Source organism: Scyliorhinus torazame, chromosome 5 (genome assembly GCF_047496885.1).
Source record: "Scyliorhinus torazame isolate Kashiwa2021f chromosome 5, sScyTor2.1, whole genome shotgun sequence".
NCBI classification, from domain to species: domain Eukaryota; kingdom Metazoa; phylum Chordata; class Chondrichthyes; order Carcharhiniformes; family Scyliorhinidae; genus Scyliorhinus; species Scyliorhinus torazame.
Window position 1 is genome coordinate 73,576,600 of NC_092711.1, and position 72,089 is coordinate 73,648,688.

Consider the following 72,089-nt stretch of genomic DNA (forward strand, 5'->3'; position numbering starts at 1 on the left):
TGTATTTTTTATTTCAATTAAGTAACATCTGTTCTAATGGATGTTTCTATACATTTTAACTAACTGTCAATATTCTTAAAATACACCGCTATTTTGAGTTGAAACTAATCAATGTGACTGTGTTTATCTCGATTTGCTGTCATGAACATTTCATTGTGACCAGTGAGGTGTTTATGTAAATAAACACAGAAATAGAAGTCCCAGATTAGATGATAGACTGACAACAACATAACAACTATTTCCCCACCGACACAGCACAGAAATAGAGGCAAAGGTGTAAATAGATCAACGGATTCCAGTAGTGATTGTTTTTGGACATTTATTTCTTTATCAGCTTTATGAGAAAAAATTCATGATGACATCCATGTTCACAATTAGGAAAGTGTCCTTCTAATCTCGAAATATAATGACATGCGAAATGTGTTCGTAGAGTTTTCCTGTATCTGATATCTGTGTCTTTCTCCTAACTGGTTCTGTCTCATGTCTCTCCACGATGGGCCATTGCCTTTAATCGACAACTTGAAGTCAACATGCGCCCAATATATTCTCTCAGCCCAATCTCACCCCATTGGCTTCCAATTAAATGGATCGAATCCAATTAATTGGAATATATAGAGGGAGTTTTACTCTAAAATGTGGTTGGAGTATTCAATTACTTTGTAGGGTTTAATGAGAACTGTAGAGAAAAAAGTACCCTGTATCTAACCTGAGCTGCACAGAGTGGTAAGGATTTGATGTGGCAGTGCCGTAGGATCTTTCCCTTTATCTAACCAGTCTGACAGAGATAGATAGTTTTTTGATTAATAAGGGGATCAGGGGATATGGCGAGAAGGCAGGAGATAGGCTATGAGAAACATAACTGTCGTGACTAAATGCGGAGCACACTCGAGTGGCCTAATCGTCGAATTCTGCTCCTGTGTCTTATGGTTTTATGGCAGGAAGACCATCTATGGACGATCTTAGAATAGAAAGGTGCTTGATTGCCATCGCAGATATGGGGGGTGAAGGGCATCCTTCTGTATTGTAAACCGCTAATTCTCCATGACTCTATGACAAGGTCTAAAACGATTATCACTCATATAGGGTGGAGATTAACCTAAACTAATCCAATAATATTTTTGTCACAAGTAAGGTGACATTAGCACTGCAATGAAGTTACTGTGAAGAAATCCTAGTCGCCACATTCTGGCACCTGTTTGGGTACACAGACGGAGGACTCAGAATGTCCAAATTACCGAACAGCACATCTTTCGGGACTTGTGGGGGGAAACCGGGGCACCCGATGGAATCCCACGCAGACACGGGGAGAATGTGCACAGTTGGAACTCTGGCACTGTGAAGCAACAGTGCGACTGTGATTGGATCTAGTGCAGTGATTAGTGATGCAAGGTCTAGACTAGCATAAACCGAGAAATGTTCTGGTGCAGAAATCACTGATACAAAGGTTGATTACCCTTAAATGATATAGGATATAGAGCAGTGATTATTGATTCAGTGTCTGGAATATTAGAAACTGAGGTAGGGTCTATTGCAGTCATTGCTGCTGTAGGGTCTGGATTAATATATGTGTAAAGACTTATTAGGTCAGATGATTAAAAACTTGGTCGACGAGGCAGGTTATATGGGATGATTTTATTCAGGGAATTGAGGTAAAGAGGAGTACGGAATGCATACCAGAGATTAGGGCCGAGATGCATGAAGACATCGCAAAGTGAAACAATTAATTCTGAAGATAACATTACGCCGTGATCGATTACAGTTGCAAAACTTAAGAACAATATTTTATAAAAACACCTACACGAACGGTTAATACCTTTTTGCAGAGAATTCACTTGCTCTTCTTAGCCAGGTGAGAGTTCTATGATTGGGTGGACATTTATACTGTGGGTGCCAATCTGGGGATTCTGTGAGAGCACTGATCTGTCTAACACTGGCAGTGCATCAGATGATTGGTGAATATAAAACGAGGCAGGAAAATAATCCTCGCCATAAAACAACTTTCCAATGGATAGAGTGTAACACAAGAGTAAATTCATCATTTTTAACAAAACAGAGATTTCCATTAACGATTGGAAAGTGCACTGGTGTTCATATGGTCCGGTAAAATATTATATATAATACTGGAACGTTGGTAAAATATTCAACTCAATATTACCCACATGATAGCAGAGCAAATACAAATTTCATAGAACTACTTATAGGTCTTAACAAGAATAAATGTAATCTCCAAATCAACAATGATTGTACTCGTACAAACATGCAAATATATACAATCATTCGTTATATTGAGACAGGCAACAGGAACATGGTCCGGTAAAATATCAATAGAGTTAGGCCCTAGTGTGATGTAAAGAGACAAATTCCTGTGGAACATAAAAGAGGCGGAACTTAATGTAATATAATCCTATGCATGGTCTAATGTAGTATTAAATGCGTGTAACAGAAACAGAACAGTGTAGTATAGACAGGGACAGGGTTTACTTTAATTTAAATAAAGACAGGGTCTCATTCGGCTTGAGAACGGATTTGATGTAATACAGTGACATAAAAAATCGAGCAGGAGTAAACCATTCTGCCCTTCGAGCCTGCTCCACTTTCCCCCGTTTCATTTGGTCCCTTTAGAGCTTTGATCCCCAAGAGCTATGTCTAACTGTTTCTTTAAAACATGCAATACTTTCGACTCAACTTCGTTCTGTGGTAGAGAATTCCACAGATTCACGGCTCCCAGGGTGAAGATATTGTTCCTCATCACAATCCTAAATGGTTTACCTCGTATTATTAGATGGTGACCCCTCGTTCTAGCTTCCCTCACCATCGGGACCATCCTTTCTGTATCCGCCCTGTCTGGTCCTGTTGCAATTTGATCGGTTTATAATTAGAGGGGGGGGGGGAATTAATTAATATCTAATTAATCAGTGTCCTCTTTTTCTGACCCTCCTGCCAGTGAATCAAGTTTCTTCCTAATTAATCAAACAAAACAATTCTTAATTTTGAACATTTTTACCAGGCCTTGCCATAACCTGCTCGGTTAAAGGAAAACAATCCCAGCTTCCAACCGCTCTGATCGTGCAGCTCATGCAGTGGGAAGATCAAATTATACTTATGTTTCTGCCTTGCTCTATTTTTGGAATAACTGATATTTTGTATGGAGCCAATGGAATACGATTCACCATTAGCATCGTGTCAGCATAAGACCCAAGACTAATAAAAGACCAGCCTCTGAAAATTAAATTGACCCATGTAAGACTGGACCCTGAGTTTGAACTTTAGATTCCCCGAGCAATATTTCAGAATGTCAAAAAGCAAACCATGATAGGTTAGCAGTCTTGTCTCAGTAGAATCAATATCACCTCCCACAACAGATACCCGAGCACATGATCCAGACCTGTGATCCAATGCAGGAGTGTTTAATGTTCAATTGTTCCACCTTTTAGATGTGATGATATTACAGTCTTTGGGATAGTCTCGCAATATTATTACAAAACTGGTAATCTGGAGGTCTGAACTAATACTCCAGACACAGGAGTACAAATTCCACCAGGGCATATTGTAATGTTGTGAACAGTTTTGGTCTCCTTATATAAGGATAGATATTTTGGAGGCAGTCCAGAGAAGGTTCTTTCGGTTAATCCCGAGTATGGAGGGATTTTCAAAGCTAGGTAGCATTTCACAGCACAGAAAGAGGCCTTTCGGCCCATCGTTACTCTACCTGTCAGCAGAAAAAGAAGAATCTGGCCTTCAATCACAGGCCTTTCGGTGAACAGCCAAACACGCTGACCAATTGCACCTCAGAGACTGACATGGGCAGAGCTTAAGCCGGTTAGGCCGACACGCATTGGAGTTTAGAAGAATGAGTGGTGAACTTTCTGAGATATATAGTGTTCTTAAGGGGTTTGACAGTGGAGACTATAGGGGTTGTTTCGGCTTGTGGGAGAGTCTAGGGCCATAGGCCACAATCTCAGAGTAAGGTGCCACTCATTTCAGACGAGGATGAAGAGGAATTTCTTCTCTCAGAGGGTAGCGATTCTGTGGAATGCGTTGCCGTAGAGAGTTGGCCTGATCAATAAATATGTTCGAGGCTGAGACAGGCAGATTTTTCATCAGTAAGGCAATCAAGGGTTATGGGGATGAGGCGGCAAAGTGGAGTTGTGGATTTTTAAAAAAATTTATATTTATTAAAGTTTTTTAACACATTTTTTCTCCCTTACAAACAATAACAATAAGCATTCCATAGAATCATTACCCTCTGAGAGAAGAAATTCCTCCTCATCCTCGTCTGAAATGACCGGCACCTTACCCCGGTAACAAAAGAGCAAGAAATCGCGCGGAGCAAGATATATACATGACAAGATGGTATATTCACACAGCTTTGTACACTGGCTCTATCCCGTACTTGCCAGTTTCCCCAACCCTTCATGTTAATTCTTGCTCGTCCACCCTCCCAGGCCGGGAGCAACGGGAACTCCCTCAACTGTTGCCTCACAAAAGCCCTCACCTGCATATATCTAAAGGCGTTTCCCGGGGGTAACTCGAACTTCTCCTCCAGTGCCCCTAGACTCGCAAACGTCCCGTCAATGAACAGGTCCCCCATTCTTCTAATCCCCACCTGATGCCAGCTCTGGATCCCCCCGTCCATCTTCCCCGGGACAAACCGGTGGTTACCCCTGATCGGGAACCACACCGATGCTCCCATTGCACCCCTGTGCCGTCTCCAATGGCCCCAGATCCTTAGTGTTGCCGTCACCACCGGGCTCGTGGTATACTTTGACGGCGAGAGCGGCAGCGGTGCCATCACCAACGCCCCCAGCCTCGTTCCTTTACAGGACGCCATCTCCATCCTCTTCCATGCCGCCCCCTCTCCCTCCATAACCCACTTGCGGATCATCGCCACATTTGCTGCCCAGTAGTAGCTCCCCAGGTTTGGCAGCGCTAACCCTCCTCAGTCCCTACTGCATTCCAGGAACCCTCTGCTTCCCTCGGGGTCTTGTTCGCCCACACAAACCCCATAATACTCCTACCTACTCTCTTAAAAAAGGCCTCAGTGATCACGATGGGAAGGCACTGAAACACAAACAGAAACCTCGGAAGGACCACCATTTTGACCGACTGCACTCTACCCACCAGCGAAAGCTGTAAAATGTCCCATCTTTTGAAATCCTCCTCCATTTGCTCCACCAGCCTCGTCAGATTCAGTTTAGGTAGGACCCCCCAACTCCTGGCTATCTGGATCCCCAGATACCGAAAACTCCCCTCCGCTCTCCTCAGCGGTAGGTCCCCTATCCCTCTTTCTTGGTCCCCGCCTGTAATACAAAGAGTTCACTCTTCCCTACATTGAGCTTATAGCCCAAAAAGTCCCCAAACTCCCTTAGAGTCTGCATGACCTCCACCATCCCCTCCATTGGATCCGCCACATACAGCAACAGGTCATCCGCATATAGCGACACCCGATGCTCTTCTCCCCCTCGGACCACCCCCCTCCATTTATTAGGCTCCCTCAATAACATGGCCAATGATTTGATCGCCAATGCGAACAACAGGGGGGACAGGGGGCACCCATGCCTCATCCCTCGGTACAGTCGAAAGTACTCCGACCTCCGCCGGATCGTCACTACACTCGGGCTCTGTAAAGGAGCTTAACCCAACTGATAAACCCTCCCCCAAACCCAAACCTACGTAGCACCTCCCAGAGGTACTCCCACTCTACTCGGTCAAAGGCCTTCTCTGCGTCCATAACTACCACTATCTCCGCCTCTCCCTCCACCGATGGCATCATCATCACGTTTAAGAGCCGCCGCACGTTACTGTTTAATTGCCTGCCCTTTACGAATCCCGTCTGGTATTCATGGATCACCCCCGGGACACAGTCTTCGATCCTCGTGGCCAGCACTTTTGCCAGCAACTTTGCATCCACATTGAGGAGCGAGATCGGCCTGTATGATCCACATTGCTGTGGGTCCTTGTCCCGCTTTAGGATCAAAGAAATTGTCGCTTCTGACATTGTCGGAGGCAGTGTCCCCTCCTCTCTTGCCTCATTAAAGGTCCTCACTAATAGCGGGGCCAACAGGTCTACGTACTTCCTGTAGAACTCCACCGGGAACCCGTCCCGTCCCGGGGCCTTCCCCGCCTGCTCAGCTCCTCCAACCCAAATCGGCCTCCCCAAACCCTTGCTCAGCTCCTCCAACCCAATTGGTGCCCCCAAACCAGCCACCTCTTGCTCCTGCACACTCGGGAATCTCAGCCAGTCTAGGAATCGTCTCATCCCCTCTTCCCCCGCTGGGGGCTGGGATCTGTACAGCTCTTCATAGAAGGCCTTAAATACCTCGTTTATTTTCGTCGCACTCCGAACCGTGGGACCCCTTCCATCTCTGACTCTCCCTATTTCCCTCGCTGCCATCCTCTTACGGAGTTGGTGTGCCAGCATCCGACTAACCTTTTCCCCATACTCGTAGGTCGCCCCCTGTGCTTTCCTCCACTGTGCCTCCACCTTCCCTGTGGTCAACAGGTCAAACTCCGTCTGGAGCCGTCGTCTTTCCCCAAGTAATCTTTCCTCCGGGGCCTCTGCGTATCTGCTGTCCACTCTCAAAATTTCCCCCACTAACCTCTCCCTTTCCATGCTCTCTGTCTTCTCCCTATGGGCCCTAATGGAGATTAACTCTCCCCTGATCACCGCCTTCAACGCCTCCCATACCACCCCCACCCACACCTCCCCGTTGTCGTTGGCCTCCAAGTACCTTTCGATACACCCCCTCACCTTCCCACACGCCACCTCGTCTGCCAGCAGTCCCACATCCAGCCGCCACAGCGGGCGTTGGTCCCTCTCCTCTCCCAGTTCCAGTTCCACCCAATGCGGGGCATGGTCTGAAACGGCTATCTCCGAATACTCCGTCCCCTCCACCCTCGTGATGAGCGCCCTGCCCAGAACAAAAAAATCTATCCGGGAGTAGGCTTTGTGTGCATGGGAGAAGAAAGAAAATTCCCTGGCCTGCGGCCTTGCAAACTGCCATGAGTCCACTCCCCCCATCTGATCCATAAACCCCCTAAGTACCTTGGCCACCGCCGGCCTCTTTCCAGTCCTTGATTTGGAGCGGTCCAGTGCTGGATCCAACACTGTATTGAAGTCCCCTCCCATTATCAGGCCTCCTATCTCCAGGTCTGGAATGCGCCCCAACATGCGCTTCATGAATCCTGCATCATCACCAACACCACCCACGTCCCTTGCAGCCTACTGCTCACCATTACATATCGCCCTCCATTGTCCACTACAATAGTCTTGGCCTCAAATGACACCCGCTTTCCCACCAATATTGCCACCCCTCTATTCTTCGAGCCCAGTCCCGAGTGGAATACCTGTCCGACCCATCCCTTTCTTAGCCTGAACTGGTCCGCCACCTTCAGGTGTGTCTCTTGGAGCATGACCACGTCCACCTTCAGTCCCTTTAAGTGCGCGAACACTCGAGCCCTCTTCACTGGCCCATTCAGGCCCCTCACATTCCACGTTATCAGCCGGATTGGACGGGCTCTCACCACCCCCCCCCCCCCGCCCCCCGCCCTGCTGACTAGCCATCTCCTTTTCTGGGCCAGTCCCGTGTCCACGCCTCCCGTACCCTCCAGTCCCCCAGACGGGGGACCCCCGCCCCGACCACCTCTTCTGTGTCCCATTCCCTTTCGGCCAGTGCAGCAGCAACCCTTCCCCCCTTCCCCTCCCCCCCCTAGACCCTTGTCTAGCTTTTTTGCTCCCCCCATGTCACTCCCGTAAGTCAGCTGACACCTGTTGACCCTGGCTTCCCCGCCATCCCATTGACCTCCCCGTGTGGGAGTCCCCCACTCTATCTGTGTTTCTTCGTTCCCCTTCCTGCCTTTCTTCCCGCGCCCGGGAAAACCCCCGCGCTTTCCACAGCCCACTCTGCCCCATCTGGCGCAGCTCCTGTCGCGGCCTTGTCTCTCTGCCAGACCATGTAACATTCCTGCGTGTTCTTGACCCCCTATATACACCAACCATCACACATCAAACCTCAAACATCCCCCCCACCCTCACAAACCCTCAGTTAGAGTCCAACTTTACGGTTTGAATAAAGGTCCACGCCACTTCAGGCTTTTCGAAGTAATAGTGTTGGCCCTTGTATGTGACCCACAGTCGCGCTGGCTGCAGCATTCCGAATTTCACTCCTTTTCGGTGCAGCACCGCTTTGGCCCGGTTGAAACCCGCTCTCCGCTTTGCAACCTCCGTGCTCCAGTCCGGGTATATTCGGATCTCTGCATTGTCCCACTTACTGCTTCGCTCCTTCTTGGCCCATTTCAGGATCCACTCTCTGTCCGTGAACCGGTGGAACCTCACCACCATCGCCCTTGGCGGCTCATTTGCCTGGGGCTTCTTCGCCAGCACCCGGTGTGCCCCGTCCAACTCCAGCAGCCTCAAAGGGGCCTCCTTGCCCATCATCGCCCCGAGCATCGTGCCCCGGCATCGGCCCCCTCCAATCCTTCAGGGAGACCTAGGATCTGCAGATTCTTTCTCCTCGACCTGTTCTCCAGGTCTTCGAGTCTTCCCGCCCACCTCTTGTGTAGCGCCTCATGCTGCTCCACTCTCACCGCCAGGCCCAAGAGCTCGTCCTCGTTCTGACTGACTCTTTTCTCTACCTCCTGAATCTTAACCTCGTGGGCCTTCAGGGTGATCCCGAGTCCTTCAATTGCCGAAAGCATAGGCACCAGCATCTCCTTGCGCATCTCCTCGCGCTGCTCCTCGAAGCAGCGCTTGATGAACTCCTGCAGCTCCCCTTTGTCTCTGGCCGCCGCCATTTTGTTTTGTTTCCCTCGCTTCTCCCACTGCTCCAGTGCCGATTTTTTGGCCGTTACACTTCTGGTCCCTTTCATAGAAGTTGGAGGGGGACCTCTCTCTTCCCTCCCCCACGGGTTGACGTCAAAAAAAGTTCCGTTGGGGCTCCTCTAGCGAGCCCTAAAGTCCGTGGTAGCGGGAGCTGCCGAATCGTGCGGCTTAGCTCCGCATAGCCGCAACCGGAAGCAGTTGTGAATCTTATCAGATCAGCCACGATCTCATTGAATGGCAGATCATATTCCATCAGCTGAATGGCCAACATCTGCTCCTCCCTCTTATAGTTTTATGGTAGCTGGGGGAAATAGCAATTGAATGAATTAATAAATCAGAAATAAAAATCATCGTGTCATTCATAATACTCATGAAGCTATCGAAATTTCGCCAAGTCCAGCAGATTCACCAATGTCCTTCAGGAGAAGAAAGCTTCCCTCCTTAATCTCTCTGCCCTATATGTAACTCTAGTTCAACAATGATGGGTTGACTATTAACTATCTCTGATTTTGCCGAGCAAGCAAGTCAGTTGATGGGACGATGCTACAGAAAGTCAAATGTGAATTAAACCGCCCGAAGTGCACCTTATCAAAAAGGTGGTTCACATCCGGCTCCTCAGGATGGACAGTTAATGCTGACTGTGTCACTGATGGCCTTATGGCGAAAATGAATCCAAAACTGTTCAAAGTGCTGCAGGTTCTGGAAATCTAAAACTAAAACAACAAAAAAGGCTGCTCAGCAAGTCAGTGAGCATCAGCAGAGAGAGGAACAGATTCACATTTCAGGTGGATTACCTCATTGACATAATTCTAAAGTGCAGAGCTGCTTTTCCCAGTATGCTAGACCAATGTCCGTTCTTCAACTAAAATCACAGATTAGCTGGTCACTTATCACATCTCAGTTTGTGGGAGCTTGCTGTGCACAAATTCCCTGCTCTGTTTCCAACATTACAGCAGTGACTAAATTCAGCAAAAATATATCAGTGAGTTGTAAGGGCGTTGGGATGACCTGAGATCGGGTAAAGCGTTTTACAAAAGCAAGCTCTTTCCAAATGTTTACATTTTAAACTGCAAGTTGTAACATGCCGAATGGTCTGAGATTAATGTGACAATAGATCACTCCTCTGCCTTACGTTTTAATTTAAATACTTTAAACTGGTTAATATTTCAATCAAAGTAACATTCAGTGGAAAAGTAGCTGGTTAAAGGTGCTTTATTAATTGAGGCTTCATAACTTTCAGAATGAATACTTAATTTAAATCTATTTTTCTTTCAATTAAGTAACATCTGTTCTAATGGAAGTTTCTATTCACTTTAACCAACTGTCAATATTCTTAAAATAAACCACTATTTGGAGTTGAAACTAATCAATACGTGAATATGTTTATCTCGTTTTGCTGAAATGCACACTTAATTGTGACCAGTGAGGTGTTTAGGTAAATAAACACAGAAATAGAAGTCCCAGTTTAGATTGTGGACTGAGAAAAACAAAACAAATGTTTCCCCAACAACACAACACTGAAATAGAGTCAAGGATGCAAATAGATCAACGGATTCCAGTAATGCTTGTTTTTCGACATTTTTTATTCATCAGTTATATGAGAAAAATTTCATGATGATATCCATGTTCAGAATTAGGAAAGATTCCCTCTAATCTCTAAATATAAGGACCTGCAAAATGTGTTCGTAGAGTTTTTCTGTATCCTATCTCTCTCTGTGCCTTTCTCATAACTCTCCACGATGGGTCATTGTGCTTAATCGACAACATGGAGTCAACATGTGGCGAATACATTCTCTCAGCCCAATTGCACCCCATTGGTTTCCAACTAAATGGATTGAATCCAATGAATTGGAATACGTAGAGGGAGTTTAACTCTAAAATGTGGTTGGAGCATTCAATGATCTTGGAGTGTTTAATGAGAACTGTAGGACAATTTTACTCTATGTCTGATCTGGGCTGCACCTGGTGGCGAGGATTTGATGTGGCAGGGCCGGAGAATCTTTCCTTGTACTTCACCAAGCTGCCGCGACCTTGGAGCATTTGTTTGCCCAGGGTGGAGCAAGCTTTACTTGCATGTAACCTGCACTAAACCTGCCCTGTGAGTGTTTGTTATGAATGTGCACAGGGAGATTTACTCCGTATCTGAACTCTGCTCGACCTGACCTGGGTGAGTTTGATGGAAAAATGCAGAGGTTTCTTTACCAAGTAACTAACCCTATTGTCAACCTGCCTTGGGGATCTCTGAAGGAAGAGTGCAGAAGAGCTTTTATCTGGTATAGAACCCTTGATTTCCAGGCCTTTAATGTGTCTAAGCGAGTTATGTAGAGGGAATTTCATTCCACATAATAATAATCGCTTATTGTCACAAGTAGGCTTCAATTAAGTTACTGTAAAAAGCCTCAAGTCGCCACATTCCACCGCCTGTTGAGAGAGGCCGGTATGGTAATCGAACCCGCACTGCTGGCATTGGTCTGCATTGTAAGCCAGCTATTAAGCCCGCTGTGCTAAACCAGCCCCTCATGCAATCTGCAGCTGCTCTGGGAATGTTTGATGGGGACAGTATGATTGAAGAAGTCCTGGCGACATCTTGCCTCCAACCAATGATGCAACTGTCCTGCGAGTGTTTGAAGGGTCAGTAGGCCCTGCCTCTGTATTGTACCAGGCCGTGAACCCACCTCTGTTTATGTTATACTACCTCGTACCCGTGTCAGTTTATATTCAATAAGGATCTGTTTCTGATTGTTCATATTAAACTAGGCCACCAATTAGAGGACATGCCTTGATCAATAAGGAGTTCAGGGGTTATTGGAAGAAGGCAGGAGAATGGGGATTCGGAACATATCGGCCAGGATTTAATGGCGGAGCAGTCTCGATGGGTCGAATGGCCTAATTCTGCTCCTATATCTTATGGACACATGGAACCTGTTTGTCTCTGTTTACATTAACCTAGAACCTGACTCTGTTTCTATTAATTTAAACCTGTCTCTGTATTAAATTAGACACAGCCTCAGTTCTGCATTGGGCCATATCTCTGTTCATATTACATTGGGCCCGGCCTCAGTATTTGCTGCGGTAAACCATGCACAATAATGTTGAAAGTGGCTGGGGTGGAAATTGTGAAGATAAAGAAAAACTGAGTTAACAGTAATAATGTAAAATTCTTCAGCGAGCAATGCTGATCTATGCCCAGATAAACGTCGCCATCTGTCTTGTCAGCACCCGAGCTGTGTGTACATACAACCGCAGATCTCCCTGATCTTCTTGCAGCCATTTCAAATTGTGCAACTTAACTTCTATTGCCTGGGCCTAGTGCAATAAACTAAGGGAATGGACCAGTTGTAATTGTGCAACATAAGCAAAGGACCATTAGATAAATAATTGAGTACTTAATGTTACAGCAACATTTATTCTCTTCACAGCGGCCACACAGTAGCTGCAGTGTGTAACATCGACGGGATGCACTGCAACAACTCGCCAAGGATTCTTCAACAGCACCTTCCATACCCGAGACCTCCGAGAATCACAAGGGCAGCAAGCTCATGGGAACACAATGCTCTGCATCCTCCTACACATACAGCTCTCTGGGGCAGAAATTGGTCTTGGGCATTGGAAAAGAAGAAATTCCAACTGAAATCTAATTCCGCTAACTGCACTGAAAATGAATATCAAATGTTGCATCGCACACACTGTAGACACTATACATCCCGTTTCAGGCTGTTGCCATACACTGATTTCTTGTCCAAAATATGTACTTAATATATTATATTTCCATCTCAAAGACATGTGGAATAATGCGCCCATAGTTAAAAACAGAGGCATCATCTGGTGCATTAATAAAAGTGAGCAGTTCTCGGAAAAAATAGGCAGATTCAGGATCAAATATAGAATCCCTCTCGGGCAGATCACTCGGTCCATAGCATCTGCACCTCCCTATGAAAGATCACCCTCCCCCATCCCCCGCCCTTGCACCATGACCTGCGCAATTCTGAATGGCCAATAAACTTAACCGACGCATCTTTGGACTATGGGAGGAAACCGGAGCACCCGGAGGAAAGCCACTCAGACACAGGGAGAAAGTGCAATCTCGGCACGATAGTCAAGAATTGAACCCTGGAGCTATGAGGCAGCAGTGATAACCTCTGTGCCACCGTGCCGCCGGCACCATAAACAGAGACTGGGTCTAGTGCAATCTAAACTGAGTTCTGGTCTAGCGGAGTGTCGACTGATACAAATTCAGACACAAACAATGCAGCAATAAGAAGGATATTGTACAATACAAGAATAACAGACAGGGCCTAGTGTTATATAAACAGGGACATGGGCAGGTGCAGCATTAACTAAAGCAGGATTAACTTTATTAGAATCTAACTATCTAGTAGAGTAATAACTGAGACAGAACCACATGTGATGCAAACAGAATGTTGTTCCAGTTTACGATGCACAGATAAACGTTCTGATGCAGTAACGATTGTGACGCATTTCTTACCAGATTAACCCAGACATGGGTCAGTGCGTCATAATTAATGATTTGTAATATAAACAGGGTGTGGGCTGGTATATTAACAACTGATATTCAGCCGAGTGCAGGAAAACTGAGAGAGAGTCTGTTGCAATGTGATAGAGACACGGCCGAGTGTACTTTAAACCGAGGCGGGGGCTAGGTGAATGTAAGCTGAGAGATATGTTTAAAATGATTTAATAGGATCTTGGCGTCACCAGTAACGTCAACATTTGATGCCAATTCCTAATTGCCCTTGAGAATGTGGTGTTGAGCCCTCTTATTGAACCATTGCATCCCATCCTGAGCAAGTGCACTCACCGTGCTGATAGGAAGGGATTCCAGGATTTTGACCAGTGACAGTGAAGGAACAGAAACATAGTTCCCATCAAGATGGTGTGTGACTTGGCGGGGAACTTGCAAGGCCTGCTGTTGCAATGCATCGGTCGGGCCTGGTCCTTTTAGATGGCTGAGTTTGTGGGTTTGGAAGGTGCTATAGAAGGAGGCAGTTGCTGCAATAGATTCTTGAATATCGTTCACGCTGCTAGAATTGTACACCCGTGATTCAGGGAGTTAATGTTTAAGCTGGTCGATGGGGTGTTGTCGAGACGGCTGCTTTGTCCTGGATGGCGTCGCGATTCTCTCGTGTTGCTTGAGGGGCACATGTGAGGCAAATGGAGAACATTCAGTTAAACTCCCGACTTCTGCCTTACGATGATGGATCTGGTTTAGGAAGTCAGGAGGTTAAAACTCACCGCAGAATTTCCAGCCACTGAGCTGCTCTTGTAGCCATATTATTTAAAAGAGTCTTCCAATTCAGTTATTAATCAATGATAATCCAGAGGATGCTGATAGTGGGGGATTCAATCACGGTAGTGTCATTTAAAATCCAGGGGAGATGGTTAGAATCTCCCTTTTTGGGATGGCCATTGCCTGACACTTGTCAGCCCAAGCCTGAATGTTGTCCAAGTCTTGCTGTATATGAAGATAGACTGCTTCAGTATTAGAGGAGTCGAATATGGTGCAGAACATTTCGTAATCATCAGCGAACATCCCACTTCTGACCTTATGATGAATTGAGAAGCTAGGGCCGGGGGCATTATGCTATGGAGACTATATGTGACAGGGTGATCCTTGACACTTCTCATGAAGTTGCTGATGATCGAATGCGGACTGACAGGGAAATAATTAGCAGGGTTGGATTTTTCATGCCTTTTGTGGACGGGTCATGTTTGGCAATGTTACACATTGTTGGGTACATGCCAGTGCTGTACCTGTACTGGAGGAACTTGTCTGGGGTGCAGCCAGTTCTGGAGCACAAACCTTCAACATTGTTGAATGTTGCCAGGGTTAATGCATTTGCAGCACCGTCTGCCATTTCTTGATATCGTGTGGAGTGAATCAAATTTCCTGAAGACTGACACCCATGATGATGCAGACCACCGGAGGAGGCCGAGATGGATCATCCTATCGGCACCTCTGGCAGAAACTTTCAGTCTTGTTTTTTGCTCTGACGTGCTGGAATCCCCCATCATTGAAGAGGGGGATTTTATTGAGGCTCCTATGCCGGCTTTTTGTTTATTTATTCATTAATATTCAGGACTGGATGTGGCAAAACTGCAGAGATAGATCCTGTATATTGAAAATAGGATCACATTGATTGTGTGATATAAACATTGACAAGTACTGGTGCAGTATTAATTTAAACAGACTGTTGTGTATTATAAACAAAGACAGAGTCTAGTCTGACAAAAATACAGATGAAGTCCAATTTAAAATTAGCAGAGATAGCAGTAATTATTGAGGCAATGTCTGCTTCATGTAATGCAAGGCATCGCGATTTAAATTCCATCTGCTGGCCAAAAGTTGCACTTGCAGTTACTGTGAAAATGTCGCTGTCAGGTATAATCTATGATGTTGATGTCTCCATTTCCACAAATGTAATATCGCATCGCCTTCTGCGGGAGGTGCCAACATCTAAAGTGTAACTATTTGCAGGTGTCGCTGGCTGATTCTCCTACATTGAGATCAGCACCAGAGCAAAGCGGCTCAATTCCTGGTCATGCATTTTTGTTCATTTTTGTTAAATAGAGAAATGTTTACCTGGGCGCTGGATGGAGTCTATGGGAAATGTAACATTCATCTGACAAACATAGTGTTGGGGAGAGTTTATTGATTCATTATACCACCTGGAAAATGGTTGGGGCCATTGTCTCCGAAGGTTCCCAGGAAGTTAACATGGGATTTTAATTTTAAAGGTGAAATGTGGGTGTGCGTGTAAGACAGAGAGAATGCGTGTGTGAGAGACTGTGTCTGTGTGTGTGTGTTTGTGTGAAACACATGTTGCGCAAAACTACATTTCACAAAGGCCACGGCATCCTTCTATTTCCAATAGATACACAGCAAATATTTCCACAAATGTTGCACCTGAAGCTCCCAATTGTCTTCTGGGTTGTCATTTTCTCGGTTTGTGTCTATTTCAAAGCTGCTAAATCCACTGGTCCTGGTGGTTCACACCAGCCCGCCGGAGGTGTCGCCATTATTTTCAGTTTGCAGCTGGTGACACCCAAGTGTGATGATCAATGTTTAGGTTCAGGGACATTATGTCACACTTGGAAGAATCCTTGAAGCGGAATATCGGGCTTCCCACTGGATGCGTGGCTCCGGCTACTTCGCAAAGTGGAAATTCCTTGGTCGTGTGACCATGTCACATTTAGGGACCATACTGGAAATGTGCAAACCATCTATTTTTAATTGTCTCAAAGAGACTTGGAAGTTCTGTCTTTGAGAGAACTGCCGCATTTCTGATTTTGTCCCGCCAGTAAATATCCATAATGCATTGCGGACAACAAAGATGAAATTGGCTGAGCTATTTTTCTTGACAGCTGTAAGTCTTTGTTTCACATCCATACAACAAGGTTCTGAGAGCTCGGGCCTTATAAACCATCAGCTTGTTCCAAAGGGTCAGCTTGATATTATTCCACGGACATTCAATGAGTAAAACAAAGGTCGGATCTGCTTTCCCCATGTCAGCATCACATTCTACTTCAAAGCAGCCTCTCAGCGCGGAAACTCGGCAGCAGAAATTATCGCCTGCTCTTATTTTGTGTGACCATTGGCGAAAGTGCAACACCTTGTCCCACGACCACGGTTTTCCTCATACTACTCATTGGTAAGGAAGAACAAGTTACAGGCACCGGAGACATAGTTTCTGTAGATGATGTTTTGTTTGGATGATTCCGCGTAGAGGAATTCTCTGTGGAGGATGTATTGTGATTATGTCTCCGTTTTGATGACTGGAAGGTTGTAGAGGTTGCAGCCTGGCCTAGTGTGCAAGTGAACTTCATCCATATCTTCAGGGAAGGCGAAGATCAGCAGGATGCTGTCCAATAAAGTTGGGTGTGGGACACGGTCCTCTTTCATTCAATTATTCACTTAGAATCTGTCAGAAGTGGAATCATCAATCTGTACAGTGTTTTGCCAGGGAAAGAGTGAATGAAACAGTGGAGCTTTAGCAGACAGCTAAATGTCTCCAAATCGTATAGTCCCTGCTCCGCTGACGGTGCCGAACGTTTATTGAGATTGATGAAAGTAAGATGAAGAGGCGTGGCAGAGGGAGCAGATCATGTCCAGAGTAAATCTTGCGACATGAATACCGCACCTTGCTTCCAGCTACATTCGGCCTGCAAGCAGATGAAGTGTTTAAAGTGTGAAACTAGCAAAGGCCTTCCCAGTGCTGCTATGAGTGAGATATGTCAATAGTTGCTGCAGCTTCCTCTGTCCACTTTGCTTTCACATATTAGTTATGATTTTACATCATGGATCTCCTGTGGGATGGTTTATATTTTCCAGCAGAGAAGGAGAAGGCCATAAATGTTCAGAAACATAGTAATTATATTCACAGTTTTTCATTTATTTATGAACATAAATAATTAGATTCACCAACTCCCATCGTTTCACAAAGATTACAACAGTTTTAAATTAAGTTATACGGTGTGGGCGTCGCAGGCTCGCCATGATTTATTGTCCATCGCTAATTACCCTTCACAAAGGGCGGTGAACTGCGTGTTTGAACCTCTGCCGTCACTCTGGTGCAGGCACACCGACGATGCTGTTAGGGAGGGAGTTCTAGTCATTTGAACCAGCGACAGCGAAGATTCGGCGATATATTTCCAAGTCCGGATAGTCAGTGATTTGGAGCGGAATTTCCAGGTGGTGATGGTAGAAATGAAAATGTCTGTACCTAATGTGACGTTAATGCACCTTTCAATCCCGATTTGTTATTACACTGTTTTGGAAAGTATTTCAAAGTCTGCAGCTGTCCACTGAGTTTCGCAGTATTTCTGTTTTCACATTAATATGTTTTTAGTCTGGTGTCTTCATTAATTTGGGGGAGGACATCTTGAGTGACTTATTGTACATGAAATGACCACATGTTCCAAATATTACCGTCCCTCCTCAACGTAATCATGTTCCAGCTTTCTGTCATTGAGATGAAGATTCATCATCAGCAGAGAATAACACCAGCACCACAGGAGTATCTCCAGTTTCCTCCTAGTAACGCCCAGCTGGTCTGTTCCCAATAGTCTGGGGATGGAATTCACACAGAAAATCTTCAGCCACCGATTGTATCAATCTGACGCAATTTATAAAGGACCAGCTTTAATTTGTGAAGTCATCAAGCACAAAACTGAGAATGTAGAACAGCATCTTTCAGGACCATCTATCCATCCATCCATCAACCCCATTCACTGATTCCTCAATCAACATATTTAGGCATCCAACCAACATCCATCCCTACATCAAAGCCGTAATCCTTTTATCTTTTGGTTGGGCGGTGGGGGAGTATTAATGCCATTGAACCAATAATGCAAAGGCTCAGGCTAATTCTGTGGGAACTCGCGAACAAATCCTACCATGGCCGGTGGGGGAATTTGAGTTCAATTAATAAATCTGGAATATAGACTAACTGTGTCCATGGAATCCCCTCTGCTTCATCAATGAAGGAAATGTGACATCCCTCCCTGGTCTCACCTACATGTGGCTCCAGTCAGACAGCAACATGTCTGACTCTTCAGTTCCTTCTGAGCTGCCCCAGCAAACCACTCAGTTCAACAGCAATTAGGGACAGGGAACACATGGTGGTCTGGCCAGTGAGTCCCACATTCCATGGAAGCATGTAGGAAAAAAGACAGAATATACATGTTGATCTGTTACAAATGGGCCCCTGTCTGATAGTCTAATTGTATTTCTATCCATCATCACAATGTTATGAGATGTGGGAGAGATCTCCAGCCGGCTGTTGTTGCTAAGAGGGACAAGAAAAGCTGGATAACTCTCCTTTCCTGAGATGGGAACAGTTCAGATAGGTTCGCAATTTAAAACGTAAAATGATGTCCAGTACTGTTGCTGGGTAGATTTGTTTATAAATAGTCCTCATTGACAATGTTAAGAGTTTGAAGTTGGCTTGCAGCCAAACGGTCAGTACTGAGGAAACAGATCTCTGAAGAAAAATCCAGATGCTTCCTGTAAACAACTTTGAACATTCGAGCCTGCCTGCTGCAGGCGGCTGGATTGCTGCCAAATACTGTGTGGGGCAGATTAGCCTGAATATGAATGGATAAAATGGGATTTATTCATTTAAACAATAAATGTTTCAGTCGCACATGAAGTCAACGTTTTAAATGGTGTTCCATCTAAATAAATATATTCAGTGAATGCTGTGATCACGCTGAGGTTAGACGCGATTGGAACATTGTAAACTGACCAGATGCTATTTAATTTATATTAGTTCTGAGTAAAGGTCACTGTAGTCATTGAAGTCCGTTTGTTAAGAACCTAATGAAGTGAGAGTGAGTGGTGTTGATGGACCCAATCCACAAGCCCAATAAGACGAGGTACTGAAATAAAATCATAAAACTGCCTTGAACCCGCCTGAATTCCTGGAATATTCTCCGAGTTGTTGACTTCATTTAAACGGAGGCGTCTCTTATACCTGATTAACACCGTGTTCTGTACAGTTTAATTTGTGCTGATTTCCATTATTATTTAACTGTTCCTCTCATTTCTGCCAATGAGTGGAGAAATGACCAGTTCATGACCTGCTTCAGTGGAAGATAAAACATTTATTCTTGTGATATTGTGTAATATTCCGCAAAATCCTGATATCCTGTGTTCCCAACATAGCGAATGTTAGACAGCCGGTGGTCAGTGAAATTAGCGGCATTGATTTGGATGCTGAAGGATGACTTTGCTGATCGCCCTGTCCGTTCTGATTCATTCTGTCAAATGTTAATGTCAATTTTATGTTTGCAAGCGGGTTTCTTTTACCGCTAATGTTCACAGGACTGTCTGAGGCTCAGGGGCAGTTCCAGAAATGTAAGGAGAGACATTGTGTAATGTTAGCAGTCTGTCTTGTCTGCAGACCCGCAATGCTCAGTGATAGCCATCCGCACTGCAAATGGAATCACCTTGTTCATTCCCGCATTCCGACATAAATCGTCAACAATTCCTCTGATAAATGATACATGTTTACAAATGGAATAGGGACCCGGAGTGTTGCAAATCAGAGTGACACACAACCTATTCCCTGACAAAATAATTAGTCTTTTTAAGATCATCTCAATATATTGGAGTAGAAATAAAGGGACTGAATTTGCAATGGAATCGTTATTTTCTTAACAGATGAGCAAACGTAATTTCGCAATGGGGACATTATAAAGAATCGATTCAGAGAAACAAATATCCCGCTACAGATAAATGTCTATTTAATAATAACCCATAGTAAATCTCCGGGTCCATTCTGTAGGGGGGGGGGGCGGGGGGGGGACGTGGATCCAGTCGCCGCCTCCACCAGGGAATCAACAGGCGGCGCCTGGAAACCCGCCCCTTCTGCCGGGTATTTAAATGCCGCTCACTGGGACCCGAATCCAACAGTCCGGGAGCTGGTTTGTTCACTGAGTTCCTGACACAACCATTTCCCCCAAATGACCAGAAGGATGAGGTGGGCCATTTCTCTCAGTTTGTTGCTGACCTTCTTATCCCGTGAGTAGTTTTTATTGTCTAAGTCTCTCACTGTTACTGTCTCAGTGTTAGTCTCTCTCTGGAATGTTCCAGAGTCACCCATCATTTCACCAGCATTAATCCGAGGGCTTTTTGATATATTTTTATAGGTGTCCAGTCGGAGGTTGTGTTGACTCAGCCAGAGGCAGAGAGCGGGCGTCCCGGAGGCTCCTTGAGGCTGACCTGCAAAACCAGCGGCTTCTATCTTGGCAGTGGCTACATGCACTGGGTCCGCCAGGTCCCCGGTCAGGGGCTGGAGTGGCTGGTTTACTACTATAGTTCATCCAGCAACAGCTACGCTCCAGCAATTAAAGATCGATTTACTGCGTCCAAAGACACTTCGAACAACATCTTCTCTTTGGCCATGACGAACCTGAAGACCGAAGACACCGCCATCTATTACTGTGCAGGAACCCACAGCGAGAGGAACCAGGGCTGGACCCGCACAAGAACAGCTCGAGAGGGAATTCAGCAACTTGCACCTTAATCTGAAGGTCAGTACTTGATCCAAATGTAATTATTTATGGCAGTGATCAGAGTCAAAACACAAGCTGCTTCTTACATAACTGACACAGGGAAAATTAAACAGTAAAACCGAACAAACCAATCGATCTGCAAGTATTAGTTTTTGTCTGTTGATGTTTACTGTTAACAGTTTCAGTAAATCCAGGCCTGGATATACTCATCGTTGTATTATTTCTGATACTTGGCTAAAGTATTTGTACATTGCGTTTTATGAACTGCTGTCTAAATTGTAAATTAGATCAGAAGTAATCGTCTATTTGAAGTGAATATTGAGCGGCAGGGCTGAACAGGGAGTGAGTGCAGTTTTTGTGCGGGTGTCTGTCACTGTGACTACAGCAGTGGGGTCACGGTGCTGTGCACAGCGACATCCTCATACAAAAACCTCAGTGAAAGAGTTTGTCCAAATTGGTGATCATTGCCACAGCAGGATTGTCAACGTAAATGAGGCTTAAATAAAACACAATATTAGTTTGTGAAAAGGTAGAACAATCTTCCACTTTATCTCCGTGGAACGACACGCTAAATGTGCCCAGAGGGTTTAAAAGTGTTCCGATCCTCTTTATAAATGTATTGACCAGGACAAGCTGAAATAACTCAGATTCGCTCTTGGAAGAGACAGAGTTAGTTTTTTGAACGCGCAGTGAAATTAAATCTCTGTATTTTACAGTTAACAGTCTGCCGCAGTATTTGACACGCTGTGTCTCACTGTGATAACTGGGGCACAGCAGTTACTGTCAATACAAAAAGCCCCTCAGCACTAATTAACTGAGGCTGGCTCATTGATCGCTTTTACAATCCAACTTTATTTACAGTGAAGTATTATTCATGTCCAGCACTGACAAAATGACAATAATTAATATGGAAATCTGTGACAATTATTCACTCGTTAGTTGGTGATTTCAAGAACATGATCACGTGTTACTCTGAAATATAAAACATTAGGGGTCGTTTCTGAACAGCAAGCGATCTCCACAAGTACCATTCTAGTTTAATGAAAATGTACCGCGATTTTACCTTGTCTCTGGTTTGTGAATATTCAAAATAATGGTGGATTTCTGTCTATTTTGTGCAGGTCCGGTTATTGTACGGAGCTGCTCAGGGAATGTGACACTGTGACATCATGGGCGACTGGGGACAAGGCACCATGGTGACGGTGACTGCAGGTAAGAACCATTCAATTATTTATGAACTGTTTTACTTGAGTCTATGTTTTATTTATTTTTCTATTTTAACTATGCATTCGTTCACTGAATTGCGGGTTTGCTGGATTCTGTATTGAGATTTTGTTGTCATGTTTTATGTGATTCTGCTGGAAAAGGAATTATTCTGCCTCTTGACAAAAGGTTCTGCTGAGGGATTCAGTCCCTGGTTGTTATGATTTGATGTTTATTTGCTGAGGATACTGTGGCCGGGTTACTTTAAATACCTAACGCCTGTTAAACAGTTTGGTATTTCTGCAATGTTTAATCTCGGTGACACCTGGTGGCTGCAGATTTTACCGCCTCCTGCACAAGTGTTAGAAATCTACCCAATATTCACAAAATATGCTGAAGTATCTGTGTCAATTTATTGAACACTTCCCGCTTATTGACAATGCTGATGATATTCTTCCATATTTCTGTTTGTTTTAATTGTTCATTCACTTGCTGAAAGGCGGATTTGGTGGGTTCTAGATATAAATTTTCTTGAAATGCTGTTTGATTCTGTTGAAAGTGTTTGAAGAATTGAGCTGGTTCTCCATGAGACGAGTTTCAGCCCCTCGGTGATGTGATTTGGTGTTTTTCTGCTGAGGAGATTGTGTCTGGGTGATTTTGAATGAGTAAAGTTTGTGAAACGGTTCTGGCGTGTCTATACTCTTTAAACTCGGTGATATTGAGCGTTTCCATGTTTTGTAATTGAATGAAAATAAGACACGTGTTTGAAACTGCTTGGCACACGATTGTGGGTGGACAACGGTCAGGATTTTAGAGTTTTTTAAAAGTGATGATTGCAGATTAAACTAAGCCACAGTTTTAAATGCTCTTTCCGAACATAATTTGTTCCTGCAATCACAGCCTGGCTTTTCTTCAATGTTCCATCTTGGTGGGATTGATGGATGCAGCTTTTATCTCTCCTGTCAACTGTTGAAATGCGTTTGAAATATGGTCCAACTTGAATAAAATATGGTAAAGTTTCACAAATATTTTGGACATACCCCACCTGCTCACAGTGATATTACTGTTGTTCTGTATTTCTATTTAGTTTGATAATTCATACATTTGGTGCCGAACTGATTTGCTGGATTCGATATTCAGATGTTTTTGAAATGTTACGTTTGATTCTGTTGAATGTAGAATTGAGCTGCTTCTCAATGAAACGGGTTCAGTCCTCACGATGAGTTTTGGTGTTTTGCTGCTGAGGAGATGGTGTGTCTGGGTGACTTTGAATAAGTACAATTTGTGAAGCGGTTTTCTGTTTCTACGTTGTTTCTGCATTGTTCAAACTGGGTGACATTGAGCAGTTACACGTTTTCTGGTTAAATGTAAAAAGGTTTGCGCGTTTGAATCTCCTTGAAACACAATTGTGGGGAGTAAACGTGGCCGGTTTCGAAAATAAAGAAAGGAATTAAAGATTTGATTGACATTTTTAAATTTTACCTAATGATTACTGATTAAACTAAACCATGGCGTCATTAAGAACGCAATTCGTTACTGCAGTCTGAAACTATTTAATTAAAACGTTTTCAAATTCGTGAGTAAAATTAATATAACTTAAACAATTATAATGCGGTATTATCACCATATTATCCAAATATGTTTCCATATTAATATCATTAATCATCAATCTCCTTCCACAATTCTGCTGTGCTTTGCACACCATCAGCATGACCGGAAAAGTTTGTAGGCTGGGAATATTTTGTGATTATTTATGAAAGTGTTTTAATAATAACATACTGATTCTACAGCACTGTTCAATTACACAAGATATATTTGAATTAATTTTTATTTCTCTGATTACGTTTGCAGTTACTTAAATAGGAGTTTTATATCGCAGTTTGGCAATTTATGTATCCGGTTATAGTATTATTTATGTGCAGCAGCAAGAATATTAATTATCTCTTCAACGTCATTTGTAGTTGTCTCTAACCTAATCATAAAGAGTTTTCTCAGAGGTGGAAGTCGCTGACAGTGCAGGAATTGTTCTTATGATTTTATCTGAATTGTAGGAATGTCCAGACTGCACAGTGCTGGAGCTTGACAAGTAAAAGCTTGAAATTCAAAGAGATTAATTTAATTACAAAAAGAGAATATTAGCTTTGCAAAAAATAATAACATCCTGTCTCGCAGAGCTGTGCTGTACACAATATAACATTATTGAAATAAAACAAATTATACAATCGAAGAATAGATTATATCTGAGCCTCAAGCTTATTTCTTCTTAACTCGTAAATTGAACAAAAACATTTCTCCATCATTTTCTAGATATTACACATGTCTGAATTATTCCATCCGATAATTTGAAGTTTAATATTTAATTAAATCCAAATATTTATCAAATTTCAGGCAGGAGCAGGTTTTGAATTGCAGAGAACCATGTTTTATTATTTATATTATAGAGTACAAATCAGCTGACAGGTCAACTAATTGACAATTGGCAATAACTTGCAATGCGACTTTAGTACTAACTAATTCAACATAAATTAACTGCTACAATTGAGTAGCATACTGGCGTGTTATATCAAAGCTATTGGAGAATGTTTAATTGCCCTGAAAATAATTTAGAAAACAATACATTTATTTGCTCCGGTTGATGAGGTGGCCCGCCTCCATTGTTTTGTTGATTGTATTTAATTAAGACATTGGATCAAATCGGGTAATCAGTTTCCAATGTGAATGTTTCCTGGTTTGTTTATTTCTTATCAAACACTGGATCTCTGTCACAGACATTAAACTCCCCTCAATCTGTTCTATTTAATGTGTTCATTCTCAGTGAAAATACATTCCGCCCAGTTCAGACAGGAGAAATAGCTGAAAGGCGAAGGGAGTTTGAAATTTATATCAGTTTAATTTCACAGTGGTTATTAATTTCATTTGTCGTAAGTTGACCATTTATCAATTAGAATCAAGCAGTTTGAATGATTCGATCCCCTGTGTTTCAGAGTGAAATTTGACACACTAGGTACACTCTCATCCGCACACTGTTTCTCCCTCACACACTCCCTCTCTCCCAGAAACCCGGACTATTCCTCAAACACACAGACACTCTCTCTCACAGACACTCTCACATACACGATAGCTCTTCAAAAACACACAGTCTCTCTCACACACATACTCGGTCACACACGCATTGCCTCACACACTCATTCTCTTACATACTCTCTGTCTCCAACTTTCTCTCTCTCCAACTCTCCCTCACACACCAACAGACTGTCACTCGCTCTCTCACAGACACAGGCACATTATCCCTCTCTCTCTTTCAGACAATCTCCCTCTCTCACACTCTCACACACACTCTCTCTTACACGTTTTACCAATCTCACTCACATACACAATCATTCACAGACACACACTCTCGCACACATGCACTCTCGCACACATTATCTCTTGCACACACGCTCGTTCACACACATACCCTGTCACACACATCTCTCCAACACAAAAACGCTCTCTCACATACAGGCTCTCTGACACATCCGTTCTCTCACACATACACTCTCTCACACATACACTCTCTCTGACATGCATGGTCTCTTGCAGGCATGCTCTCTCACACACATGCTCTCACACACACGCTCTCTCACACACACACAGCCTCTCGCTCACACATGCTCACTTGTACTCCTGCTCTCTCACACATATATCCTCTCTTGCATACATGCTCTCTCATACACATGCGCTCTGATACTCACACTCTCTCGCACATTCACTCACTTGCTCACTCACACTCATGCTCGTTTACACACATGCTCTCTCACACACATGCTTTCTCACACACTTGCTCTGTTGCACACATGCTCTCACACCCATGTACTCTCCCACACATGCTTTCTCACACACACTCTCTCAATCACATATCTCTCACACTCACGCTCTCTTGCGCACACGCTCCCTGACACACATGCCCTCTCACTCACATGCTCTCTCATACACTTGCTCTCTCACATACACACTCTCTCATACACTCACTCTCGACACTCATGCTCTCACACACACACTCTGACACACACGCTCACACCCACACACTCTCTCTCATTCTCTCTTGCACACACGCACTCTGACACACCTCATGGTCTCTCTCGTACTCATGATTTCTCGCACACATGCTCTCTCACACATGCTGTCTCACAGTCATGCTCTCTCACACACATGTTCTTTTGCACACATGCTGTCTCATGCACACGTTCTCTCACACACATGCTCTCTCACACATATGCTCTCTTGCACACATGCTCTCTCACACATATGGTCTGTTACACACTCACACACATGTGTTCTCACTCACATGATCTCTCGCACACATGCTCTCACATACATGCTGTCTCACTCACATGCTTTGATGCATACATGCTCTCTCACACACATGCTCTCTTGTGAAAGCACTCTTTCACTCACATGCTGTCTCACACACACAATTTTGCACATGCAGTCTCTCTCCTGTGCACACTATTTTGCTCCCTCACACACACAGATATCCTGTCGCTCGCAGAAATACACACAATCGCGCTCTCAAACACAGATATTCTCTCACACACAGATACTCTCTTGCACACACACACTCACACGTGTACTCTCTCTCTCCCACTCTCTTGATCCATCTCTCGCAGAAACAATCACACGCATGCATGCAGACACATGCATACACACAGTCACGGGCTCTCACATACCCAAATTCTCCCTCACACACACACACACACACTCAGACACGCACACACTTTCAGATACACAGGTGAGAGCGACTGAACAAACATCAATAATAATAATCATTATTATTGTCACAAGTAGGCTTACATTAACACTGCAATGAAGTTACTGTGAAAAGCCCCCAGTCACCACACTCTGGCGCCTGTTCGGATACACAGAGGGAGAATTCGGAATATCCAAACCACCGAACAGGTCGATTTTCGGGACTTGTGAGAGGAAACCGGATCACTCGGAGAAAACCCACCCAGACTCCGGGGAGAACGTGCAGACTCCGCACAGGCAATGACCCAAGTGGGAATCGAACCCGGGTCCCTGGTGCTGTGAAGCAACAGGGTTAACCACTGTGCTGCCGTGCCGCCAAATCAAGGCAGCATTGAAACGTGAGACCTCAAGCAGCCCAAACAAAGAATGAATGGATGGGAATCAGGGGAAGAATCTCCGCTGGTTGGAGTCACAAGCAGCACCAAGGTGGATGGATTCCATTGCTGGAGGCCAATCAGCTCAGTTCTAGGACATCACTGCGAGACTTCTTCAGGGCAGTGTCCGAGGTCCAACCATCTTCAGCTTGTTCATCAATGACCTTCTTTCCATCATCAGGTCTGAACAGGGGTTGATGGCAGATGATTGCATCATGCTCAGCACAATTTGCAACTGTGCAGTCACTAAATAAACCTGTAAATAAAGCAACATGGAGGCTCTATGCGGTTCTGGCTGACAAGTGGTAAGTAACAGTCAAGTCACCCAATTGAAGGCAATGCCCACCTCCAGTAAGAACAGATCTAACCACCGCCCCTTGACATTGACTGGCATTACCATCATTGAAAACCACTAACAACCTCCTGGTGATCAACATGGACCAGAAAGTGATCTGGGCGAGTCATAGAAATTTTGAGGCCAGAAGAACAGATCAAAGGTGAAAACCCATCTTCTGACTCCCCAAAGCCTGTCCACTATCTAAACATCCGCTGCTGAAGCTCATCGTGTCTCCGTAGGCAGCATTTTCCAAACCGATGACAGCGGCCATTTGGACAAGGACAATAGACACATGGGAACATCACCAACTGGAAGGTCACCTCCTCACCATTCACCATCATGACTATGTAATATATCTCCGTTCCTGCACTGCCGCTGGTTCAACATCATGTATCGGACTCGGGGAAACACCACATGGACTGCAATGGTTAAAGAAGGAAGCTCAGCATCTTCTCAAAGTCAATGAGGGATGGAAGATAAATGCAGGCCGAGCCTACATCACAAGAATGAATAAACACAACACACTCTCTCTGACACAATATGACAAGACTTTTACGGGCACAAAAATCCCATTTGCAAAATGAAAATCCGTTAAGTCGCAGGAATGTTCATTGTCCCAGTTCTAAATTGTTTTCTCACTCAACGTTTTTCAGCACCACGCACTCACCCACTCTAACTCATCAACCCTAAATCACACATCCTCACTCACTCATCCTCTTTTAGCAAAGTGCATTCACCCACTCTAACACATCAACCCTCACTCACACACGCTCACTCACCCTTTCACACACACACCCTCATTCACACACCCTCACTCACACGCCCTCACTCACACACCCTTGCATATACACCCTCACTCACACACCCTCACTCACACACCCTCACAAACACACCCTCACTCACACCCTCACTCTCACACCCTCACTCACACACCCTCACTCACACACCCTCACTCACACACCCTCACTCACACACCCTCACTCATACAACCTCACTCACACACCCTCACACACCCTCACTCACACACCCTCACTCACACACCCTCACACACACACCCTCACACACACACACCCTCACTCACACACCCTCACTCACACACCCTCACTGACACACCCTCATTCACACACCCTCATTCACACACACTCACTCGCACACCCTCTCACACACCCTCTCTCACACACACCGTCACTCACTCTCATACCCTCACTCTCACACACCCTCACTCACACACCCTCACTCACACACCCTCACTCATACACCCGCAGTCACACACACCCTCATACACCCTCACTAACCCACCCTCTCACACACACATTCACACACACACCGTCTCACACCCTCACTCACACACCCTCTCACACAACCTCACTCACACACCCTCTCACACACAGACTCACACAACCTCACTCGCACGCCCTCACTTACACCCTCATTCACACGCCCTCATTCACACGCCCTCACTCACACAACCTCACTCACACAACCTCACTCACACAACCTCACTCACACAACCTCACTCACACACACACCCTCACACAACCTCACACACACACCCTCACTCACAAACCCTCGCTCACACACCCTCACTCACACACCCTCATACACCCACACTGACATACCCTCACTCACACACCCTCACTCGCACACCCTCTCTCACACACCCTCACTCACACACCCTCACTCACACACCCTCACTCACACACACCGTCACTCACACACCCTCACTCTCATACCCTCACTCACACACCCTCTCACACACCCTCACTTACACATCCTCTCACACACCCTCACTCACACACCCTCACTCACACACCCTCACTCACACACCCTCTCATACACACAAACTCACACACCCTCTCACACACCCTCTCTCACACACCCTCTTACACACCCTCTCACACACACACACACACTCACAGCTCCCACTCTCCCACCCACACACACCCTCACTCACCCACCCACATTCATTCGCCCTTACTCATACACCCTCACTCACACACCCTCACTCACACACCCTCATACACCCACACTCACATACCCTCACTCACATACCCTCACTCACACACCCTCACTCACACACCCTCACTCACACACACTCACTCACACACCCTCTCACACACACCGTCACTCACACACCGTCACTCTCATACCCTCACTCACACAACCCTCACTCTCTCATCCTCACTCACACGCCAAACTTACACCTTCATTCACACGCCCTCACTCACACACCCTCGTGCACACACCCTCACTCACACACCTTCACTCACACACCCTCACTCAAACAACCTCACTCACACACCCTCACACACACACCCTCATTCACACACCCTCACTCACACACAACCTCATTCACACACCCTCACTCACATACCCTCACTCACCCACCCTCACTCACACACCCTCAAACACACGCCCTCAAACAAACGCCCTCACTCACACGCCCTCACTCACACACCCTCACTCACACACCCTCATTCACACACATTCCCTCACACACACACCCTCACTCACACACCCTCATACACCCACACTGACATACACTCACTCACACACCCTCACTCGCACACCCTCTCACACACACCGTCACTCACACACCCTCACTCTCATACCCTCACTCACACACCCTCAATCACACACCCTCACTCACACACCCTCACACACACGCTCTCATAGATCTCACTCACTCAACCACCCACATTCATTCACCCTCACTCAAAGTCTCACTCACACACCCTCACTCACAAACCCTCACTCACACACCCTCTCACACACACAGTCACTCACACACCATCACTCTCATACCCTCACTCACACAACCTCACTCACACGCCCTCACTCACACCCTCATTCACACACCATCACTCACACGTCCTCACTCACACACCCTTACATATACACCCTCACTCAAACCCTCACTCACACACACTCACACACCCTCACAAACACACCCTCACTCACACCCTCACTCACACACTCTCAATCACACACACTCACTCCCACACCCTCACTCACACACCCTCACTCACACACCCTCACTCACACAACCTGACTCACACACCCTCACTCACACACCCTCACTCACACACCCTCACTCACACACCCTCAATCATACACCCTCACTCACACACCCTCACACACACACCCTCACTCACACACCCTCACTCACACACCCTCACTCACACACCCTCACTCACACACCCTCACACACCCTCATTCACACACCCTCATTCACACACACCCTCACACACACACCCTCACACACATACCCTCACACACACCCTCACTCATACACCTGCAGTCACACACGTCCTCATACACCCTCACTAACCCGCACTTTCACACACACATTCACACACACCGTCTCACTCCCCCACTCACACACCCTCGCTCACATACCCTCTCACACAACCTCACTCACACACCCTCTCACACACGCTCTCACACACAGACTCACACAACCTCTCTCAAACGCCCTCACTCACACCCTCACTCATACACCCTCTCACACACACCCTCATACACCCTCACTCACACCCTCACTCACACGCCCTCACTCACACGCCCTCACTCACACGCCCTCACTCACACGCCCTCACTCACACGCCCTCACTCACACGCCCTCACTCACACACCCTCGCTCTCACACCCTCAATCACACACCCTCACTCACACACCCTCACACACACACCCTCACTCATACACCCTCAGTCACACACATCCTCAGTCATACACCCTCACTAACCCACCCTCTCACACACACATTCACACACACACCGTCTCACACTACACTCACACACCCTCTCACACATCCTCACTCTCACACACCCTCACTCACACACCCTCACTCTCACACACCCTCACTCACACACCCTCTCTCACACACCCTCGCACACACACCCTCACTCACACACCCTCACACACACACCCTCACACACACACCCTCACTCACACACCCTCACTCACACACCCTCACTCACACACCCTCACTCACACACCCTCACTCACATACCCTCACTCACACACCCTCACTCACACACCCTCACACACCCTCACACACACACCCTCACTCACACACCCTCACTCACACACCCTCACTCACACACCCTCACTCACACACCCTCACTCACACACATACCCTCACACACACGCCCTCACTCACACGCCCTCACTCACACACCCTCACTCACACACCCTCACTCACACACACAAACTCACACACACAAACTCACTCACACACCCTCAATCAGACACCCTCACTCACACACCTCACTCACTCACACACCTCACTCACACACACAAACTCACTCACACACCCTCACTCACACACCCTCACTCACACACCCTCACTCACACACCCTCACTCACACACCCTCTCACACACACACACTCACAGCTCTCACTCACGCACCCACATTCATTCGCCCTCACTCACTCACCCACATTCATTCGCCCTCACTCATACACCCTCACTCACACACCCTCACTCACACACCTTCACTCACTCACCCTCACTCACACAACCTCACTCACACACCCTCACACACACACCCTCATTCACACACCCTCACTCACACACCCTCACTCACACACCCTCACTCACACACCACTCACTCACTCACCCTCACTCACACACCCACACTCACACACCCTCACTCACACACCTTCACTCACTCACCCTTTCACACACACACCCTCATTCACACACCCTCACTCACACGCCCTCACTCACACACCCTTGCATATACACCCTCACTCACACACCCTCACTCACACACCCTCACAAACACACCCTCACTCTCACACCCTCACTCTCACACCCTCACTCACACACCCTCACTCACACACCCTCACTCACACACCCTCACTCATACAACCTCACTCACACACCCTCACTCACACACCCTCACTCACACACCCTCACGCACCCTCACTCACACACACCGTCACTCACACACCCTCACTCTCATACCCTCACGCACACACCCTCTCACACACCCTCACTTACACATCCTCTCACACACCCTCACTCACACACCCTCACTCACACACCCTCTCATACACACAAACTCACACACCCTCTCACACACCCTCTCTCACACACCCTCTTACACACCCTCTCACACACACACACACTCACAGCTCCCACTCTCCCACCCACACACACCCTCACTCACCCACCCACATTCATTCGCCCTCACTCACACACCCTCACTCACACACCCTCACTCACACACCCTCATACACCCACACACAACATACACTCACTCACATACCCTCACTCACACACCCTCACTCACACACCCTCACTCACACACACTCACTCACACACCCTCTCACACACACCGTCACTCACACACCGTCACTCTCATACCCTCACTCACACAACCCTCACTCTCTCATCCTCACTCACACGCCAAACTTACACCTTCATTCACACGCCCTCACTCACACACCCTCGTGCACACACCCTCACTCACACACCTTCACTCACACACCCTCACTCAAACAACCTCACTCACACACCCTCACACACACACCCTCATTCACACACCCTCACTCACACACAACCTCATTCACACACCCTCACTCACATACCCTCACTCACCCACCCTCACTCACACACCCTCAAACACACGCCCTCAAACACACGCCCTCACTCACACACCCTCACTCACACAACCTCACTCACACACCCTCATTCACACACATTCCCTCACACACACACCCTCACTCACACACCCTCATACACCCACACTGACATACACTCATTCACACACCCTCACTCACACCCTCACTCGCACACCCTCTCACACACACGGTCACTCACACACCCTCACTCTCATACCCTCACTCACACACCCTCACTCACACACCCTCACTCACACACCCTCACACACACACTCTCATAGATCTCACTCACTCAACCACCCACATTCATTCACCCTCACTCAAAGTCTCACTCACACACCCTCACTCACAAACCCTCACTCACACACCCTCTCACACACACAGTCACTCACACACCATCACTCTCATACCCTCACTCACACAACCTCACTCACACGCCCTCACTTACACCCTCATTCACACACCATCACTCACACGCCCTCACTCACACACCCTTACATATACACCCTCACACAAACCCTCACTCACACACACTCACACACCCTCACAAACACACCCTCACTCACACCCTCACTCACACACTCTCAATCACACACCCTCACTCCCACACCCTCACTCACACACCCTCACTCACACACCCTCACTCACACAACGTGACTCACACACCCTCACTCACACACCCTCACTCACACACCCTCACTCACACACCCTCACTCTCACACCCTCACTCTCACACCCTCACTCACACACCCTCACTCACACACCCTCACTCACACACCCTCACTCATACAACCTCACTCACACACCCTCACTCACACACCCTCACTCACACACCCTCACACACCCTCACTCACACACACCGTCACTCACACACCCTCACTCTCATACCCTCACGCACACACCCTCTCACACACCCTCACTTACACATCCTCTCACACACCCTCACTCACACACCCTCACTCACACACCCTCACTCACACACCCTCTCATACACACAAACTCACACACCCTCTCACACACACTCTCTCACACACCCTCTTACACACCCTCTCACACACACACACACTCACAGCTCCCACTCTCCCACCCACACACACCCTCACTCACCCACCCACATTCATTCGCCCTCACTCATACACCCTCACTCACACACCCTCACTCACACACCCTCATACACCCACACTCACATACACTCACTCACATACCCTCACTCACACACCCTCACTCACACACCCTCACTCACACACACTCACTCACACACCCTCTCACACACACCGTCACTCACACACCGTCACTCTCATACCCTCACTCACACAACCCTCACTCTCTCATCCTCACTCACACGCCAAACTTACACCTTCATTCACACACCCTCACTCACACACCCTCGTGCACACACCCTCACTCACACACCTTCACTCACACACCCTCACTCAAACAACCTCACTCACACACCCTCACACACACACCCTCATTCACACACCCTCACTCACACACAACCTCATTCACACACCCTCACTCACATACCCTCACTCACCCAACCTCACTCACACACCCTCAAACACACGCCCTCAAACACACGCCCTCACTCACACACCCTCACTCACACAACCTCACTCACACACCCTCATTCGCACACATTCCCTCACACACACACCCTCACTCACACACCCTCATACACCCACACTGACATACACTCACTCACACACCCTCACTCACACCCTCACTCGCACACCCTCTCACACACACCGTCACTCACACACCCTCACTCTCATACCCTCACTCACACACCCTCACTCACACACCCTCACTCACACACCCTCACACACACACTCTCATAGATCTCACTCACTCAACCACCCACATTCATTCACCCTCACTCAAAGTCTCACTCACACACCCTCACTCACACACTCTCTCACACACACAGTCACTCACACACCATCACTCTCATACCCTCACTCACACAACCTCACTCACACGCCCTCACTTACACCCTCATTCACACACCATCACTCACACGCCCTCACTCACACACCCTTACATATACACCCTCACTCAAACCCTCACTCACACACACTCACACACCCTCACAAACACACCCTCACTCACACCCTCACTCACACACTCTCAATCACACACCCTCACTCCCACACCCTCACTCACACACCCTCACTCACACACCCTCACTCACACACCCTCACTCACACACCCTCACTCACACACCCTCACTCACACACCCTCACTCACACACCCTCAATCATACACCCTCACTCACACACCCTCACACACACACCCTCACTCACACACCCTCACTCACACACCCTCACTCACACAGCCTCACACACCCTCATTCACACACCCTCATTCACACACACCCTCACACACACACCCTCACACACACACCCTCACACACACCCTCACTCATACACCTGCAGTCACACACGTCCTCATAAACCCTCACTAACCCGCACTTTCACACACACATTCACACACACCGTCTCACTCCCCCACTCACACACCCTCGCTCACATACCCTCTCACACAACCTCACTCACACACCCTCTCACACGCGCTCTCACACACAGACTCACACAACCTCTCTCACACGCCCTCACTCACACCCTCACTCATACACCCTCTCACACACACCCTCATACACCCTCACTCACACGCCCTCACTCACACGCCCTCACTCACACGCCCTCACTCACACGCCCTCACTCACACGCCCTCACTCACACACCCTCACTCACACACCCTCACTCTCACACCCTCACTCACACACCCTCACTCACACACCCTCACACACGCACCCTCACTCATACACCCTCAGTCACACACACCCTCAGTCATACACCCTCACTAACCCACCCTCTCACACACACATTCACACACACACCGTCTCACACTACACTCACACACCCTCTCACACAACCTCACTCTCACACACCCTCACTCACACACCCTCACTCTCACACACCCTCACTCACACACCCTCTCTCACACACCCTCGCACACACACCCTCACTCACACACCCTCACACACACACCCTCACACACACACCCTCACTCACACACCCTCACTCACACACCCTCACTCACACACCCTCACTCACACACCCTCACTCACATACCCTCACTCACACACCCTCACTCACACACCCTCACACACCCTCACTCACACACCCTCACTCACACACCCTCACTCACACACCCTCACTCACACACCCTCACTCACACACCCTCACTCACACACCCTCACTCACGCACACAAACTCACACACACTTACTCACTCTCACACCCTCACTCACACACCCTCACTCACACACCCTCACTCACACACCTCACTCACACACACAAACTCACTCACACACCCTCACTCACACACCCTCACTCACACACCCTCACTCACACACCCTCACTCACACACCCTCACTCACACACCCTCACTCACACACCCTCACTCACACACACACTCACAGCTCTCACTCACGCACCCACATTCATTCGCCCTCACTCATACACCCTCACTCACACACCCTCACTCACACACCTTCACTCACTCACCCTCACTCACACAACCTCACTCACACACCCTCACACACACACCCTCATTCACACACCCTCACTCACACACCCTCACTCACACACCCTCACTCACTCACCCTCACTCACACACCCTCACTCACACACCCTCACACACACACCCTCACACACACACCCTCACTCACACACCCTCACTCACACACCCTCATACACCCACACTCACATGCCCTCACTCACACCCTCACACACAAACCCTCATTCACACACCCTCACTCACACACCCTCACTCACTCACACACCCTCACTCACTCACACACCCTCACTCACTCACTCACACAACCTCACTCACTCACACAACCTCACTCACACACAACCTCACTCACACACCCTCACTCACATACACTCACTCACCGACCCTCACTCACACACCCTCAAACACACACCCTCAAACACACACCCTCACTCACACACCCTCACTCACACACCCTCACTCACACACCCTCACTCACACACCCTCACTCACATACCCTCACTCACACACCCTCATTCACACACCCTCACTCACACACCCTCACTCACACACCCACACTCACACACCTTCACTCACACACCCTCATCACTCACCCTCATCACACACCCTCACTCACACACCCTCACACACCCTGACTCACACACCCTCACTCACACACCCTCAAACACACACCCTCACTCACACACCCTCACACACCCTGACTCACACACCCTCACTCACACACCCTCACTCACACACCCTCACTCACACACCCTCACTCACACACACCGTCACTCACACACACAAACTCACACACATAAACTCACACACCCTCATCACACACCCTCACTCACACACCCTCACACACCCTGACTCACACACCCTCACTCACATATCCTCACTCACACACCCTCACTCACACACCCTCACACACACACCCTCACTCACATACCCTCACTCACACACCCTCACACACACACCCTCACACACACACCCTCGCTCACACACCCTCACTCACACACCCTCACTCACACACCCTCACTCACACACCTTCACTCACACACCCTCATTCACACACCCTTACACACACACCCTCATTCACACACCCTCACACACACACCCTCACTCACACACCCTCACTCACATACCCTCACTCACACACCCTCACTCACACACCCACACACCCTCACACACACCCTCACACACACACCCTCACTCACACACCCTCACACACACACCCTCACTCACACACCCTCACTCACACATCCTCACTCACACACCCTCACTCACACACCCTCACTCACCCACCCTCACTCACACACCCTCAAACACACACCCTCACTCACACACCCTCACACACCCTGACTCACACACCCTCACTCACACACCCTCAAACACACACCCTCACTCACACACCCTCACTCACACAACCTCACTCACACACACCCTCACTCACACACCCTCACACTCACACCCTCACACACACACCCTCACTCACACACCCTCACTCACACACCCTCACTCTCACACTCTCACTCTCACACCCTCACTCACACACTCACACTCACACACCCTCACTCACACACTCTCACTCACACACTCTCACTCACACACCCTCACTCACACACCCTCACTCACACACCCTCACTCTCACACCCTCACTCACACACTCACACTCACACACCCTCACTCACACACCCTCACTCTCACACCCTCACTCACACACTCACACTCACACACCCTCACTCACACACCCTCACACACACACCCTCACACAGACACCCTCACTCACACACCCTCACTCACACACCCTCACTCACACACCCTCACTCACACACCCTCACACACTCACCCTCACTCACACCCTCACTCACCCACCCTCACTCACACACCCTCACTCACCCACCCTCACACACACACCCTCACTCACACACCCTCACTCACACACCCTCACTCACACTCCCTCACTCACACACCCTCACTCACACACCCTCACACACACACCCTCACTCACACACCCTCACTTACACACCCTCACTCACACACTCTCACACTCACTCACTCACACACCCTCACTCACACACCCTCACACACACACTCACACACACCCTCACTCACACACCCTCACTCACACACCCTCACTCACACACCCTCACTCACACACCCTCACTCACACACCCTCACTCACACACTCTCACACTCACTCACTCTCACACTCACTCACTCACACACTCACTCACTAACACACTCACTCACACACACTCACTCACTCACACACCCTCACTCACACACCTTCACTCACACACCCTCACTCACACACCCTCATTCACACACCCTTACACACACACCCTCATTCACACACCCTCACACACACACCCTCACTCACACACCCTCACTCACATACCCTCACTCACACACCCTCACTCACACACCCACACACCCTCACACACACCCTCACACACACACCCTCACTCACACACCCTCACACACACACCCTCACTCACACACCCTCACTCACATACCCTCACTCACACACCCTCACTCACACACCCTCACTCACACACCCACACTCACACACCCTCACACACACCCTCACTCACACACCCTCACACACACACCCTCACTCACACACCCTCACTCACATACCCACACTCACACACCCTCACTCACACACCCTCACTCACACACCCACACTCACACACCCTCACACACACCCTCACTCACACACCCTCACTCACATACCCTCATTCACACACCCTCATTCACACACCCTCACACACACACCCTCATTCACACGCCCTCACACACACACCCTCATTCACACACACACCCTCATTCACACACCCTCACTGGACTGTAACGTACACAGATCAGTTAACTGGATTTTGATGTACACAGCTCAGTTAGCTGGATTGTGACGTACACAGCTCAGATAGCTGCATTGTGATGTACACAGCTCAGTTAGCTGGATTGTGACGTACACAGCTCAGTTAGCTGGATTGTGACATCGACAGCTCAGATAGCTGGATTGTGACGTAGACAGCTCAGTTAGCTGGATTGTGACGTACACAGCTCAGTTAGCTGGATTGTGACGTACACAGCTCAGTGAGCTGGATTGTGACGTACACAGCTCAGTGAGCTGGATTGTGACGTCCACAGCTCAGTTAGCTGGATTGTGACGTACTCAGCTCAGTTAGCTGAATTGTGAGGTACACAGCTCAGTTAGCTGGATTGTGACGTACACAGCTCAGTTAGCTGGACTGTGACGTACACAGCTCAGTGAGCTGGATTGTGACGTCCACAGCTCAGTTAGCTGGATTGTGACGTACACAGCTCAGTGAGCTGGATTGTGACGTACACAGCTCAGTTAGCTGGATTGTGACGTACACAGCTCAGTTAGCTGGATTGTGACGTACTCAGCTCAGTTAGCTGGATTGTGACGGACACAGCTCAGTAAGCTGGGCGGCTGGTTCGTGATGGAAAGCGACCCCAACAGCGCGAGTTCAATTGCTGTATCGGCTGAGGTTCTCATGAAGACCACCATTCTCAAACTTGCCCCTCATCTGAGATGTGCTGACCCTCAGGTCAAATCACCACAAGTCAGCTCTGAAAAGGAGAGCAGTCTCTGTGATTATGGCGCCATTTACATTTTATTTTACATGATGGCTGAAATAATGGGGAAAACCCTCTGCTCCTCTCATTCAATTCAATGAAAGTTACATCATTCAGGTGGCATCAAAATGCTATTTTTTGTCATGTGATAGAGATGGAGAGAGAGATGTGAGTTTCTATTGAGGGGCCATAGAGATGGTGATCCCCAAATGATAGACGCTGAAATGTGGATGTAACGTTTAATGAGAAAATATTCGGATAAACGCATGGTCACATTTTGAAGTGCTTGTTAACTTATAAATCACAAATAACAGAGTCTAACTTGTTGAATGGACCATTCTCCCCCAGCGACACCGTCTCCGCCCACTCTCTACAGCCTGGTCTCCTGTCAGCAACACAACAGTGACGGCTCCGTGACCTTCGGCTGTTTGGCGATGGACTACTCCCCAGAAATCACCAGCCTTACCTGGAAGAAAGATGGGCAGCTGATCACCACTGGAGTTAAGAAATACCCGTCAGTGAGAAACAAGAAGGGAACCTACACCCTGAGCAGTCAGTTAACCATCACCGAGTCAGAGGGGGGATGCAGCGAAATCAGCTGTGAGGTTCGACACAGCGGCTCAGACAAGAGCATTGGAATGAAATGTAAGTGTTGTGGAATCTGTGAGAAACAGACGCTTTGATTACTTTATTTACATCTTTGGTCATAACACATTTATGGTTCTCTGCATAGTTCTGATTCCTGCGAGAAATAGTGACCACAGAGAAACTGTTAAAATACAATTAGTAATTTTATTGATTACATCTTCTTCAAGAAATGTCTAACTTGTGTTTCTTGAAGGTGGAGTCAACACTCCAAATGTTCTCCTCACCGTGAGTTCCAATGAAGAAATCTCAAGACAGAAATTTGCAACCATGGTCTGTTCAATCAACGATTTCCATCCAAAGTCAATGACGGTGAAGTGGCTGAAGAATGGACAAGCCATGGGTTCAGGATTTGTCACCTCGCCCCCCTGTGAAGTGAACGGGAACTTCTCGGCGAGCAGTCGGCTGACAGTCTCCGCTGGGGAATGGTTCAGCAAAGCGGTCTATACCTGCCAGGTCACTCATCAAGAGGTCACACAAAGTCAAAATATCACTGCGTCTGGTAAGAGACACAAACAGAGGAAACAATAAATCATCCTGCACTCTGATGTTAATCCAAATCAGGAATTTACTGAAGTTAGTGTAAAGCACAGAACAACTTCTAATTTACTGCCATGTGGTGTGTGTTTCATTCTGATGTAAGAGCTGCATGAGGGTTGCTAATCATTCACGATTTTATGAATATAGAAATAAATGTATCCCTATAATTTGAAGTAATTTAGTGAGTGAGGTGGATGAATGAATTGAAAATCGCTTATTGTCACAAGTAGGCTTCAAATGAAGTTACTGTGAAAAGCCCCTAGTCGCCACATTCCGGCGCCTGTTCGGGGAGGCTGGTATGGGAATTGGACCCGCGCTGGTGGCCTGCCTTGGTCTGCTTTAAAAGCCAGTGATTTAGCCCTGTGCTAAACCAGCCCCTGGTGGACTTGATACCAGCTTTATCCTGAGACGGCTGATTATATTTGAGAGTCAGTGGGTGTCTCAAACACTTAACTGATAACAGCTCCGGGGGAAAGTGTTGGAAAGTTCATCCAACCTATTTATGGATCAGCCTCCAGTACTTCGTTCCTGAGATAAGGAATGGAATATTTGTATTGGGAATGCTGAACTGCTGATTCGTTAGAATGATATCGGGGCTGACTGTATTTCACAATGAGAATAGTTTTCACAAACCAAACTGATTTTCCATTGCGTATAGAAGATTAAAGGCGGTCTTTAGAGGTTGATGTTTCGAAGCTGATTCATTCCCATTTAGAGTTCAGGCTGAATCCTGTTGTCCTGATTCTGAAGATCAAACTTGGGTTGATTTCCACGTTTTTCATTCGCAGATCCTTCCCTTTGCACTGATGCCTCAGTAACAATACTGCCACCACCAATAGAACAGGTCTTACTGGAGGCGACTGTAACCTTAACCTGCGTCATTTCGAATGCTCCTTATGGAGTCAACGTGTCCTGGAGTGAAGCGAAGAAGCCGCTGAAATCAGAGATTACCGACCAGCCTGGGGCAGATACTGAGAGTGTGGTCAGCAAATTAAACATCTCCACACAAGCCTGGCTGAGTGGGGCTGTGTTTGACTGTGTGGCGAGCCACCAGGACCTGCCAACTCCTTTAAGAATTTCAATCCACAAAAAAATAGGTGAGCGGTGAGACTGAAGCAATAAGTGAGTCATTGTGTCTATTTCTCGTGTCAGTGCAGCGGTCAGTATTTAGCATTCAGGGTATTTGTGGTCCATTCTGATTGGTAATTCCACTAACTAAATACTCTGGGCGTTTAGAGTTTAAGGGGGAAATTGATATGCAGATGAATTAACAATGAAACCCAACAGTGATATTGGGTTTAGATGGAGCGAGACCATAGACCACAAGACTGAGGAACAGACGTTGGCCATTGGGCCCATCAACACCGGTCCAGCCTGCAGTGAGGTCATGACTGATCTGATGTGATAATCTTAAACTCGTCTTTCCCGACTTATCCCCATATCTCTTGACGCATTCACAGATTTAAAGTATGTCTCCCTCAACCTTGAACATACTGAACAACCCAGAATCTACAGCCCCCCGGGTTAAATAATTCCACAGCTTCCCTACTCTCTGAGAGAGGAAATTCCACCTCATCTCTGTCTGAAATGGGCGAACCCTCACTTTGTGATCATGCACGCTGGTCCTAGACGCTCCCACACGGGAAAACAACCCCTCAGCATCTATCCTAAGGAGCTCCCTGAGAATCTTTCATGTCTCAATTAGGTGGCCTTCATTCCTCTAAACTCCAATAAGTACAGCCCAGCCTACTTAACCTCAGCTCATAAGAAAATCCCTCCATACTCGGGATCAACCTCGTGAACCTTCTCTGGACTGCCTTCAAAACCAATCTGTCTTCCTTAGATAAGGGCGCCGAGACTGTTCAAAGTATACCAGGTGCAGTCTAACCAATGCCTTGTATAGTTTTAGCCAGACTTCCCCATGTTTATATTCTATTCCCTTTGAAATGAATGTCAACATTCAATTTGTCTCCATATTACCGGCAGAACTTGCTTTGTGTGGTTTTTGCACGAGGACCCCCAATTCCCCCGTTACTTCAGCTTTCTCCAGTCTTTCTCCATCTGAATAATATTCAGTTATGTACTTCCTCCTACCAAAGTGTCTAACCTCACATTCTCGGTCCCTCTGTGTATTTTCTGTAATCCTCACCACTTGCCTTTCTACCTATTTTTTGTCATCTGCAAACGTGGGAATAGAACATTCATTTATTAAACACAGTTTTGAAATTCATGTATATTACATCTACTGGCCCCCCTCTCTCTCGCCTTCTCGTTATCACCTCAAATAAGGGCAATAAATTTGTCAGGCATGATTTACCCTTGACGAGGCCGCGCTGACTCTGTTGATTATATTGAGTATTTCTAAATGCTCAGCGATTGGATCCGTTATAATGGACTCGAACCGTTTCCCACTGACAGATGGTAAGGTCACTGGCCTATCGTTACCTGTTTTTGTCTCCCTTCCCTTTTGAATAAGGGTGTTACATTGGCAGTTTCCCAATCCTCTTGGGGTAAGGTGGGAGGAGCCTGGTGTGGAGTTTATACACCAGCACAGAACAGCTGGGCCGAATGGTCCGTTCCCCTGCTATCCACATTCTGAAACTTTCGAATCCAATATGTAAATTCTCAGGGAAAAGGCTTGTGTCCACCTCTGCTCCGAGCTCGGAAACCGGACAGATCCCAAAGTGGAAAATGGAAACCTTTAAAATCCAACACAAAACACATTTCTCTCACATCTAACCCGCGGTTCCATTGTCTCCAGAATTCCCCATTTTATTTACATTTATTGTACATTTTCTGCAGATCCCAACCCGCGGGAACCGTCCGTCTCTGTCCTCCTGCCCTCGGCTGAAGACGTCTCCGCTCAGAGATTCGTCTCCCTCAGCTGCTTAGTGAGAGGTTTCTCCCCCCGAGAGATCTTCGTCAAGTGGACCGTCAATGACAAGCCGGTGAATGCCGGGAACTACAAGAACACCGAGGTGATGGCGGAGAACGGCAATAGCTCCTTCTTCATGTACAGCCTGTTATCCATTGCAGCGGAGGAGTGGGCCAGCGGCGCTTCTTACTCCTGTGTGGTGGGACATGAAGCCATCCCCTTGAAGATCATCAACAGAACGGTTGATAAATCCAGCGGTAAACCCAGTTTTGTGAACATTTCCCTCGCTCTGATGGACACCGTTAATTCATGTCAATGAGAATCTATCAATTGCATTTCGAACTAAATAAAAAAATTAAAAAGGTTTTTTTCCTCCAATTGTGATTTAAATGTACAGCCGCTTAATTAATGGAGCTTCCACTTTGCTGATATTAGATCTGTTCAATGAGACCCGGATTTCTACAGGTCTCAGCCCCAGGTCTCATACAACCAGAGCTCCCAGCTCAGATACACCCTGGGTTGGAGACAGAGTAAAATTCATTCATTGCAGGATTCACAAAATATATTCATTGACTTTCTTCTCGCTGAGGAGAAATCGGACACTTTCCCATTTCAGACAGACAAACACATCACATTTAGATCTCGGTGTTCCTGCTTCTCCCATTGCCCATCCCTTTAAAATTGATGTCAGCTTAAAATTGCTGCATCACACCCACTGGGAACTAAATTGAGAATCAAACAGAAACAAGGACCAACAATCACCCATCAAGGAGAGGGGAAAGGGAAATGTTTAATCCATTATATCTCCACCTCTCCTACAAAATCAGTAGGAGCCCCTAGGTAATCCACTGTCCCCCCACCTCCCCCACAGAGACAGGAGGAGGGGCATTAGTTAATGCACTCTCCTGCCACTTCCTCAAAAGAGAGAGGAAGGGGCATAAATTAATCCACTGCAACCACACTTCCCAAAACAAAGACGGGGGGGGGGTTATAGTTAATCCACTGCATCCCCACTTCTCCAACAGAGAGTGGGGAATGGACGTTAGCTAATGCCCTGCACCCCAACTCCCTAACAAAGAGGAAGGGACTTAGTGAACCCACTATACCCCTCACTTCCACACCAAAGCATGGGGGGCAGTAGTTAATCCAGTGTATCACCACGCCCCAACAAATAGTGGGGGAGGAGCATTAATTAACCCTGTACCCCCACTTTCCCACCAAGGAGCTGGGGCATTAGTTGATTCACTGTACAGCCGCTTCCAACAAAGAAAGGGGGAGGGCCTAAATAAATGCACTGTCCGCCCACTTCCCCAACAGAGAGGGATGGGCAATATAAACCCATTTTACCTCCACTTTCCCGACCAAAAGAGGAGGAAGGTGATGAGTGAACTCACTGTATCTCCACCTCCTCAGCAGGGGGAACCCAAAGAGAATTTGTTCAGCTGGCCAGAGAGGGAGAGACTATTAAATCACTATCCACCTACTCCCCAAGCAGGGAATTTGGGAGTGGATGTGTCTCTACACTAAGGACTCAGTTACTGACATTACAAGACGGCTTGTAGCTTACTGGTTGAAGATTTTAAAAACCCATCATGCTAAAGATGTTCTTAAACTATCTATTCACGCAACATATTTTTTTTAGCACCCTTGTTCCTCTTATCCATATGCAACAACTGATTTCCCAAAATCCAAATCCAGATGGTGATTGAATTCTCCCTGGGTTTTCAGTGTTCTCTCCTGAGGCACCTCCTTGTATTTTTGCATTCGGTCAATGATGTCAGCTTGCAACTCACACAAAACACATTTATAAGCAGAAAGTTCAACATATTCTACATCGGTACCAATAATACCCACAACTGGCAAAGCTACAGGCAGCTGATACAAATACACAGACAGATAAAGACACAAACACTAAACATACAGGCACACGTACACCCACCCACAACCATATACATGAGCACACATAGACACAAACACATACATAGATGTACACATAGGAACACATGCATACATATACACATAAACAAACAAAAATTTACAAACATGCACATAAACACAAAAAAGCACACGTTTATGTACACAGAGACACTCGTGTACACACACACACAAATTCACACACACAAGCCGGCATGCACAAACATGCACATACATCCACATGTCCACACAGATACACAAATATGCAAACACAAACATATAAAACCAGACAAGCAGACTGACACAAGAATATGAAACACAACTGTAAGCAACTATATATACATAATAGTAAAAATAATGTTTATTGTCACAAGTAGGCTTATGTTAACACTGCAAGAAGTTACTGTGGAAAAAACCCTAGTCGCCACACTCTTGGCGCCTGTTCGGGTACACAGAGGGAGAATTCAGAATGTCCAAATTACCTCACAAGCACATCTTTCGGGACCTGTGGGAAGAAACCGGAGCACCCGGACGAAACCCACACGGACACAGGGAGAACATGCAGACTCCGCACAGACAGTAACCCAAGCCAGGAATCGAACCTGGGACTCTGGCGCTGTGTAGCAACAGTGCTAACCACTGTGCTACCGTGCCGCCCACAATCGCACAATTTCACAATGACAGAAATATTTCCATTAAAACAGAGACAATAATCCACATTAACACACTAATGGGCACACGTAGTCACATATTAACAGATTCGTACACACGCTCATACAAACACACATGAATACACATGGAGGTGTCAATACACAGCAATAGATAGTTATAAACAAACATCAACGCACAAATAGCACTGCTGCCTCACAGCGCCACAAACCCGGGTTCAATTCCAGCCTCGGGTGATTGTCCGTGTTGAGTTTCCACACTCTCCCGTGTCCGTGTTTGCTCCGCGTGCTCCAGTTTCCTCCCACAGTCCAAAGATGTGCAGGTTAGGGGGATTAGCCATGCTCTATCACCCCTTCGCGCCCAAAACGTTAGGTGGTGTTACGAGGTTCTGGGGATAGGGCAGGGCGTGCACCGTGCACCTCGGTAGGGTGTTCTTTCGAAGGGTCGGTGCAGACTCAATAGGCCGAATGGCCTCGTTCTCCACTGTAGGGATTATATGATGATGATTCTGTGATGAAATACACGCATTGACACACACAGACACACACACGCATTTATCCAGGCACAAACATTAAGACACTGGCATGCATGTTGAACGCAAAAAGACACATTAACACATATATTGCTAGACAGGAAAGTATAAACACATATTAACACAGGCAATAATATATAAACATAGATTTCAACACATATACATACAATATATCACACATATATACACATTGAAAGAAGACAAACAAAGTTCCGGTTTGGGCCACTGTCTGTGCGGAGTCTGCACATCCTCCCCGTGTGTGCGTGGGTTTCCTCCGGGTGCTCCGGTTTCCTCCCACAGTCCAAAGATGTGCAGGTTAGGTGGATTGGCCATGATAAATTGCCCTTAGTGTCCAAAATTGCCCTTAGTGTTGGGTGGGGTTACTGGGTTATGGGGATAGGGTGGAGGTGTTGACCTTGGGTAGGGTGCTCTTTCCATGAGCCAGTGCAGACTCGATGGGCCGAATGGCCTCCTTCTGCACTGTAAATTCTATGAAAAAAAAAATCACACACAAGCGCTGACACACAAATACACAGACCAATACTCATTGACACGATGAACACACAGTGAACCTACACAGACATCTGGACAAACAGAGGAGTAAATCAAAACACGGAACTTCGCATCGACACAGACACAAAAGCTAAGGAACAAACACAAACGTCAGGCAATGGCGGCACGGTGGCATAGTGGTTAGCGCTGCTGCCTCACGCCACCATGGACCTGGGGTTCATCCCGATCCTGGGTCTCTGTCCCGGTGGAGTTTTCACATTCTCCCCATGACCTGTGGGTCTCACCCCGACAACCCAAAGATGTGCAGGGTAGGTGGATTGGCCATGCTAAATTGCCCCTTAATTAGAAAAAAAAGTTAAAGACATCAATTTCTGAGAGTCATGAACGCAACAGTAGATATGCAATGACAAATATATTAAAGAATAAATTAGCAGCGGGAGAAAATGAAACGAGAATATAAAAATAAATCGTGGATTAATAAACAATCTAATTATATTTATTTGGCTCTATCCTCATAGATACCACAGACCACACCTGGACTGAAGACGATGAGGATGATAACGGGAACATCTGGACAACCGCTTCCACATTCATCACCCTGTTCTTCCTGAGCATTTCCTACAGCGCTGCAGTCACTCTGGTGAAGGTGAGAAGATTCAATCCACTCACACTTCAAACTGACAGAAGCCGTTTCAAAAATCTCTAAATGTTTGATTGATTGAAAACTCTAACATCAATGTCCCCGATCATAAACATCTGCTTCATCATTTTCTCTCTCTTTTACAGATCAAGTGATCGGTTGACGTTCGGACGCTGTAGATTTTCCTCAGCTGTTTATTATGATCTGTGTGTGACACAAATGCAATATCTCCTCTTGGTGACTCGAACAGTAAAATCTTCTCAGTTTATTATTCTGCATCTGTAACTGAGACAATCTTGGACAGTATTTCTGTTTCCCAGTTTGAAATGTCCGAGATAATTTTGGCTGTAATGTAATTGTAGCTAATAATTTCCCTCAATATCTAAGTAAAGTAATTTATCTCGTTCCTTACTCATAACTTTGGCCTTCCCTTTATATTGAGCTCCTGTTCTCTCTTTCTGGTGTCTGTTACAGTTGTACATACATTTGGCAGCTCAGAGGGCATGTGTTCTATTCTCACTGTGACCCTCAATCGTTATGTTTCCTTTCGTCAACTTCAAAATAAACTTTTGTGGAATATTTTCTCTGAAATTTTAATAAATATTGAATGAAAAATGAAGAAAATAAGACTTGTCTGAACTCCTTTCTCTCAGGCCCATCGGCACCGCTCCATTTCCCCGATTACACAGTTTTCTCCCTTTTCCCAGACAGATATTTCTCACCAGTCCTGTCTGGGATGTGTCTGAACTCAAGGCCCCTCAGTGAAAGAGCCACTGCGCCACCAAGCGGCCCATCCGGGTAAACACACCTTCACCTTTGCCTTTTTATGGTTAAACTCCAGAGACAGAATGATTGCACAGCTAAAGAATTCCACAGATTCACTGCGCTCTGAGAGAAGAAATGTCGCCTCATGTCTGTCTTAAATTTGAGACCCGTTACTTTGAGATTATGCCCTCTGGTCCTGGACTCTCCCACAAGAGGAAACATCCTCTCAGCATCTACCCTGTCAACCCCCCTGAGAATGCTTATGTCTCAAAAAGGTCACCTCTCATTCGTCTCAACTCCAATGAGTACAGGCCCAAACAACTCAACCTCTTCTAATCAGAAAATCTCTCCATATCCGGGACTAACCGTTAGTTCATTGGATTAGGCCAGTTTTCAGAGGCTAGATTCACAGTATAAAAGTGATCCACCGACAGTGCAGACTTTGTTTTCACTGAGTGCTGAATTTGGTGCATTTGAGTGCTATAGTGAGAGTTTGGTGACTGAGGGAGTTGGGTGAGGAGGGAGTAAGGTGCTCCTTTCATTTTGTTTCCTACATTTCCGCAAAGAGCGAGAAAAGAGCCAGGCGTTTACAGAGAGTGCAACTGACTGGGAGCAGAGTCGGAGGGCGTAGGTCCAGTTGGTCCACAGGGCAGCTATATTCTGTAAGGTAAGAGGGGATGGAGGCTAGGCCAGTTGCATGCTCCTCCTGTAGGATGTGGGTGGTGAGGGATACCACCAGTGTCCCCGCTGACTATACCTGTGGGAAGTGCACCCAACTCCAGCTCCTTAGAGACCGTGTTAGGGAACTAGAGCTGGATGAACTTCGGATCATCCGGGAGGCAGTGGGGGTTATAGAGAAGAGTTACAGAGAGGTAACCACGCCCAAGGTATAGGACAAGAGTAGCTGGGTTACAGTCAGGGGAAAGAAAACAAACAGGCAGACAGTGCAGGGATCCCTCGTGGCCGTTCCCCTTCAAAACAAGTATACCGTTTTGGATGCTGTTGGGGGGGATGACCTACCGGGGGAAGGCCCTAGCGGCCAGGTCTCTGGCACTGAGTCTGACTCTGGGGCTCAGAAGGGAAGGGGGGAGAATGGAAAAGCAATAGTAACAGGAGATTCAATGGTTAAGGGAATAGATAGGAGATTCTGTGGTCGCGAACGAGACTCCCGGAAGGTATGTTGCCTCCCGGGTGCCAGGGCCAGGGATGTCTCGGATCGTGTCTTCAGGATCCTTAAGGGGGAGGGGGAGCAGCCAGAAGTCATGGTGCACATTGGTACCAACAACGTAGGTAGGAAAAGGGGTGTGGAGGTAATAAACAAGTTTAGGGAGTGAGGCTGGAAGTTAAAAGCCAGGACAGACAGAGTTGTCATCTCTGGTTTGTTGCCGGTGCCATGTGAAAGCAAGGCTAGGAATAGGGAGAGAGTGCAGTTGAACACGTGGCTGCAGGAATGGTGTAAGAGGGAGGGCTTCGGGTATTTGGATAATTGGAGCGCATTCTGGGGAAGGTGGGACCTGTACAAGCAGGACTGGTTGCATCTGAACCAGAGGGGCACCAATATCCTGGGAGGGAGGTTTTCTAGTACTCTTCGGGAGGGTTTAAACTAATTTGGCAGGGGAGTGGGAACCGGATTTGTAGTCCAGCAACTAAATTAGCCGATATTCAGGATGCCAAAGCATGTAGTGAGGCAGTGGGGAAGGGAACACTGACAAAGGAGAGTACTTGCAGGCATGGAGATGGATTGAAGTGTGTATACTTCAACGCAAGAAGCATCAGGAATAAGGTGGGTGAACTTCAGGCATGGATCGGTACTTGAGACTACAATGTGGTGGCCATCACGGAAACTTGGATAGAAGAGGGGCAGAAATGGTTGTTGGAGGTCCCTGGTTATAGATGTTTCAATAAGATTCGGGAGGGTGGTAAAAGAGGTGAGGGGGGGGGTGGCATTGTTAATTAGAGATAGTATAACAGCTGCAGAAAGGCAGTTCGAGGAGTATCTACCTACTGAGGCAGTATGGGTTGAAGTCAGAAATAGGAAAGGAGCAGTCACCTTGTTGGGAGTTTTCTATAGGCCCCCCAATAGTAGCAGAGATGTGGAGGAACAGATTGGGAAATAGATTTTGGAAAGGTGCAGAAGTCACAGGGTAGGCTTTCAACTTCCCAAACATTGAGTGGAAACTCTTTAGATCAAATAGTTTGGATGGGGTGGTGTTTGTGCAGTGTGTCCAGGAAGCTTTTCTAACACAGTATGTAGATTGTCCGACCAGAGGGGAGGGCATATTGGATTTGGTACTTGGTAAAGAACCAGGGCAAGTGATAGATTTGTTAGTGGGGGAGCATTTTGGAGATAGTGACCACAATTCTGCGACTTTCACTGTAGTAATGGAGAGGGATAGGTGCGTGCAACAGGGCAAGGTTTACAATTGGGGGAAGGGTAAATACGATGTTGTCAGACAAGAATTGAAGTGCATAAGTTTGGAACATAGGCTGTCAGGGAAGGACACAAGTGAAATGTGGAACTTGTTCAAGGAACAGGTACTACGTGTCCTTGATATGTATGTGCCTGTCAGGCAGGGAAGAGATGGTCGAGTGAGGGAACCATGGTTGACGAGAGGTTGAATGTCTTGTTAAGAGGAAGAATGAGACTTATGTAAGGCTGTGGAAACAAGGTCCAGACAGGGCGCTGGAGGGATACAAGATAGCCAGGAGGGAACTGAAGAAAGGGATTAGGAGAGCTAAGAGAGGGCATGAACAATCTTTGGCGGGTAGGATCAAGGAAAACCCCAAGGCCTTTTACACATATGTGAGAAATATGAGAATGACTAGAGTGAGGGTAGGTCCGATCAAGGATAGTAGCGGGAGATTGTGTATTGAGTCTGAAGAGATAGGAGAGGTCTTGAACGAGTACTTTTCTTCAGTATTTACAAATGAGAGGGGCTATATTGTTGGAGAGGACAGTATGAAACAGACTGGTAAGCTCGAGGAAATACTTGTTAGGAAGGAAGATGTGTTGGGCATTTTGAAAAACTTGAGGATAGACAAGTCCCCCGGGCCTGACGGGATATATCCAAGGATTGCATAGCTGTTGGCAATGATCTTTTCGTCCTCACTGTCAACAGGGGTGGTACCAGGGGATTGGAGAGTGGCGAATGTCGTGCCCCTGTTCAAAAAAGGGAATAGGGATAACCCTGGGAATTACAGGCCAGTTAGTCTTACTTCGGTGGGAGGAAAAGTAATGGAAAGGGTACTGAGGGATAGGATTTCTGAGCATCTGGAAAGACACTGCTTGATTAGGGATAGTCAGCACGGACTTGTGAGGGGTAGGTCTTGCCTTACAAGTCTTATTGAATTCTTTGAGGAGGTGACCAAGCATGTGGATGAAGGTAAAGCAGTGGATGTAGTGGACATGGATTTTAGTAAGGCATTTGATAAGGTTCCCCATGGTAGGCTTATGCAGAAAGTAAGGAGGCATGGGATAGCGGGAAATTTGGCCAGTTGGATAACGAACTGGCTAACCGATAGAAGTCTGAGAGTGGTGGTGGATGGCAAATATTCAGCCTGGATCCCAGTTACCTGTGGCGTACCGCAGGGATCAGTTCCGGGTCCTCTGCTGTTTATGATTTTCATTAATGACTTGGATGAGGGAGTTGAAGGGTGGGTCAGTAAATTTGCAGACGATACGAAGATTGGTGGAGTTGTGGATAGTGAGGAGGGTTGTTGTCGGCTGCAAAGAGACATAGATAGGGTGCAGAGCTGGGCTGAGAAATGGCAGATGTAGTTTAACCCTGAAAAGTGTGAGGTTGTCCATTTTGGAAGGACAAATATGAATGCGGAATCCAGGGTTAACGGTAGAGTTCTTGGCAATGTGGAGGAGCAGAGAGATCTTGGGGTCTATGTTCATACATCTTTGAAAGTTGCCACTCAAGTGGATAGAGCTGTGAAGAAGGCCTATGGTGTGCTAGCATTCATTAACAGAGGGATTGAATTTAAGAGCCGTGAGGTGATGATGCAGCTGGACAAAAACTTGGTAAGGCCACATTTGGAGTACAGAGTACAGTTCTGGTCACCTCATTTTAGGAAGGATGTGGAAGCTTTGGATAAGGTGCAAAGGAGATTTACCAGGATGTTGCCTGGAATGGAAAGTATGTCTTATGAGGAAAGGTTGAGGGTGCTAGGCCTTTTCTCATTAGAATGGAGAAGGATGAGGGGCGACTTGATAGAGGTTTATAAGATGATCAGGGGAATAGATAGAGTAGTTAGTCAGAGACTTTTTCCCCGGGTGGAACAAACCATTACAAGGGGACATAAATTTAAGGTGAATGGTGGAAAAATAGGGGGGATGTCAGAGGTAGATTCTTTACCCAGAGAGTAGTGGGGGCATGGAATGCACTGCCTGTGGAAATAGTTGAGTCAGAAACATTAGGAACCTTCAAGCGGCTATTGGATAGGTACATGGATCACGGTAGAATGATATAGTGTAGATTAATTTGTTCTTAAGGGCAGCACGGTAGCATTGTGGATAGCACAATTGCTTCACAGCTCCAGGGTCGCAGGTTCGATTACGGCTTGGGTCACTGTCTGTGCGGAGTCTGCACATCCTCCCCGTGTGTATGTGGGTTTCCTCCGGGTGCTCCGGTTTCCTCCTACAGTCCAAAGATGTGCAGGTTAGGTGGATTGGCCATGATAAATTGCCCTTAGTGACCAAAATTGCCCTTAGTGTTGGGTGGGGTTACTGGGCTATGGCGATAGGGTGGAGGTGTTGACCTTGGGTAGGGTGCTCTTTCCAAGAGCCGGTGCAGACTCGATGGCCCGAATGGCCTCCATCTGCACTGTAAATTCTATGATAATCTATGATTAATCTAGGACAAAGGTTCGGCACAATATCGTGGGCCGAAGGGCCTGTTCTGTGCTGTATTTTTCTATGTTCTATGTTCTAACCTAGTGAACCTTCTCTGGACTGTCTCCAATGCCCGCATATCTTTCCTCAGGAAAGGGGACCAATGTTGTTCACAGTATTCCAAGTGTGGTCTAACTATTGCCTTGTACAATTTCAGCTGGACTTCTCTATTTTTATGCTGCATTCCCTTTGAAATAAAGGCCAACCTTCCATTTACCTTCCCAATGACCTGCTGAACCTGCACGCTAGCTTTTGTGATTAATGCCCGAGGACCCCCAGGTCCCTCTGTGCTGCAGTTTTCTGTAGTCTTTCTCACTTTGAATAATATTCAGCTCCTTTATTCTTCCCATCAAAGTGCATACATTTTCGTTTTCCTACATTATATTCCATTTCTCAAGTTTTTGCCCACTCAACTAACCTGTTTATAGCCGTGTGTAGACTTCCCACCTATTTTTGTGTCATCCACAAAGTTTGCAAAAGTGCATTCGCTTCCCTTGTCCAAGTCATTAATATATATGGTAAATAACTGTGGCCCCAATATGGATCCCAGCGGCACTCCGCTAGTTATGTTGCCATTCTGAAAATGCCCCCTTATCCCAATTTTCTGTCTTTTATAATAGTAATAATTATTGTCACAAGTAGGCTTCCATTAACATTACAATGAAGTTACTGTGAAAACCCCTAGTCGCCACACCAACGCGTGTTCGGGTACACTGAGGGAGAATTCAGAATGTCCAATTCACCTAACAACCATGTCTTCGGGACTTGTGGGAGGAAACCGGAGCACCTGGAGGAAACCCACGGAGACACGGAGAGAACGTGCATTATCATGGTCAGTTCCCCAACACCATGAGCTCTTATCTTATTATGTAGCCGGTTGTGTGGTACCTTATCAAACACTTTTTGGAAATCCAAGTATATTAGATCTACTGGCTCCCCATCATCTATCCTGCTTGTTACCACCTCAAAAATCTCTACCAAATGTTTCAAACATGATTTTCCCTTCATGAAGCGATGCTGACTCTGTTTGATTATATTATGCTTTTCAAAATGTTCTGCTATTACATCCTTTAAAATGGACTCTTAACATTTTCCCAATGACAGATGTTAAGTTTATTGGCCTATCGTTACTGGTTTCTTTTCTCCCTCCTTTATTAAATAAAGATGTTGCATGAGCAGTTTTCCAATCCTTCGGGACTGTTCAAGAATTTGACCAGGGCATCCACTATCTCTGCAGCTACTTCCTTTACTATCCTGGGATGCAACCCATCAGGCCAGGAACATAGCAGACTTTTGCTCCATTCGTTTCCGAATACTTTTTCTCTGGTGTAGTTATTGTGATTATTCCCTTCCCCTTTTGCCTTTGATTATTTAGTATTTGTGGAATGCTATTACTGTCTCCTACCATGAAGACTGACTCGCAGTATTTATTTAACTCCTCAGCCATTTCCTGACTCCCCATCATTATTTCCGCAGTCTCATTCTCTCAGGAACCGACGTCCACTTCAGTGCCTCTCTTCATTTTTAAGAATTGAAGGAAACTCTTGCTGTCCATTTCTATATTACTTCCTAGTTTATCCTCATGGTATATGTCCTCCCTGTTTTTGCTCATCTACTGTTTTTTTTCTGAAAACGTTCCCACACCTCTGGGAATATATTTGCCAAGATACGTTTTGACTTTGAGTTTAAGACTATATTTAACTTGGCAGAGCTGCCTCACAGACTAGTTAAGCACCGACCTGACATAGTCATACTCACAGAATCATACCTTACAGACAATGTTCCAGACAGCACTGTTGCCATTCCTGGGTATGTCCTGTCTCACCAGTAGGACAGATCCAGCAGAGGCAGCGGCACAGTGGTATACATTCAGGAAGGAGATGCCCTGGGGGTCCTCAACATGGACTCTGTTGAGAACATGAAGACAACATGAGGTCCCACAGCTTCAGGATAAATATGGGCAATGTACCGGCCACCATCCGCTGATTACAATGTACCGGCCACCATCCGCTGATGAATGATGTACGCCTCCATGTTGAACACCACTTTGAGGAAGCACTGAGGGTGGCAAGGGAGCAGATTATGCTCTGGGAGGGGTACTTCAATGTCCATCACTAAGAGTGTCTTGGTAGTACCACCACAGTCCGAGCTGGCCGGGCCCTAAAGGACATAGCCGCTAGACTGGGACTGCAGCAGGCGGTGAGGGGACCAACCAGAGGGAAGAACATATTTGACCTCATCCTCACCAATCCGCCTGCTGAAGATGCATCTGTCCATGACAGTATCAGTAGAAGTGACCACCGCACAGTCCTTGTGGTGACAAAGTCCCGTCTTCACATTGAGGATATTATCTCCATCGTGTTGTGTGGCATTACCACTGTGCTAAATGGTATAGACTTCAAACAGATCTTGAAACTCAAAACTGGGCATCTATGAGGCTATGTGGGCCATCAGCAGCAGCAGAATTATATTCAACCACAACCTGCCACCCTCATGGCCACCACTCTACCATTACCACCAAGCCAGGGGATCAACACTGGTTCTATGAAGAGTGCAGGAGAGCACGCCAGGAACATTAGACATACCAAAAAATGAGGTGTCAATCTGATGAAGCTACAACACAGGACTTCTTGTGTGCCAAACAGCATAAGCAGCAAGTAATAGACAGAGCTAAACGGTTCCATATCGAACACATCAGATCCAAGCTCTGCAGTTCTGCCACATCCAGTCACGTATGGTTGTGGACAATTAAACAATTCACTGGAGGAGGAGGCTCCACAAATATCCCCATCCTCAATGATGGAGGAGTGAAGCACATATGTGCAAAAGGCAAGGCTGAGGTATTTGCAACAATCATCAGCCAGAAGTATCGAGTGGATGATCCATCTCAGTCTCTTTCGGAGGTCCCCAGCATTACAGATGTCAGTCTTCAGTCGAGAAATTCTCTCCACGTGATATGAAGAAACGGCTGAAGGCACTGGATACTTCAAAGGCTTTGGGTTCTGACAATGTAGGGACAATAGTACTGATAACTTGTGCTCCTGAACTTGCCGCACCCCTAGCCAAGCTGTCCCAGCACAGCTAGAACACTGGCATCTACACTGTCGCAAATTGCCCAGGCGTGTCCTGTACACAACATGACAAATGCAATCCAGCCAATTATCACACTGGCAATCTACTCTCCATGATCAGCAAAGTGATGGAAGGAGTCATCAGTAGTGCGATCAAGTGGCACTTACTCAGCAATACCCTTCTCTTGGATGCTCGGTTTGGGTTCCGCCAGGGTCAATCTGCTCCTAACCTCATTACAACCTTGGTTCAAACATGGGCACAAGAGCTGAATGTGAGAGGTGAGAATGACTGCCCTTGACATCAAAGCAGCATTTGATAGAGTATGGCATCAAGGAGCCCTAGGTAAACTGGAGTCAATGGGAATCAGGGGAAAATGGTCGTGGTGTTTGGAGGTCAATCATCTCAGCTCCAGGACATCACTGCAGGAGTTCCTCAGGGTAGTGTCCTAGGCCCAATCATCTTCAAACCCAGGTCCACAGGTCATTATCCTGGGTATCTGGATCATTAGTCCAGCGACAAGCCAACTACGCCACCATCTCCCCTATACACTGCCTCTTAAACTGGGATAACTGAGTGAATCGCTTCTCACACATGAAGCAAATGAATGGTCTCTCCCCAGTGTGAACCCACTGGTGATTCAGCAGGGTGGATGACTGAGTGAATCTCTCCCCACACACAGAGCAGTGAATGGTCTCTTCCCGGTGTAATCTGGTGTTTCAGCAGGCTGAATGATTGAGTGAATCCCTTCCCAGACACGGAGCAGGTGAATGGTCTCTCCCCGGTGTGAATTTGGTGGTGTTTCAGTAGGCTGAATGAGTGAATCACTTCCCGCACACGGAGCAGGTGAATGGCCTCTCCCCACTGTGAATTCGCTGGTGAGTCAGCAAAAGCTTGTTACTTTTAAAGCTCTTTTCCCAGCTGGAGCATTTAAACGGCCTCAAGTCAGAGTGAAGAAGTCGGTTTGAAGTGAGGTCAGTTAGTTGACAATCCCTTCTCACAAATAGAGCAGATGAACAGTTTCTTGCCGGTGTGAGTTCTCTGGTGTTTATGTAAGTTGGATAGCTGAGTGAATCCTTGACCACATTCTGAGCAGATGAATGGCCTCCCCCGGTGTGACTCCATTGATGAATTTCCAGCACAGACAGGGATCTGAATCTCTTCCCACAATCCCCACATTTCCACGGTTTCTCCATGGTGCCAGTGTCCTTGTGTCTGTCCAGATTGGCTTCAAGAAGACCACCATCATACCGGTGCCAAAGAAGAACCAGGCAGCGTGCCTCAATGACTACCGTCCTGTGGCCCTGACTTCAGTGATAATGAAGTATTTCGACAGGTTGGTCATGAAGCGCGTCACCTCCATACTCCCAGAACGCCTTGATCCACTGCAATTCGCATACCGCCACAACCGGTCCACAGCAGATGCCATTTCTCTGGCCCTACACTCATCCCTAGAGCATCTCGACAGCAAGGACTCCGACATCAGACTCCTATTTATTGACTACATATCCGCCTTCAACACCATAATCCCAGCTAAGCTCATATCAAAGCTCCAAAACCGACAGTCTATCCCTCAATGCCAGCAAAACTAAAGAGCTGGTCATTGGCTGCAGGAAGCAAAGTACTGTACACACACCCCTGTCAGCATCAACGGGGCCGAGGTTAAGATGGTTAGCAGTTTCAAATTCCTATGGGTGCACATCTCAAAAAATCTGTCCTGGTCCACCCATGTTGACGCTACCACCAAGAAAGCACAACAGCGCCTAAACTTCCTCAGGAAACTAAGGAAATTCAGCATGTCCACATTAACTCTTGACAACCTTTGCAGATGCACCATAGAAAGCATCCTATCGGGCTGCATCACAGCCTGGTATGGCAACTGCTCGGCCCAAGATCGCAAGAAACTTCAGAGAGTCGTGAACATAGCTCAGTCCATCACACAAACCTGCCTCCCATCCATTGACTCCATCTACACCTCTCATGGCCTGGGGAAAGCGGGCAGCATAATCAAAGACCCCTCCCACCCGGCTTACTCACTCTTCCAACTACTTCCATCGGGCAGGAGATACAGTAGGCTGAGAACACGCACGGAGAGACTCAAAAACAGCCCCTTCCCGCTGTTTTTTTTAAATAACATTTTATTGAAGTATTTTTTGGTATTGTAACAACAAAATAAACAATGTACATGAAACTATATACATAGTGCAAAAGCTGTTACCCTCCCTTCCAGGTCCCACCTTTAATAACCCCCTACTTTAAGCTAAACTAACCCCCCCCCCGCCACCCCCCACCTTCTGCTGATGATCAATTTTCCACGAAGAAGTCGACGAACGGTTGCCACCTCCGGGTGAACCCTAACATTGACCCTCTCAAGGCGAACTTGATTTTCTCCAAACAGAGAAAGCTAGCCATGTCCGATAGCCAGGTCTCTGACTTCGGGGACTTTGAGTCCCTCCAAGCTAATAATATCCGTCTCCGGGCAACCAGGGTAGCAAAGGCCAGAACGTCTGCCTCTTTCTCCTCCTGGATTCCTGGGTCTTCTGACACTCCGAAAATCGCCACCTCTGGACTCAATGCCACTCTTGTTTTTAACACCCTGATCATGACATCTGCAAACCCCTGCCAAAATACCCTCAGCTTCAGACATGTCCAGAACATGTGGACATGGTTCGCTGGTCCTCCCGCACATTTTGTACACCTGTCTCCCACCCCCAAAAATATGCTCATCCAGGCCCGACTGAACGAACTTGAATTGTATCAGGCTGAGCCTGGCGCATGTTGTGGACGCGTTGACTCTACTCAACGCATCCACCCATAGACCATCCTTTATCTCACCTCCCAGCTTCTCCTCCCACTTGCGCCTCAGCTCCTCGGTCTGCATCTCCTCTGACCCCATAAGTTCCTTGTAAATGTCAGAGACGCTCCCTTCACCTACCCATCCTCTGGAAACTACCCTGTCCTGAATTCCCCTTAGCGGTAGGAGCAGGAAGGTTGACACCTCTTTACGTAGTAAGTCCCCCACCTGCAGATACCTGAATTCGTATCCCCTCACCAACCCAAACTTCTCCTCCAGTGCCCTCATACTCGGAAAGCTCCCCTCTATAAACAAATCCCCCATCCTCTCAATCCCTGCTCTCCGCCATATCCGGAACCCCCAATCCATACATCCCGGGGCAAACCGGTGATTATTACAGATTGGGGACCAGACCGATGCTCCCTCTGCTCCCACATGTCTCCTCCATTGCCCCCGGACTCTCAGGGCCACCACCACCACGGGGCTGGTGGAGTATCGTGCCGATGGGAATGACAGAGGCACAGTTACCAATGCCCCCAGACTGGTGCCCTTGCATGAAGCCACCTCCATACGCTCCCATGCCCACCCCTCCCCCACCACCCACTTCCTGATCATGGCTATATTCGCCGCCCAGTAATAGTTACTAAAATTTGGCAGCGCCAGCCCGCCCTCTCCCCGACTCCACTCAAGCATTACCTTCCTTACTCGTGGGGTCTTGCCAGTGATCACTTTGTTGACCCGTTTAAAAAAGGACCGCGGAATAAAAATTGGGAGACATTGAAACGCGAACAGGAATCTTGGGAGGACTGTCATCTTCACCGTCTGCACCCTCCCAGCCAGTGACGACGGAAGCGCGTCCCACCTTCAGAAATCATCCTTCATTTGGTCTACTCGCCGGGCAAAATTTAATTTATGCAGCCGGTCTCATTCCCGCGCCACTTTGATGGTTAAGTACCTAAAGCTTCCCCCTACTAATCTAAACGGCAGCTCCCCCAATCGCCTCTCCTGTCCCCTTGTCTGGACCACAAACATCTCACTTTTCCCCATATTTAACTTGTACCCCGAAAACCAGCTAAATTCCCCGAGAATCCTCATAATTTCTTCCATCCCCTCTATTGGGTCCGATACATACAGAAGCAGGTCGTCTGCATAGAGCAAGACTCTGTGCTCCACCCCCACCCCACCCCCCCCTCCCGGACCAGCCCCTTCCAGCCCCTAGAGGCTTTCAGAGCAATCGCCAGTGGCTCTTTTGCCAGCGCAAACAACAGTGGGGAAAGGGGGCATCTCTGTCTCGCCCCTCTGTGCAGACTAAAATAGTCCGATGTTGTCCTATTCATCCATACACTTGTCACAGGAGCCTTATACAGCAACCTGACCCAGTCAATAAAACACCGCCCAAATCCGAACCGTCCCAGTACCTCCCACAGATAATCCCATCAAAGATTACCCGATCAAAGACCTTTTCTACATCCATTGCGATCACTACCTCCAACTCCCTACCTTCCGGGGGAATCATGATCACGTTTAACAACCTTCTTACATTGGCCACCAACTGCCTACCCTTAACAAACCTCGTCTGGTCCTCCCCAATGACGTCAGGAACTCAATCCTCAATCCCGGAGGACAAAATTTTGGCCAGCAATCTGGCATCTACATTCAACAGGGAGATAGGCCTATAGGATCCACACAGCTCCGGGTTCTTGTCCCGCTTAAGGATCAGCGAAATCGTGGCCTGTGACAACGTCGGGGGCAGCACCCTTCTTTCCTTTGTCTCATTGAACATCCTCAACAACACCGGCCCCAATATCCCAGTGAATCTTTTATAAACCTCCACTGGGTACCCGTCCGGCCCCAGGGCTTTACCCGACTGCATGGCCTTCAAGCCCTCCACTATCTCTTCCAGCCCGATCGGGGCCCCCAGCCCTTCTACCACCTCCCCGTCCACCTTTGGGAAATTCAGCCCCTCCGAGAAGTGCCTCATCCCCTCCGGCCCGGTAGGGGGTTCTGACCTATACAGCCTACTGTAGAAATCCCTAAATGCCTTATTCACCCCTGCTGAATCTCCAACCAGGTTCCCATCTCCGTCATTTACTTTCCCTATCTCCCTGGCTGCCTCCCCCTTTCTAAGCTGCTGTGCACGCATTCTACTGGCCTTCTCTCCATACCCATAGATCGCCCCCCTCGCCTTTCTCAGCTGCTCCACCGCCCTCCCTGTGGTTAACAAGCCAAACTCCGATGTAGCCTCCGCAATTCCTTTAAAAGCCCTGCCTCTGGGGTCTCCGCCTACCTCCTATTGATCTGTAGTATCTCCTTTACCAGTCGGCCCGTCTCTGCCCTGTCCACCTTCTCCCTCTGGTCTGCGATTGTGATCACCGAGTACCCCGTGTCCACCACCCCTGTCAATAAGGCCCTACTCACCTACTCAAAAACAAAGAAGTCAATCCGGGAGTACACTCTGTGCACGTGTGAGTAGAAGGAGAACTCCTTCACCCTCGGCTGCCCAAATCTCCATGGATCCACCCACCCTCCCCCCCCCCCCCCCCCAAATCTGCTCCATGCACCCTTTTAGTTCCTTTGCCATTGCTGGCACCCTGCCCGTTTTCAAGTTTGACCGGTCCAAGCCAGGGTCAATAACTGTTGAAGTCCCCTCCCATGACCAACTTTGCGAGTCCAGGTCCGGTATCTTCCTCAGCGGCCTCTTTATAAACTTCACATCATCCCAATTTGGCACGTACATATTTACTAATACCACCTGCACCCCCTCCAGTTTCCCACGGACCATAATGTACCGACCTCCCACATCTGAGACTATTCTACCCGCCTCAAACACCAACCGCTTATTGATCAGGATCGCGACCCCTCCAGTCTCTGAGTCTAGTCCCGAGTGAAAGACCTGACTGACCCAGCCTTTCCTCAATCTAATCTGATCAGTTACTCTAAGGTGCATCTCCCGCAACATTACCACATCCACCTTCAGTCCCCTAAGATGCGCGAACACACATGCCCTCTTGACCGGCCCATATAACCCTCGAACATTCCAGGTGATCAACCTAGTTGGGGGGCTCATTGCCCCCCCTTTCACCGATCAGCCATCCCCTTTTTTGGGCCCACCTGCAGCCCATGCTCCGCACCTCCACCAGCCCGCCCCCAGACAGCCTCCACCCCCAACCTCCTCTCTGTCCCTTAGCCCAAATCCCTCCTTCGTCAGCAGAACATTCACCCCCTCCCTCCCCCTAGTAACAACACTCTGTAACCCAAACCCTTTAATAAACCGAACATATGCAACACCCCCCCCCCCCCCCACTGCGCTTCCATGAGCAAGCCCACCCAGCTCGCTTGGTGGCCCCCATCCCTGGCGCTGGATAGTCTCACACCTATTGTTCCCTCACCACCCTCCCCTCACTCATACAAACTAACTCCAACATCATACAATCCCCACACAATTGCCCGACAGAAAACACCAAAATCTAAACAAGCAGACCTCCATCCCCCAACAGTGCAAATGAAAACCTTAACTCACTCAGCTCTACCGCTGGTCCCAGATCAATGCAAAATGCATTACAAACAGCTTCCAGAAATAAGAAACTTTTTTTAAAAAAAGAACAGAAAAACCAAAAAAAAACATGAACATTGCAGCAAAGTTCAAAAGTTTTCGGTCCACCACCAGTCCTTTCCTTTTTGCGAAGTCCAGCGCGTCCTCGGGCCACTCAAAATAAAAGTGCTGCTCCTCATGCATGACCCAAAGATGGGCTGGAGACAACAGTTTGAACTTCACCTTTTTCTTAAACCTGATCTGGTTGAAGCCTGCTCTTCTCCTGGCCACCTCCACACTCAGGTCCTGATAGATCCGCAGGATACTGTTATCCAACTTACAGCTCCGTGTCTGCTTGGCCCACTGTAGAATGCGCTCCTTATCCAAGTACCTGTGGAATCTCACGACCATTGCCCTCAGGGGGTCTCCCATTCATGGCTTCCTCGCGAGCGCTCTGTGAGCCCTGTCCACCTCCAAGTGTCGGGGGAATGCCCCATCCCACAGCAGCTTCTCAAACATGTCCGTGATGTATGCCCCAGCGTCCGCTCCTTCAGACCCCTCCGGGAGCCCAACAATTCTCAATTTCTGCCGGCGAGACCTGTTCTCTTGGTCCTCCACCTTCTCCAGGGGCTTCTTCTGCTGGTCTCTCAGCATCCCCACCTCCAACTCCACCGCAGTTTGATGTTCCTCCTGCTCAGCCAGTGCCTTCTCTGCCTTCTGGATCGCCCAATCTTGGGCGTCCAATCTAAGCTCCAGCCGCTCAATTGACTCTTTTATTGGGTCCAAGGTGTCCAGTTTCTGCTTAGCAAAGCCTTCCTGAATAACTTGCATCAGCTGCTCCAGAGGCTGCTGGGTCGACAAACCAGAGGTCCGGTCCTCCACCATGCTGTCTCCTGCTGCAGCTTCAGCCCAAGCCTTCTCTGTCTTTCTGTTTCTGCCTTGATGAGCACGTCTAGTCCTTCTCTCCATGCACCAATGTGGGAATTCAGTACACAATTGCCTCTGTCATCAGTTTTACAATTCAAGTCCGGTAGAAAATTGGGGGAAAAGGCCCAAAATGCTGACTCGAGTGGGAGCCAGCAAATGTGTGACTTACTTCTTCATAGCCGCCCCCAGAAGTCCTCTTCTTCCCGCTGTTACCAGACTCCTAAACAACCCTCTTATGGACTGACCTCATTGACACTACACCTCTGTATGCTTCATCCGATGCCGGTGCTTACACAGTTAAATTGTGTGCCTTGTGTTGCCCTATTATGTATTTTCTTATATTCCCTTTTTTTTTCAAGTACTCAATGATCTGTTGAGCTGCTCGCAGAAAAATACTTTTCATTGTATCTCGGTACACGTGACAATAAACAAATCCAATCCAATCCAACCCAATGATCAGTTGAATCCTCGTCCACACACAGAACACGTGTACAGTCTTTCCTTGCTGTGAATGGTGTGATGTTCTTTCAGGCTGTGAAACTGGTTAAATCTCTTTCCACAGTCAGTTCACTGGAACTTTCTCACTCGGGTATCGCACTGATATTTGAAATCTTTGCCCACAGACAGAACAGACAACACATTGAAAGTTTGTGCATTTTAGGTCGTAATGAATTGAATGACACTGTCAGATCTCAATATGATGTTTGGTTCGAGTTGCCCAGCTGCCAAACCTCCCATTTTAATGCTCTGAAAAAGAGGTTTCCAAAAATGATCACTGTACGAATAGGATAGAAATTCACAACAGATCATTCTAGTTTCTATAGAACCTTCTTTCCTCTCTTGCTCTCCCCAAGCATATGGTCCAGTCAAATAAAAAGACCAAAATCAGCTAGAAATCCCAACAAAAGTGTAGGGAACTTTCCTAACTGAACCAGAATATTGTTCCCAGTGTCTCTGAAACAGCTGTCCGCTGAGGTGTGGTTGTGGAAGGTGTCAAGCATTCCACTGGTTGTGGGAGGTGTCAAGCATTCCGGTGGATACCGCATGCTCCCTCTGCAGAGCCACTGGGAATAGACAAAACCACGCAACACAGTCGGCGCCAGAGTAACCACCCACCCACCTCCAAGGTCCTCACCCAGCTACAATTCACTGTTTTAACCAGGCCCAAGATTAGATTCAAGATCTTACGCTCAGCACAAGAATACTAGATATTATAGATTGTAAGATCCACAAACTCTGCCAATATGGCTGCAACTTAACAGGTTATTATGGGCATTAAACTGTGGGCAATATTCGATTCTGTGACCAATAATTAGTTAAACACAGATCTGAATAAGGAAACTTTGAGCCACCTGTGAAGTTTAAATGTCTCGTTGTGTCAGGATGAACCAGCGTTTGAGGAATATGAAATCTCTGGACTGTTTGTCTCCAAGTGCCGTATTGAACACAGGAGAATGAGCTCGAATTGGGATAGAGATAAGCGTGAGTGAGCATCGTAAACTGCTATTGTATCGGAGTGTTCTGGGTCCCAGAGTTTTAACTCTGCAGTTAATTGTCAGGGATGCAGTATAATAAACCCTGAACAAAGCAAATGTGTGTGTGAGAAGCATCTGAAGCACCAGGAACCAGCTGAACCAGCAGAGCTGAATGTCTCCCAGTGCAGCCACAGTACTGAACTTATTTCAGCTTCCAAGTCCACCTGAGAACCAACCTCCTGGCGATTCATCAACAAGAAGCTTCAGAGCCTCATGAGAATTATCTGTTTCTAAAAAACCTTGGCTCCAACTAAAGGACCAGCTCAACAAGAAGACAACAGACCTGCAGAGATATAAAGATTGCAGTCTACATTCCATTTTGATCATTACAGCTTCAACTTGATCTGTACCTAATTTCTGTGTATGTGTCAGTGAGTGTGAAATAGACGAGAAACTGAGATGTTCAAACATCCAGGAAATTGTGTGATAATAAATAACCTCCTTTCCTTTAAAAAATCACCAGTAAGCTTGCTGCTGAAATGTATTTTAAATAAAGAAATATCACTCTGAGGGGACGAAAATATCACACAAACATCCTGATAATGAACTGGAAAGGACCACGAAATGTAATCAAACGCTGTATAACCCCCTTCAGGTAGCTATATAGATGCTGCAGCCTCTCACACTGAATGTATCCGTGATTCAGGCTACAAAGATCAGCTGGAGCCTGGGAGTGGGTGAAACTTAGTAAAAACCTGTTTCGCTGCCTTTTTCTCACCGGCACTAGGACCCGGCTGGGAACAGAAACCTTCAGGCCCCGCCCACTAGCTGTTGCGTCAACAAGACGCCAGCGCATGCGCTCTGTTTCCCCAAGATGGCGGCTGTGAACCAGGGCCTGGTCTCGGGAGAGAGCTGACCGGCGGTGATGTGACCTGAGGATCACCACACCTCAGGCAAGGGGCCAGGTTGGGAAGGCGGTGCCTTCAGGAATAACGGGGAAGGTGATGTTTGGTCAGTTGCTGCAGTCTGTGTAGTGAAGGTGCTGTCACAGTGGTGTGAGGTGAGGAAGTACAGGATTATCACCCAGCAATGATCAATTAAGGGGAATGTAAATCCAGCTCAGGCTGCTTTCAGATTGGAAAGGGAGCTAAGGTGTGTCCTCAGAGCTGGTGAATGTAGTGTCTTTGGTAGTTTCTCTATAGACTGAGGGCTGAGCGGTGACAGGCCTGGGTTACCGGCCGCCATCTTTACAGTGGACCATGTGCCACAGGGCGCATGCGCTGCGAGCCTGGACCGGATGCCAACTCTCCCGGATTCACTGACTGGAGTCTCCAGGATTTTTTTTTCTCATAAATTTAGTATATCCAATTAATTTTATCCAATTAAGGGGCAATTTTGTCTGGCCAATCCACCGACCCTGCACATCTTTGGGTTGTGGGGGCAAAACCCACATAAACATGGGGAGAATGTGCAAACTCCACACGGACAGTGACCCAGAGCAGGGATCGAACCGAGGGTCCTCAGCGCCGTGAGCCATCAGGGATAGCCCACTGTGCTGCCCCCGAATTTTATTTTGATCATTTGTGGAAGTCACTGGCTGGGTCAACATTTATTGCCCATCCCTAATTTCCCTTGAACTGAGTGGCTTGCTCGGCCATCTCGGAGGGCATTTAAAGAGTCAACCACATTGCTGTGGTTTGGAATTGTGTCAGCCAGACGAGGTAAGGATAGATTATTTCCTTCACTGAAGGACATGAGTGGACGGATGTGTCTTTACAACAATTGACAATGGTTTCATGGTCATCAGTAGACTTGCAATGAATTCAAATTTTACCTTCAGTCTCGGTGAGATTCATACTTAGGAAATCATTAGGACAGTGGAAAATATTTTTGGATCTTTGGAAAATGATTAGGATAGTAAAAAATATTTTTTTGAACATTTCTCTTAAGCGGATATAAATTATTGAAAATGGGATAAAGGTTGATTGGCTGACAGTCAAACACTGTCCTGTGAGGTAATTAGTCCTTTTGCTTCCCAATTGGCCGAGGAAGGCAGTGTGTCACAAGGATGGATGTGTTGACCGATTAATGGCTGGAGGATGGGGGCAGGTCATGTGATCAAACCTCCAGGAATACATTTAATCAAAGTTGGCGAGGAGAGAATGTTGTGAATTTCTATCTTAAACTGACAGTGAGGTTTCTGTAAATTTACAGGATACTGGAATTGGAGGTTTAACAGACGGGAAACGCAAACCAAACGTCACATTGCAATCTGACAGAGTCACTCGGTTCATCAGAACCTGAATATCAGCAGCATCTGGGTGTGGAAGGTAAAAGGTTTGTCTGTTCTGTCTGTGAGGGAAGATTTCAGGTCTCCGTGTGATTAGAAAAGCCCCGAGATTCACAAACCCTGGTTCGACCAAACCTGGAGAACTGTGTTCAGTTCTGGACAACAAACCTGAGGAAGGATAGAATGGCCTTGGAGGGAGTGCAGCACAGATTTATCTGAACCCCCCGGGGTTAAATTACAAAACTAGATTGCACAAAAAAATCTGTAATTGTGGGACAGAGAAAAGCATTCGGTCCATGCCAGCTCTCTAATCGACATGGTAGCACCATTGCTTCGCAGCGCCAGGGAACCCGATTTCTTTCCCGGCTTGGGTCACTGAATGGGTGGAGTCTGCACGTTCTCCCCGTGTCTGCGTGGGTTTCCTCCGGGTGCTCCGGTTTCCTCCCACAAGTCCCGGAAGATGTGCTTGCTAGGTGAATTGGACATTCTGAATTCTCCCTCTGTCTACCCAAAAGGTGCCGGAATGTGGCGACAAGGGGCTTTTCACAGGAACTTCATTGCAGTGTTAATGTAAGCCTACTTAGAACATAGAATAGTACAGCACAGAACAGGCCCTTCGGCCCTCGATGTTGTGCCGAGCATTGTCCAAAACCAAGATCAAGCTATCCCACTCCCTGTCATTGTGGTGTGCTCCATCTGCCTATCCAATAACTGCTTGAAAGTTCCTAAAGTGTCCGACTCCACTATCACAGCAGGCAGTCCATTCCACCCCCGAACCACTGAGTAAAGAACCTACCTCAGAAATCCCTCCTATATCTCCAACCCTGAATCTTATAGTTATACCCGTTGTAACAGCTACCTCCACCCGAGGAAATAGTCTCTGAACGTCCACTCTATCTGTCCCCCTGATCATCTTATAAACCTCCATTAAGTCACCTCTCATCCTCCTCCACTCCAAAGAGAAAAGCCTTAGCTCCCTCAACCTTTCCTCATAAGACCTATTCTGCAAACCAGTCAGCATCCTGGTAAAATCTCCTTTGCACCCTTTCCAATGCTTCCACATCCTTCCTATAATGAGGTGACCAGAACTGCACACAATACTCCAAATGTGGTCTCACACAATCATGTATAGTTGCAGCATAACCCCGCGGCTCTTAAACTCAAGCCCCCTTTAATAAACGTTAACACACTATAAGCCTTCTTCACTGCTCTATCCATTTGAGTGGCAACCTTCAGAGATCTGTGGACATGAACCCCAAGATCTCTCTGTTCCTCCACATTCCTCAGAACCCTGCCATTGACCCTGTAATCCGCATTCAAATTTTTTCTACCAAAATGGATCACCTTGCACTTATCAGGGTAAAACTCCATCTGCCATTTTTCAGCCCAGCTCTGCATCCTATTAATGTCTCTTTGCAGCCGACAACAGCCCTCCACCTCATCCACTACTCCACCAATCTTGGTGTCATCAGCAAATTTACTGACCCACCCTTCAGCCCCCTCCTCCAAGTCATTGATAAAAATCACAAATAGCAGAGGACCCAGCACTGATCCCTGTGGTACACCGCTGGTAACTGGTCTCCAGTCTAAACATTTTCCATCCACCACCACCCTCTGTCTTCTATGTGATAGCCAGTTACTTATCCAATTGGCCAAATTTCCCATCCATCCGACACCTCCTTACTTTCTTCATGAGCCGACCATGGGGAACCTTATCAACGCCTTACTAAAATCCATGGAAACAACATCAACTGCTCTACCTTCATCTACACACTTTGTTACCTCCTCAAAGAATTCAATCAAATTTGTGAGGCAAGACCTACCCTTCATGAATCCGTGTTGACTATCCCAGATTAAGCTGCATCTTTCCAAATGGTTAAAAATCCTATCCTTCAGGACCTTTTCCATTATCTTACCGACCACCAAAGTAAGACTAACTGGTATATAATTACCAGGGTCATTCCTGTTCCCTTTCTTGAACAGAGGAACAACATTCGACACTCTCTGGCACTATCCCCGTGGACAGTGAGGACCCAAAGATCAAAGCCAAAGGCTCTGCAATCTCATCCCTTGCCTCCCAAAGAATCCTTGGATATATCCCATCTGGACCAAGGGACTTGTCGACCCTCAGGTTTTTCAAAATTGCAAATACATTCTTCCTCATCTACCTCCTCCAGCCTACCCGCCTGTATCACACACTCATCCCCAAAAACATGGTCCCTCTCCTTTGAGAACACTGAAGAAAAGTATTCATTCAACGCCCCTCCTATCTCTTCTGACTCCATGCACAAGTTCCCACTACTGTCCTTGACAGGCCCTACCGTCACCCTTATTTCTCACATAAGAGTAAAATGCCTTGGGGTTTCCTTGATACAACCCGCCAAGGACTTCTCATGCCCCCTCCTAGCTCTCAAGCCCTTTTTTCAGCTCATTCCTTGCTACCTTATAACTCTCAAGCGACCCTACTAAACCTTGTTTTCTCATCCTTACATACTCTTCCTTTTTCCTCTTGACAAGACATTCAACCTCTTTTGTGAACCATGGTTCCCTCACACGGCCATTTTCACCCGGCCTGACAGGGACATGCCTATCAAGGACACGCAGTATTTGTTCCTTGAACAAGCTCCACTTTTCATTTGTGCCTTTCCCTGACAGTTTCTGTTCCCATCTTATGCTCCCTAATTCTTGCCTAATCGCATCATAATTACCCCTCCCCCAATTATAAACCTTGCCCGATCGTCTGGCCCTATCCCTCTCCATTGCAATAATGAAAGACACCGAATTGTGGTCACTATCTCCAAAGTGCTCTCCCACAAACAAATCTAACACTTGGCCCTGTTCATTACCCAGTATCAAATCCAATGTGGCCCCCCCTCTTGTCGGCCTATCCACACTGTACAAAAACTGCCCCATCTGAACTGTTCGACTTATAGAGGTTCCAATCAATATTTTGAAAGTTAAAGTCATCCATGACAACTACCCTGAGACCTCCACACCTATCCATAATCTGTTTTGCAATTTCTTCCTCCACATCTCTATTACTATTTGGGGGCCTATAGAAAACTCCCAACAATGTGACCGCTCCTTTCCTATTTCTAACTTCAACCCACATTACCTCAGTAGGCAGATCCCCTTCAAACTGCCTTTCTGCAGCCGTTAAACTATCCTTGATTAACAATGCTACTCCTCCACCTCTTTTATCACCTTCCCTACTCTTACTGAAACATCTATACCCCGGAACTTCCAACAACCATTCCTGTCCGTGTTCTAACCATGTCTCCGAAATGGCCACAACATCGTAGTCCCAAGTACCAACCTACGCTCCAAGTTCACCTACCTTATTCCGGATGCTCCTTGCATTGAAGTAGACACACTTCTACCTATCTTTCTGTCTGCCGGTACACTCCTGCGACCTTGATACCCTCCTCAGTACCTCACTACTCTCAACACTGGCTTCTGGACTACAGCTCGTTTTCCCAGCCCACTGACAAATTAGTTTAAACCCCCCCAAAGAGCCGTAGCAAATTTCCCTCCCAGGATATTGGTGCCCCTCTGGTTCAGGTGCAAACCGTCCTGTCTGTACAGATTCCACCTTCCCCAGAATGTGTTCCAATTATCCACGTACCTGAAACCCTCCCTCCTACACCATC

At 47.2% G+C, this 72,089-nt stretch overlaps 1 protein-coding gene and 1 gene segment (V, D, J or C); both read left to right on the top strand.

Annotated features, from left to right (window-relative positions):
• The first annotated feature begins 22,004 nt into the window (after nt 1-22,004).
• On the top strand, nt 22,005-44,800 carry LOC140418443 (Ig heavy chain C region-like). The segment is given in 5 exon segments: nt 22,005-22,069; nt 40,711-41,007; nt 41,204-41,509; nt 42,336-42,644; nt 44,350-44,800. Coding segments are annotated over 5 exon segments (1,347 nt in total).
• Nucleotides 44,801-67,016: 22,216 nt separating this feature from the next.
• LOC140418444 (uncharacterized) overlaps nt 67,017-72,089 on the top strand; it is a 10,491-nt gene continuing 5,418 nt past the window's right edge. Inside the window, exons 1-2 of one of the 3 annotated variants that reach the window (XM_072501919.1) lie at nt 67,017-67,102; nt 68,364-68,479. The gene's annotated coding sequence lies outside the window, so the exon portion shown is untranslated. Of the gene's footprint in view, nt 67,103-67,124; nt 67,210-68,363; nt 68,487-72,089 lie in introns of those variants that run through there. The other 2 variants (XM_072501920.1, XM_072501918.1) reach the window with 2 other exon arrangements.